The sequence below is a fragment of the Eschrichtius robustus genome, chromosome 19 (assembly GCF_028021215.1).
Source record: "Eschrichtius robustus isolate mEscRob2 chromosome 19, mEscRob2.pri, whole genome shotgun sequence".
NCBI lineage: Eukaryota > Metazoa > Chordata > Mammalia > Artiodactyla > Eschrichtiidae > Eschrichtius > Eschrichtius robustus.
Genome location: NC_090842.1, coordinates 28,302,168 through 28,361,278, shown reverse-complemented (window position 1 = coordinate 28,361,278; position 59,111 = coordinate 28,302,168). Strand labels below are relative to the sequence as shown.

The window sequence follows — 59,111 nt, the reverse complement described above, 5'->3', positions numbered from 1 at the left end:
TGCCAGGCACTGGGCACTGGGGACACGGTGGTCGACAAGAACAGCCTGCCTCTGAGGACTTCATAGTCTAGTAAAAGTGATAGGCATGGATCTAAGAACTCCACAGTTGCAGGTGCAACTCATGAGGGCAGAGAGGGAAAGGGGCTACAGGGTGCTAGAAGAGGTATGGGGAGCACCTGACCTGCCCGGGAAGGCTTTTACTGAGGAAGTGATTCTTAAGGTGAAAGCAAAAGGGTGTGTTAATGTGGTGGAGAGGGATGGCAGAGTGTTCTGGGTTGGGGGAACTGCAAGTGCAAAGGTCCTGTGGCAGAAGAGAGTCTGCCCTGTATAAGAGCGTGGAGGAGGCCCGAGTGGCTGGAATGCAGAGGGAGATGGGGACACACGGTGCTCAGTGAGGCTGGCTATGCAGAGTCTTGATGGTCAGTTCAAGGGTTTGGTCTCCATCTTAAGAGTAATAGGGAGCTAGTCAAGGGTTTTAAACGGGGAAGGGGATAGGATCCAGTTTGCATTTTGGAAAAATCCTTCTGGCTGCCCTTAGAGAATACATGGAGGGGTCTCAATGGAATTGTGGGGAGCAAGACAGGAAGCGAAGGCAAGTCTTACAGGAGAGAGGTGGTCTGACTTAGGTAGTGAGAAGGGGCGATGGCAAGGGACAGATATAAGAGACCCTCAGAAAGTCGTGTCCCTGACTCCTTGCCGATTGGCCACCAGGAGCCAGGAGAGTCAGGGATAAAAAAGAAGAATAACGACCCCGACACTAACATTGTGGTGTCGATTCTTCCACACAAACGGAGAGAAAACCAAGCCGGCATTGTTTGCTATATTCAAATCTGATTTTTTACTCACTCCCTTTTCTTTAACAAGCTTCATCTTGCTGACTGTCCGGCATCCCCCTGGAGAAATGTACTGTCATTTATTTCACCAGCCCCTGACCACCAGCTGTTTAGCTGTCTCTATTTTTGCTTTTGTAAACAATGCCACAATGAGCACTGTGTGGCTAAATACTTGTACCCATGCTTCTATATTACACAGGCTTACAGCCTTCCTTAGGACAGGTTTCTAAAAGTGACCTGTCTTTGTTTTAGCTGCATTTTGCCAGTTTGCTCTGCAGGGATTTCTACCCTTTTACCATCTAAGGATGCACATTGACAGAGGAAAATGTTCCAACACCTATAAGGTCAAAGCCGTTGTACCTTTAATATCTGTTGCCTGGAGAAAAAAAAACAACATGGTGACTGAGGGCTATTATGAATTCTACAGGTCGTTTAAATGAATTCATGTCTCATCTGTTCTGTGGCTTCCATGCTTCCACTTGACGAAAGTGGTACCAGTCTGGGGGGAACATATGGATTTGAGAACCCCTTTGCTTTCCCCATAGAAAAAACACACTCCCTAGAATCCCCTCCCATAGAGACGCCTGGAGAAGTCATTCCCCGCTCAGAGCCCCCGTAGGGAGGAGATGGGCTTCTGAGCTGGGGGATCTGGGGAAAGTGAGCAAGGGAAGATGTGGGATAAGGCCAGTCCTCTGGATGGGACGGGTGATAGCTAAAGGCAGGGGCTCTGCTCTGGGGACCCACCCTCTGGCCATTTCCTGAAGCGGGTCTGTCCCTTGACAGCAACACCAGCTACATAATTTACGGGGCCTGGTGCAAAATGAAAACGTGGGACTCCTTGTAAAATTATTAGTAATTTCAAGACACTGACAACAGAGCATTAAACCAAACACAAGGTCCTTCAAAGTACGAGGCCCTGTGTGACTGCACAAGACACACACCCAGGAAGATGACCCTACTTGGCCAGTCTCTCCTTTCCAGAAAAGAGGTGTCAGGAGCATGCAGCAGCAGAGAGGGAGTGAGGGAGGCCGGCTCATGGGCAAGGCAGGTAAGAAAGGGCCAGGGGCCCGGCAGGCCCAGCCCAGCCTCGGCTTCGTGCTCTACAGCTGGGGACCCCCTGGGGCCTCACTGAGGCTGCCTGTCAGGCTGATGGAGTAGATGGCTGGGGTCGGGAGAGAAGCAGATCCGGCCAGAGGCCAGGCAGACAGGTGCTCACAGAACACCTCTACAGCCACAAGCCTTGCAGCAGAGCGTGGAGGCTGATTCAGAGCCATCCCGGAGGGAGGAGGAAGGAGGTGGTCAAAGTCACCCTCAGGGGAGAGGGGCGCGGATCTGAGGGCCAGGAGAAGAATGCTGAGATTAACAACGGTGGGAGCACCAGCAGCCCTTCCTGGCTCTCTGTGTGGCCCTCAGAGTCCCCACCTTGAACCTGGTGCCAGTGACACTCCACTGGACAGATGAGGAAACAGAGGCCCAGAGAGGTGCAGCAGCAGAAGCTGGAGGTCCCAACTTTTCACTCACCCTCTCTTCCCTGTCTGCTTCTAGCCCCACCCTGCAAGCGACAGATGGGGAAACAGAGGCCTGGAATGGTGGGGAACCGGCCACTAGTGGCATGGGGGTGGGGGAGGGAACCCAGGGGTCCCAACTCCCAGAGCAGGGCTTCCCCTCACAGCCATTGCCCCCACCCTTGGGTCCCTCACCTCCTGTTCCTCCTCCCTTCACCAAGCCTGTCTATTGGGTCTGGGGGCAGGGGCAAGTGTGTGTGTGTGTGTGTGTGTGTGCGCGCGCGCGCATGCCCGGGACATGCAGGGGCTTCTCCTCTTCCCCAAATCCAGAGCCAAGGCCAACTCCATGGCCACATCACCTCTCCTGGTTGACCCTCAGATGGGTGTCCCTGGTGCCTTGGTGACTGTTTTTGAATCAGCTGTGTGGTGGCCCTTCCAATCTATCCGGGTTTGATCGTCCATTAATAAATTAATGGTCCCTGCAAACAAAGAAGCAGAACAACAGAGGAAGGCTTTTTAGACAATCAATTAAAAGCCTAGGAGAGGGATTATCTCATTGAAATATCAATTTTTAATAGCACTGCATCTTTGAGTTTCCTCTCAAAAAACTTTGCACAGTCCATTTGCCTGCCCTGGTTTATAACTTCATCTCTTTGCTGCCTTTGACTGACCTGAGCCTCTGGGACTGGCCTTGGGGAGCCCAGAGCAGGGGCCTGGGAGGGAGCATGGGCAGTCATTCATTCATTTGTTCACCCATTCACTCATTCATTCATTCATCGAAGTTTAGTGAGCTCCTGCTATGTGGCAGGCATTGGTGTTGGGGGTACAACAGTGACTAATAAGAACCAAATCCTAGGCCTTAGGGAACTCACAGGCTAGCAAGTCAGCACCAGCCAGGTGAGTAAATCGGTAATTACAGAAGGAGAAACCATCTGGAAAAATCGATGTCAAGGGACTGAGAAGGAGGTTAATGGACACAGGAGAGGGAATATCTATGTAGCTAGTGAAGCCAGGGGAGGATAGAAAGGCAGAAGGAAGAGCATGCCTGGAGGCCCAGAGGCAGAAACGGACTTGGGGTTTTGGAGGAGTAGAAAGGAGGCCAGTGGGCTGGAATGGTAAGCGATGGGGAGAGAGTGGTAGATGAAGCTGTGCACAGAGACACCATCCAGACCTGCAAGGGCCCTGGAGGCCAGAGAAGAGGCATGAGTTACAGTTAAAGTACACCAGGAGCTGCTGGGGCAGTGGTTACCAGCATCCTTGCTAGAGAACAATGGCCCAGATTCACGAAGCTCCTGAGGGTCTCAACTTTGGTTTTCTCACTTGTAAGGTGGGATGATACCTGTGATCACCTCACTTGGCTGTCATGAGCATCCAAAGAAATAACAGAGGCAGACTGCCTGGCGTGGCTCCTCTTTTTTCTGACCCTACCCTTTCCCCCTTAGCTTGGCAGCTTCCTCAGTTTACCCTTTGGGGACTGGGCGATCAGATAAATTTTATCTGATAAGGGACTCCCACCAGACAAATTCCCAAGAGATTTTGTTACACACCTAACTCCAGTTTATCAGCCAATGGGGCAGGTTGGTCAGAAGGGGGTGGTGGTCCAAGAACAGACAAAGATGCCTTTGTTCTCCCAGTGTTACCGCCTAAACCCCATTCCATCCTGGAATTAAGAACCTGGGCGACTGGGCAGGTGATCAGGTGGAGGTTTCTGAGATGGGACGGAGAGCAGGGACAGCTGAGTGTGGCAGGGCAGACAGGCAGAGGCAGATCCTGGACAGAGAACCCCACCCCAGTGTGGACAAGGGCACGTTTCCTGCCTGGACAACTGGTCTTCCACACAGATATGATGGGTGTCCTTGGACAAAGGTGGACAAACAACAATACCGCTGGGAGCTGAAGCCCATGCTGGGGGCTTGACAAACGTCCTTTCTAATCCCCACAGCACCCCGTGTTACATACGTGGAAACTGAGGCTCAGGTAGGTGATGCTTAGTTAGGGGTGTAGGCGAATCCACATCTCTTTGACTGCTCTCTCTTGAGTTATTAGAATGGAGATCAAAGGAGTGAACGATTATGACCTTATTAAAATAAGCTGGAGATTCCTAACACATATTTGCTGGGTGCCCTTGCATAAGCCACTTTGCTCTCTGTACCTCAGTTTAACTCATCTAGGTAATGAGAGTCCCAACTCAGACCTGCCTAAGTTAGAGCATCAAGTCAGGTGCTGGGTGAGAAAGAACCTTGAGTGATCTCAAGAGAAGAGGGCTTGGTGACAGCGGTTCACACCATTATTACCTTACTCTCCCCTCCCCCTCTCCTTTCCCTGAACAGTCACAGAGCATCTGCTTTGAACCAGGCTCAGACCTGGGCTGAGGGCTGTAGCGGAGAACACCTGGTCTTAGGAGTTGCCCGAATTCGAACCCTGGTTCTGTGACTTACTGGCTGGTTCCTTCCCTCTCTGGGCCTCGGTTTCCTCATCTTGCCATGGTCCACCTCCGGTGGCAGTGCATGTGCTTTGAATGATACTCCCCCTGCTTTCCTGGTGGTGGGGTTGGGGAGGGGATTCGGGTTCCCATAGGCGGGGCCCCTGCCTTCAGAGCTTGAGGTCCCGGTGCGAGCAGATGAGGAACGCCCCCGTCACTGTGGAGCTGCCATCCTGTCTGACCACGCCACTGGGACTCCAGCCGTGGGGCAGGCGTGGAGAGGATGCTGGGCAGGCCAGTGTGGGAGGGAGAGAGCGGCCTGTCTGGACTGCATCCTAGAGCAACAGGGACCTGAGACCAAGGCTGCTGGGGAACGTGCTTAAGGGCAAGTCTGAAACCCACCATGGGCCAAGATGTGGAGCAGGACTTTATCGGTCCAGCAGTGGGGAGCCATGGCTAGTCCTTGAGTCGGGGAGGGGAACCCAGGATGCTCCTCTCTGATGTGGGCGAAGCCTGAGAAATGCAAAAGCCTCAGGAAGGCTTTATGTTTATACCTTTTCAGGGCCCCTCCCAGAGCAGGAGAGGGGGTCTGAGAAGCATGGAGACCACCCCAGCGCAGCTGGGTCTGTGGGGCTGGAGGAGAACTGGGAGGCCTTCCGGGGAGCCCTTGATCCGCTGGGAGGCACCCACCTGGGGCCTGGGAGGCAGCTGGCATCTTGCAACCCTGCAATTAGTAGGCAGAGGAGCTGGGTGGTGGTGGTGGGGGAGCGGGCTGAGAGCTGCAGCTGGTTCCTGGGTGCTGCCTCTGTCTCCAGCCCACCACCCACTGCCCCAGAGGGGTGCCCAGGGTGGCTGGTGGGCCCCCAGGCAGTCAGGGAGCTAGGGTCTTGGGAGAGGATGCAGACCATAAGGAAAGCCAGAAAAATAATACTAACAGTGAAGTTATACCATGCTTGGAGAATCCAGTTGCTACTGTCCCCATTTTATAGATAAGGAAATGAAAGCCCAGAGAGGGACAGGAGATTGCCAAAAGACACACAGCCAACCAGAAAGCAGCTGGATCTAGAAGCCAAGTTTGCCTGAAGGGCTGGGGCGTGGGGACTCACTCCTGGGCATAAATTTCCAGGCAGGGATCCCTAGGGGCTGGCTGGTAGGGGCAAAACAAACTTGGCTGGAGAGCAAGGGGAGGCCAAACCTTCAGAGGACAGACTCCAGGGGCCCCAGCCTCATGCTGCAGGGGGAGGAGGGCCAGGTGGGGCAGTGTCTGGCCCAGCAGGTTCTGCAGCTTGTCCGGGCACTCCAGGCCCATGAGAAGAGGCCCTGGCACTGCTGCCCCTAGACTGCTGTGGCTTTCAGTGCCTGGGAGACTTCTCAGCTGACCAGCAGAAAGATATCTAGGACTGGTAATGCAGGGATTGCAGTGAAGCTGGAGTCAGGGGTGGGGGGTGCTTCTGGCTTCAGCCTTCCACCATCTCATCAATCCATCCATCCATCCAGCCATCATTCTTCCCCTCCTTTAAAGATGCTCACTAGGCCTAGGGCACTGTGCTGGCTGCTGGAAGGATTCTCTGCCCTCCAGGAGCATCTGGTGGGGTGGGAGAAGCAGACAGGTACACAACCCACTAACACTCTAAGAATGAACCAAGTAGGCTGAGCTTTGAGGGGCTGGTGGGACTCTTGACAGGGAAGGGGCAATTCTGGGTGGGAGGAAGGGAGTTCAACATGGCTGGAGCTGCAGGGTCTGTTGAGTGCGGTGGGGCTGCCGAGGGCAGGGGCTGCACCATTCAGGGCCTTGCCTTGGAGGGCTGGGGGAAGGGGGGCGTAACCAGGAGTGGGGGCTCTGGCCTCAGACTGCCTGACCTGGAGTGCCAGGGTCACCACTAACCAGCTGTGTGGCCTTGGGATAGTTACTTGCTCCCTCCGAGCCTCTGCATCCTTGGTGTCAAGTGAGATGACCACGGGAGTGCCTGCCTCACAAGACTGTAAAGCACATGGCGTGGCTCAATACATGTTACCTGTTCTCGGCAGTCACCCCTGTGGTGACAAGAAGCCTGCAGGAGTTCTGATCCCAAGAATGACACGTATACTTGGCCTGGCTATACTTTACACCGACTTTGGCCAGTGCCGCCCCTCTCAGCCACTCAATTTCCTCACCTGTTCAAAGAAAGACTGGACTAGGCCAGAGGAAGGGCACTCACACGCCTCGGGGGCCAGGCGGTAATAGAGACGAGGAGGGTGCAGGTAAGGCTGCAGGGAGAGGCGGGGACTGTGGCTCAGCGGGTGGCCGTGCCCCCTTCTGGAGAGCACCTGCCTCTCAGCCTTGCGGCTGCAGCCACGCAGGAGTGTGAGCCCAGCGTGGTCTGAGGTGCTGATTTCTCAAGAGGGGGAAACCCACATTTTTTATGAGAAAACCTCCCATTATTAACATTAGCAATGCATTAAATATAGCTTTTGAAGCATCACGGGAGCCAAAGCTGATGCTCCTGTTGGCAGATGTCGCTCTCATGACCACCGGGACGGAAGGCCTGTGAGCAGGGAGGCAGCGAGAGTTCCAGGCCCAGAGAATCTTCCAGCCCTGTGTCTGCGGCTGTGCTTCCCTCCCAAGGCTTCTGGTCTCCCTTGTACACTGGAGGCGGAAGGCCAGACCCTCTCCTCTGTGATGCTTTCAGGAGCGGCCCCGCCCGCAGACAGGGGCTATAATGGGGCCCCTGCTCCACACTATCTCGCTGGAGGTGCCAGGGAGTCTGGGAGAGCCTGCTGTGCCGGACGCTCTGCTCTGTGTCTGGGAATGGCAGGTCTGCCTGGGGGCCCAGGGGCGGCTCTCAGGGCTGCTGTCAGTGAGCGCCTGGCTCCTGGCTCCTGGGGGTCAAAGGGCAGCACTTTCAGCCTCTTCTAGGGCCCGCTTCCTGTTCGGGAGAGAAAACAGAAAGAAGCCCCCCCCCCGCCCCCGCTCCCCGGCAGGAAATGGTCCTCTTCCCGCAGCGCCTTTTCCCTTTTCTGCTGGCCCTGGCTTGTGAGGAAAGGCCCACGGGGGTGGGTGGCGGTGTGGATCCCGGTGGCTGGGTCTTGCCCACTCCCTCCTCTCCCCCTCAGAGCACAGGAGGGGACCTGGGCCTCTTTGCCATGACAGCAAACCCCACCTCTCCAGCATGGTTAGCAACAGCGGTCTGGCAACAGGGGACATGACATGTTTGGTGCCCATATTTATTACCCCCTGCTGGGCTCATGGGCCTGCCTCTCCCCTCCCCTCAGCCCCCAGGGCTTGTGGCATCCACTGGGTCCCAGCACCATGGCCCCAGGGGTCCCTCAGACTGGGCCACAGCAAGAGAGAAGTCCTTTAGTGCAGCTGCCACTCGGGGCAGGGAGCCCCTCTATTAACTGAATTTTTTTTTCTATCAATTGAATTTAACTCCTCTTTGGTGCCAGGCCCCTGATCCGAGCCCAGCCTCTCTGTACTCACCTCTGAATACAGGGAACTCGCCACGGCCCGCGTGCTAGAACAGTTCTGAGAGGGCCTCCTCCTGCAGAAAGCAGGCCCTGGTACCAAGAATTCATGTAAAACTCCCATCAAGGGCAGGTGTCTCAAATGCCACCTCAACTTGTGAAGATTCAAAAATATATGCTACTGTGTTTTTAATAACCTTTTCCACCAGATTTAATATAAATTGGCTGGTCATAGAAGGTTTAGAAATTAAGTATCAAAAATAAGATTACCTGTAATTTCACTACCTAGAGCAGGGCTAGGGGAATGATAAAAGGATTTATTATTTGTTGTGTTCATACCTACCTCTGGGTAAACACCCACCAGTCAGTTGCCTGAACTTCACCCCTTACGGCAGGACCCAGCTGGCAAAGCCCCCCTCTCCAGGGCATACCTTCAAGTATTTCAATTATAACTAACCTTTACTGAGCTCCAGATGAATTCACCGAATTCTCCTGATGGCTCTATGAGACATCTAATTTATAGATGGAGAAACTGAGGCTCAGAAAGGGCAATTAACTTCCCCAAGGTTGCACAGCCAGTAAGAGGCAGAGCAGAGATTTGAATTCATCTGGTGCCAGAACTGAAGTCTCCTCCAGATTAGACATGCGCCTTCCCTTTTCCTTCCCCTCAAAGGAGCTGGATTCCAGACCATTCAGCAGTTCCAGTGTTCATTCATTCATTCTTTCTCACGTTCATTCATTTATTAAGTCATTCAAGTGACTTAATATCAATATTCCTGAGCTCAGGTTCGGTGCCAGGGGTAGGCTGATCCTGTCTGTCCCCCACACTGCGTGCCCACATCTGCCACACTCTCAGGACTCCAGCCCGAGAACCTGAACTCCATTTATTACAAAAGACTGGGTTTATCACATTGTACTATGAACAGCCACAACCCCCGCCCGACCCCTAAGGCCCAGAGAGGCAGCCTGGGTGGAGGTCCCAACAGCCCTCCTTTGACACCCGCTCCCCCTTCAAGAAGGTCCTGGGTTGGGGGGGGCACCTAGAGTGGGCCTCAGAGTGGTCCTGTGTCTATAAAACCAAATGGGTCCAAGGACCCCAGGCATATATATATATATTATATATATATATATATAAAACATAGGCCATGGCTTCCCTTTCACAGAGTGTAGGTAAGGTGGGACCACCGATGCCCACTGTGGGAGAGAAGGAAGTCATCTGTGGCAGGGACCGTGGTCTGCTCCCAGAGCGAGCACAGGTAGCTGCATCAGTTCAAGTGGCTGGTCAGCCTGGGCACCCGGGGGCCCGGGCTGCTGGCCAGTCCTGCCCAGCCCTGGGAGCTCTAGGCCACCTGGATCTGCAGGTCCTCATCCTCGTCCAGGTCACTGGCTCCGTCCCCCGCCTCCTCGGCGCCAAAGCGAGCACTGCGGATCTTTCCAAAGAGGGGGGCATTCTGCTGCTGCCTGCGGAGCCTGTGGGGCGGGGTGACAGGCAGGTCAGGGGTGAGCCTCATCAGCTGGTGCTGACAGCAGCTAAGCCGCCCCTAGCGCTTCCCTGCTGCCAGGCACCAGACTGGGCCTTTTACAAACATTACCTCACCTCACTTCATCCTCCCAGAAGCCCCTGAAATGAGGGAGGTGCTTCTGTCGCCCCCATTTTACAGACAAGGAAACTGAGGCACAAAGCAGTTGAGTAATTTGCCCGAAGTCCCACAGACAGCAGTGAGAGGTGTTCGGCTCTGAACTGGCTGGCTGGCTCTGGAGTGGGCCAGGGGCTCAGAGAGGTGAAGCAGCAGGCTCAAGGTCATGCTGCTGGGATTCAAACCCAAGCCAGGCTCCCAAGCCCACAGGGAGAGAGTTTGGGGGTGTGGGTTCTGAGTCCCCTACATCCTTAATGTCAGCGAGAAAGCGCTCCACCCTAGTTCTTCCCCACATTAAAATTCCTAAAGCCAAAATTTATGAGGCAAACTTCCCTCTAAGAAGAGGTGGTGGAGGAAATGCCCATCCCCCCTTTCCCCTGGCTCCCCTGCACCCCACCCCCAGCGGAGTAGCCGCCCAGGCTGCATCTTACTGGAAGGCATGAATTATTAACACGGCAGGGAGGGGCACAGGCGGGGGCCTCCATTACTGCACTGTGATTTAGTGAGCTGTCCCCGGAACATTAAAGCACAAAAAGTTGGGAAATAAAATAAGGCAGCGGTCCCGGGCAGCCCCGCCCTCCCTGATGGAAGCACTTGAGAGGCTGGGCAGAGTCTGCCTGCCCATTCTGGGAGTTTATGGCTCCCAGAGAATGTGGCCAAGACTGCGGGAGAGCCCTGAGGCTAGGCGGCCTTTGGAGGGGTGTGTGCTGGGTGGGGCTGGGGGTGGGGTGGGGGGGGGCAGAGCTGGCCAGACACTGAGCCTGACTTGGACTCATGCCTGGGCCCCTGAACAACACTTTACAGGCAGCATCCCAGGCAGCTGGGGAAACTGAGCCTCGGCTGGCCAGGGCACACAGCTGACAGGTCTGGCTCCATAGCTTGTACTCTAAGCCACAGAAACTCAGCACACATAGTACATGCTCTGTAAATGAGGGCTCAGGTGGCAGATGGCGGGGGGTGATCTGGCCTGACCACCCACTAGCTGTGTAGCTGTGGAAGGACTTACCCTCTCGTGCCTTAGTTTCCTCGTCTGCCAGCCCCCTAGGAAAAAAATCTTTCCCTTTCCTTCTCTCATAGGAGCATGATTCTTACAGCACAATATCTGACCCAAATACAAAAGCTCCACTACTATTTAGCATTTATTATGTGCCAGGTACTTTTATAAGCATAGATCAGCTCATTTAATTCCCACAACCAAGAGGTAATAAAAACTGTTATCAGGCCCATTTTACAGATGAGCAAACTCTGACCAAGAGAGGTCAAGTAAGTGGCCCAAAATGACACGGCTACTAAGTGCAGAGCCAGAATTCCCAACCACGCAGGCAGCCTGCTGCAGAGCCTGGGCTCTGTCTATTCCATGAAATAAGAAGATGTAGGTAAGGGCCTGCCCCAGGCGCGGCACAAGAAGAGTCAGTCTCAGGTGGGGGCTTCTGAAATGGGGAGGGGCTTGGACTAGATATTATCTGTCATCTTATGTCTCTGAGGGGGAGTCGAGGGAGAGAGCCATTCACAGGGTGTTGTGATGGAGAGGGAGGCAGGGGAGGGATGCAGAGTGTGCTGGGTGGGTCCCCCAGACCTTCTGGTCCTCCCTCACTGAGGCTGATGGGTCCTGTCTACAGATGAGGGGGTCGGGGCTGCCATCAAAGCCGGGGCTCCTCTGTGGTTCCCTGCCCTCCAGTCCTTCAGGATCACCCCCGCCTGCTCGTTCTTCTTATCAAAGACTCCCCAGACCCACTGGCCCTCCCTGCTGCCCCACGTTGGGCCTGACCTCTTTGGCCGCCCCTCCTATCCTCTGGACACACGACACAATTCCAAGGCTCCCAGCTGGTCTTACTTCCTGCATTCCCTTCCCTGGTTTCCTGGCCCTGGCCCTTCCTGCCTGGAGGGGACAGGATTCTGGCCCCAGGACGTCCAGATCTCTTCCTTCTCTGTCTTCCCCACTAGCCCCACTCAGGGCTCCAACCCTGACCCCTGACCCTTGGCTTCCCTCGGCTGGAAGCGCCTCTGCCCTGTTTCTGTGCCCCAGCCAGGAGTCCTCCCCCGGAGGGGCTGCACGCTGGGCCCACCTGGACTGCACGTGCTCCAGCTGCACTTGCAGGTTCTCGCTTTGCTCCGTCTGCTCGTCCAGTGACCGCTGCAGCTTACGCGCCTGGTTGTGGGCCTCGTCCAACTGGGGGGTGAGCAGGGCCAAGAGCATGGGAGTCACCTTGGGCTGGGCCAGCCTGCCCTGCCATCTGCTTAGGACCAGCCACTCCTGCTGTTCCTCTGTGGGAATGACCTTCCCCAAGAGCAACTCCTGTCGCTCCTCTGAGGCCTAGACCAAGGCCCACCTCCTCCAGGGAAACATCCCTTTCGCTTCTCTTCTTTCCTGTTGCCCCTCCCTTCCAAGTCTACCCATCCTCTAACGCCCCAAGCTACCGATCCATCCATCAACCCACCTACCCTACGAATCTGTCCATCTGACCACTCATCTATGGAAATATCCATCTGCTCATGGAGATACCCACCTACCCACTCACCGTTCATTAATCTCTTCAGACACCCATTCACCCTACCCTTGTGTCCTCCCATCCTTCTGTCCTTCTTTCCCTCTCCATTCATTCTTCCACCCACTGACCCAGTCAGCTGTCTGTCCATCTTTCCACTATCCACTCAGTCATCCATCTTTCCATATATCCATCCATCATCCATCCATCCACCCATCTATCTACCTATCCATCCATCCATCCAACCAATCACCCATCAGACATCTGTTGTTACATCTCATCCATCTATCCTCTCTCCCATCCATCTGTCCACCTATTCCCTCATCCATCTGTTCATCCATCCATGGAGTTATCCTTCTGTCCTTCTATTTAACCAACTCCATATCCACCCACTCATCCATCCATTAATCTATTCAACCACTTATCCACCTTGTCTGTCCATTTTTCTTCCCATCCTCCTACCCACACACCATCTGTCACCCACCCACCTGCTGTATCCTGGGTCCCTCTTGAGAGTCAGGCTTGTGCCAGGGGATCCAGCATGGACCGACATGGGAGGGCCCTGCAGCCCCACTCCCACCTCCCCCAGCTGAGGTCTGCAGGCTGTGCTTTGGGCCCCAGCAGGCGCTCACCTCGTCCTCAGCCTGGGCCAGCTCCTTCTTGAGCTCCTCCACCCGCAGCCGCAGCTTCTTCACCTCTGCCTCGTGCTGTTCCACCCGCCGGTTGGCGTGTGCCAGCTCTGCCACCTTCTCCTGGAATTGCTTCTTCAGCTTGCTGTGCACATGCTTCAGGTCTGCCAGCTCCTGCAGGGGAGCAGAGATTGGGGGAGGGCTCGTGCGAGGGAGTTCCATGAGGTCAGGCAGTTCTAGGGGTGCCGGTGTCTCTCTTGCCCGGAATCTCTCCACCTGCTGTCTAAAATACCAGTACTAGGGCTGGCTGAGCAGCTGGAGGCTAGAGCTGCTGTCTAGTGAGGTGAGAAGGCATGCGGGGCAATGAGGGAAGAGGTGGGTGGAACTGGTGGCTCCATTCTGGACATGTAACTCTGGGGCGCCTGCTGGAGAAGACATGGAGGTGTCCAGCAGCCTACTTGAGCTGAGTCATGTTTTCTGGGGAGGGGTGAAGTCGGGACTCTTTGGTGTGTAAATGGCATTAAAGCCCTGGGTCTGGAAATGAGCTAAGCTGGGGAGTGGGTGTCGGAAGAAAAGAGATCAGAAGCCAGAGTGGCTGGGAAGAGGATGAGCAGCCAGGAGAGGAGCTGCCCACCCCTGAGCTCTGTGATTTCTCTGAGCCTCAGTTTTCACATCCATGAAATGGGGACAGGCACTACCTAAAGGTCTCTTGAATCCATCCTCTTTGTTCCATCTCCACCAACCTCAGCCTGGTCCTGGCCTCCATCATCTCCCGCTGCCCCAGGAAACGGCGACAGACTCCCCACCGGCTTGCCTTCCTATCCGCCTTCCACACAGCAGCCAGTGAGCGCTCAGAACCGCAACCTGCTTGCACCTACCTCTTACTCTTCAAAGGTGGCCCTGAGCTCCTGTCTCACCTACCACGTCCTTCTTGCCCACTGCCCTCCAGCCACACCGGCCTCCCTGCTCCTCCAAAGCTCCAAGTCCCTGTCACCATGGGACGTTCATTCACAGTATTTCCGAATTCTCTCCCGGAATCAGTTCACTACCAGTCAACACCTGCTTTCCCTTGAGACCTGGGATCAAACGTCACTGCCTCAGGGAAGTCTCCCCATGACCAGGGCCTAAGCCAGGTCCCTTGGTATTCCCTCTTCCCTCTTCCTGCCCAGCCATGGAGCTGTGTGACCAGCGTGAGTGTGTGAGGGAGGGAAAAACACCTGCATCCCCCTGAGCCACCAGCTCCACGAGGGGAGGCCACGTCCCTCCTGTCTGTTCACTGCTGTGTCCCCAGCACCTAGAACAAGGCTTACACACTGTGCTCAGTAAACATTTGTTGGGTTAATAAAAGGGCTGTTGAGAGGATTAAGTGATATCATGGACAAAAAGCACCGGCACAGGGCCTGGCCCACAGTGTTGCCCCATAAATGCAGCTACTATGACATCACTGAGCCTGGCCCACAGTGGGCGCCCGGCAGGAGCCGCGGCTGGGGCGATTACCACCTCTGTCCGTAGTTGTTACTTCAACGGTCCCTGGCCCCCTGCGGGTTGGAGCTGGACACCCAGGAGGCACTCTGCCCCAGCCCTGGCCGCGCCACCCACTGCCCCACCTTGTTCTTCTCGAAGAGCGCGGCCTGGCTGGCCCGCAGGTCGCAGTCCAGCGCGCTGGCTGTCTGCCGCCGTCGCCGGGCCAGCGCCTCCTCCAGGTCCCCGACCTGTGCCCGCAGCTTCTTGTTCTCACGCTCTAGGCCCAGCTTCTCTGTCTCCAGCCGCTCACGGCGACCCCACTCGGCTGCGTTCTCCGCCTGCAGCCGCTCCATCTGCAACAGGGCAGGACAGGGAGAGGGGTCCACAGGGAGGGGGCACGGAAGGCCAGAGCTCGAGGCTCCCCCTCCCCACCTCCTCCTGCAGCCGTTTTTTTGGCTCCAGGAAGCAGGTCCAGCTGCAGCGGCTATAATTAACCCGGGCTTATTTCACGGTGTGCAGGATGTGAGGGAGCTCCTAGTCTCTGTGTGGGAGAGAGGCCCACCCCCTGCAGATTGGAGCACCCTCGGGGTGTGGCTGGCTCCCCCTTAGTGTACAGGCCTGGTTCCTGCCCTCTTCTACGTGAATGACGGCTGGTGGCAGGGCCCCTGGTCCCCCAAGCCCCAGGCGCTCCCAGTGGCCTCACCTCGCCCCTCAGCTCCGCCATCTTCCTGTCCATGCTGGAGCGTGCACCCAGCTCGTCCTCCAGGTCTTCAGACATGCGGCCCAGCTCGTCCTGGTGGGCCTCCTTCAGGATGCTGAGCTGCATGATACAGCACAGCCTGGTTAGGTGAGGACCACCAGCCCTGGGGGTGGGCACTGGTGTGGAAGGACTCAGCAAGGAGCCTGAGGTGGTGCCCAAATGGGCCACCGGGTATCTAGAACAGACCCCGAATTTGACCACTTCTGCCTCTTCCGACATCTCTCGCCTCCTACCTCATTACCATCTAGCCTCCCAGTGTCCACTCTTGCCCCCCCCACCTCCCCAGTCAACCCACTTTCCACAACAATAGCCTAGGCGGAGCTTTTAAAAAAGATAAACCCAGGGGAATTCCCTAGCGGTCCAGTGGTTAGGACTCGGGCACTTCCACTGCAGGGGGCTCCGATTCAATCCCCACTTGGGGAACTAAGATCCTGCAAGCTATGCGGTGTGGCCAAAAAATAAATAAAAACAAAAAAGATAAACCCAATCATATCTCCATTCCCAGGTTCCTTAAGATAAAAACTGACGGATTTCCCTGGTGGCGCAGTGGTTAAGAATCTGCCTGCCAATGCAGGGGACATGGGTTCGAGCCCTGGTCTGGGAAGATCCCACAACTACTGAACCCACGTGCCACAACTACTGAGCCTGCGCTCTAGAGCCCGCCAGCCACAACTACTGAGCCTGCGTGCCACAACTACTGAAGCCCGTGCGCCTAGAGACCGTGCTCTGCAATAAGAGAAACCACCGCAATGAGAAGCCCGTGCACTGCAACAAAGAGTAGCCCCCGCTCGCCGCAACTAGAGAGGGCCCGCGTGCAGCAACGAAGACCCAATGCAGCCAAAATAAATAAATAAATAATTTAAAAAAAAAAAAAAAGATAAAAACTGACCCCTCCCTATGGTCCCCTAAAGCCCTGCACAACTGGACCCCTACCTGTCTCCCCTCGACCGCATCTCCCACCTCTCTCCCTTGAGCTCTCTGTGCTCTGGGCACCTCGGCCTCCTCCCTAGTCCTCAAATACACAAGTTCCTGTCCACTGCAGGCTTCACACGTGTGGTTCCCTCTGCCTGGTGCCCCCGTTCCGAGGTATCTTGAAGGGCTGACTTTTCTCATTCTCAGGTCTTGGCCTAAATGCTCCCTCCTCAGGGAGGCCTCTCCTGTCCTCCCTGCCTAGAAGGGGTACTTCTCCATCCCCCCGTCCCCCCAAGAATGTGAGCTCGGGAGGACAGACAGCGTGTCTGTCTGCCCGCCTCCGTATCCCTGTATGGCCTGGGCCCAGGGCAGTGAACACTGGCTGAACGCACCCAGTGGATCTGAATCCGGGTCTGCCTGTGGGTGTGGGGTTGGTCACATGAGAATCGCCTGGGGTGCTTTTAAAATTGTGCAGATTCACTGTTGTACAGCAGGGAAAACTGCCAGATGAATGCTCTTTGCAATGGCATGGATGAGCCTTAAATATGGAATGTTGAGGGAAGAAAGCCTGATACAAATGAGAAGCTTTATAATTATGTATCTGTAAATCTGCACAGTTGTGTCTTACTCACTTTTCTTCAAAAGATTACACAATTTGAAAAGATTAAAATGACAGATTCTTGGACCCAACCCCCAAAGATGCTGACTCAGGAGGATGAGGGTGACGTCTGGGAAGCTCTATTTTAGGAGATTCCTTAAAGAGATTCTACTTAAAGACTGGTTTTCCAGGACAGTTTCAGGCTCTGAGGTCTGTGAACCTCCCGCCTTCTGGAAAAGCAGGGATCCAGCCCAGCTTTCCGTGGGTGGCTGCGCCCCCTGGTGGCCATCAGGGCCTGCACAGGAAGCAGTGAGGGAAGCCCAGCCTGACCCCTGCCTGTCCTGAGTCCCCCGACTGCAGTGGTGGAATCCCCTCTCTGCCAGCTGGGGCCTCAATTTCCTCATTTGTAAGATGGGGACATCAGGACCCAGATTTCTTGACTGCTGTGAGGCTCCAGCGAGATTTCGCACCATGTGCCCAGTGAACGTCCAGACTCCTCCCCTTCATCTTGGTCTACAAGGCCTATGGGATTTAGCTCCCCTTGCAATCTCATCTCTCACTTACTATCCTCCAGCCACACTGGCCTCTATTTCCTGAACACACTAGGCTTGTTCTGGCCTCAGGACCTTTGCATTTGCTGTACCTTCTGCCAGGAACTCTGCCCCTATCTCTTCTCAAGGGTGGCTTCTTCTAATCACTTTAGGTCTTGCCTCAAATGTCACCCTCTTAGAGAGGCATTTCTATGACCCACCACCTCATTTCTCTGATTGTGTTTTGACTCCTTCACAGCTTCTGAATTTATCTACCTGCTTACTGTTGGTCTCCCTCACCACGGCCCCTGCTAAGGTGAGCTCCTGAAGGTAAGGACATTGCCTGCCCCAGTACTCAGAACACTGCATGGCACATGGCTGGTGCTTGACAGTGAATGAATGAATTCCCTTCTTTCTTCCATTCCCTCTGCTGAAATTCGACAGTGCAGCACTGCTTCCTCCAGGAAGCCCTGTGGTCTCCAGGACTCACTTGCTTGAGCATCTCCTGCTTGGTCTTGCTCAGCTCCTCATACTTGATCTTCCACTGGCTGAGCTCCCCCTCCAGCTTCTCAATGTTCCTGCTCAGTGCCATTTTATCCCTGGGGAGGGGAGAGGGAGGGATAAATGGGGGTGAGTCCACTGGGGCCCTCTGCTGAGTCCTCCTATGTAGTCTGCACCTGTCAATCCCACGTCCAAAGTGCTTGCCTCTGCATTCAAGGCCCTGGCACCCCACTCTGCGGCAGGCACCCTGGTTTTGCATTTCTTCTGGAGCTCCACCCTCTGCACAGCTACAGGTGCCCAGCTCCCAGTGTGTGTGGAGTGACCAGGTCTCCAGGGCACTGGGCCCTGGGCTCATCTGCCAAATGAGACCCCCATTTCTTCCTATCTGTTTTATGTAGGCTTGGTTTGAACACACAGCTTTGCAGTTGGAAAAGCTGGAAAACACTGTCCAGTGACTCTCTGAAGGACGGGTCCCCTCTTGTCATCATCACTGGGTGGCAGTCCCATGTGTTCTCATGACCCCCACCCTGCACTCTGTCCTGAATGTGAAGGAGGCACTGTGGGTAACAAGCATGGTGTCTGGCCCCAGCACACAGTGCTTTACGACCAACCCCACACCGTGCTGGTCTCCCATTCTGAAAGTCTAGTATTTCTTTACATTTCAGTTTGTACAATAGATTGATTTTTGTTTGTTTTGCTTAAACAGAAATGTATTGTCTCATAGTTCTGGAGGCTCCAAGTCTAAGATCAAGGTGTTGGCAGGGTTGGTTCCACGTGAGGGGTGTGAGAGGAAATCTGTTCTATGCCTCTCCCCTGGCTTCTGGTGGTTTGCTGGCAATTTCTGGTGTTCCTTGGCTTACAGAAGCATCACCCTGATCTCTGCCTCTATCTTCACACGGGCATTATGTTGATTTTTAAAAGACTTCTGTGTGTAGTTAAGTTAAACTATCTTTGTATTTAATTTCTGGACAGAAAAGAGGGTGTTACAAAATATTCATCATAATCAGGCTTGTGCCCCGATCAAGGTAACTGGCGACCTCCACGTCCTGAATCCACTGCTCAGTGCTCAGTCCTTTTCCTACTTGACTAGCTGACCACCCTCTCCTCTGTGACACAGTTTCTCCTGCTTTCTCTGCCCCCCACTGGCTCCCTTCTCCTGTCTCCTTTGCTGCTTCCCTCTTCTTCTAAACTTGGTCAGCTTCAGGGCCCCATCCTCTGGCCACCTCCCTATCCACTCTCACCCCAGCTCACGGCTTTCAGTATCATCTATTTGCCGATGACTCTTGCATTTTTACCTCCAGCCCAGACCCGTCTCACAAACTCCAGATTCATTCATGTCCCCAACTGCTTCCGTGCCATCTCAAACTCAACACGTCCAAAGCCAAATTCCCAGCTGCAACCCCCCAATCTCCCTATCCCTTCTTCCCCGCTTTTATTTTTGCCCACGGCACTCTCCCCCCACGAAGGCAGGGATTTCTGGTCTTACTGATGGCTGTATCCTCACTGCCGAGCAGAGCCTGACCCCGATGCCCAACACGTATTATTTGAATTAATAACAATAAAAAAACCCTCACACTGTGTCCTTGGGCAGAGCACCACTGTTCTAAAGCCCCAAGACTGAAACAGTACCATTCCGCTTCAGTGAATCCCACCTTCTGAGACACGGATTTTCATTCCGGGATTCTGAGGACGCCCTGGCGTGGCCTGGCCCGGCCCCCGGCCCCTGCCTGCCTCCCGGGACTTACTCTCGCTCCTTGAGCAGCACCTTCTGGGACTCATCCAGCCGTAGCCGCAGGGCAGTCAACTTGGAGGCGTCCTCCTCGATGGTGGCGGTGTCCTCCCAGGGCAGTCGGCTGCGCTCCTGGCGGCCCGAGCTGCCCCGTGAGGCCCCGGCCCCTACGCTGCGTGCCTCCCAGCAGCCCTCGGGCTCCTCTGGTCTGCTCTTCAGCAGGCCCTCCACCAGCTCCAGCTCCTGTGGGGTCCAAGGTGGAGGCTGGGTCAGTGGTGGCTGAATCCTCACCCTCTTGGCCTTCATCGTGGCCTCTCCTAGGCCCAGGGTCTGGCATCAGCTTGGTGGGTAACCTTGGGCAAGTCACACAGTCCTTCTGGACCCCAGTTTTCTCTCTGCTGCCTGCTTCTCCACCCCTGGAGAGGGAGGGACACACCCTCCCCCTGCACTGCCTGGAAGTGCACACAGAGTCAGCCACTAAGGTTCCCTGAATCCTGGAAGAGTCCCCAGAATAGGTGGTAAGCTCCCTGTCAGTGGAACTATGCAAACATTTGGTGGGACACTGGTGTGAATGAATGTAGAAGCAGGGATTCCTACAACGAATAAGGACTAGATTCCCTCAAAAGGAATTCCCACTCGAAGATCCCGTTTTTCAGGTGCAAACACCTGAAACATGATAAGTGGTAAAAGATGCACAGGAAGGGGGGTGGCCTCTGCGAGCAGAACCAGCTCCCAGATAGGAAGCAGTGAGGGATTATTAATTCAACTCTGAGGCCTCTTCCTCCCTGCCAGGCTCCCCTTCCCCTCTGCCCTTGTCTGCCCCCTGGCCTGCCTCTGACTACAGACCCAAGATGCCCATGGCCTCTGTTACAGCCTGGCTTTTCCCACAGCCTTTCCAGATGAGTCTGGGCCAGGCCCTTCCCTGACTGGCCCTTGGTTTTCCTATCCAGACTGGGACAGTGGCCCTGAGGCCTCCCTGAGGAGTGAGATTCTACTCCTCTTGTATCTCAGACTGTCTGGGTGGGGGCCTCTCATGCCACCTGGTCCAAAGCTCCAATTCACAAATGAGGAAACAGGGAGGGAAGAAGGGACTTGCTGTGGGTCACAGAAGACACGGCTGGGCTGGAGAGCAAACTCAGACTGCAACTCCAGAGCTCCCACCGCTGGTACCTGCCACCCCCTCGACTGTGACTCATAACCAGAAGAAGGAGAGAACAGGAATAGTGCCGTGAGGCTGGTTGGTATACAGGGGCTCTCATTCCCTGTCCCGAAGAAAAGCAATGAACCCCAACTGCAAACACCATGCAGGCCTGGGGAGGAGGGGCTTCAGCCACCAGGAGGCAGCAGTGCCCACTCTAGCCCACAGGCAGGAGAGGAGAGGGGCAGCCAAGAATCTTAGCTAGAGGAGCTGGCCTGCCTGGGGACAGAGCTGGGAGCAACCTGAGGCTGGACTCTGTCCCTAGATGGCCTTCTGGTGACAGGCCTGCTGGTTCAGGGGAGGCTGCCCTCCACACACACCATTAATATTCCAGATATACTGACTATTATCACCATGGGCTCTGGAGTTCACCTGGGGTCAACTCCCAGTGACTCTAGTCACCAGCTGGGAGCCATTGGTACTTAACCTCTCAACGCCTCAGTGTTCTCGTTTGTAAAGGAAATACTTCCTGGGGTTGCTCTGAGAATTAACCAGACAATGCACACGCAGAGCCTAGCGCCCTGTGGAGGTGCCCATCGAACCATGGATGCCATTTCCCAGACTCACCAGGCACTCTCAGCCTCTAGGTTTTTGCACAGAATTTCCATCACCTGGAATGCATTCCTGCACTTTTCACAGCCAATTCCTCCGCATTCTCCTAGTCTCAGCTTAAATGGACTGCTTCCAGAAGAGCTTCTGTGCAGCCCCCTCCTCAAAGCCTGGATCTGGGACCTCTTCTGTGCTCCCATTGCCCTGATAACCCCCCACCCCTCAGCTTTGATTGACACCTCTTATAAATGTTTCTCCCTTCCCCTAAATTCAAATTGAACGAATGAATGGATTCAGCTCTGCTACTAATGGATGTCTTCCAGGTAAGTGCTTAGAACCTGCTCCTGCTCAAAGAGGATGATTTCTTGGTTCTGTTGGCTACTCAGGTGTGGGAGTGGAGGGACCACCAGAACCGGGGACTCTCTGCCCTGGGGGCGGTCTCTGGAAGGGAGGTAACCTGGGGCCCTGCAGTGCAGAGCCCGACCCCCTGAAGGAGTGAAACCTCCCTGCAGGCCCGGCCCTTACTACCCCTCTTTCTGAGACAGGCGGCCACCTCTTCTGCCCGAGTCAATCAGCCCCTCCCACTTCTAAACTCCAGCGTGAAGGCCCCGCCCAGCAGCCCCGTCCCCCCCCCCCCCCCCCCCCCCGCCGCCGCGCACCTGGCTGCCCTGGGGTCTCTCCGACCCGACGTCGCGCACTGGCTCCTGCTCCCTCTCTGGCTCGGTCTCGGGACCGTCAGGCGTCCTGTCCGTGACCCCCCGGGCGCCCCGCAGCCGCGCCAGCTCGCGGCCCCGCGCCTCGCACTCGCCCTGCGCCTCCTGGCGCTCGCGCCGCGCGCCCGCCAGCTCCTTGGTGAGCGCGTCGAGACGCTGGCGCAGCTGGCGCACCTCCTCGCGCGCGCGGTTGCGCTCGGCGCGCACCTTGCTCCACTTCTCGCGCCAGTTGGCCGTGCAGTCCGACCACCAGCGCATGGTCTTCTCCATCTGCGCCGCCCGCGCGCGCGCCTCTTCCAACTCCCGCAGCCGCAGCTCCTCACGGCTCTCCCAGTCCCCGTCGGCCAGCAGCGCGGGCGCCGGCGGCAGCGGCAGAGCGGGAGGTGGCCCGGGCGAGGGCGTGCCGCTCGGCGGCGTGGGCGGCAGCGAGTCGGCCGGCCCCATGCGCTCGGGCGACGGGCTGCCCAAGATGGTCAGGAGGCTACCTTTGGACAGCTGCGGGGACTCGGCCAGCCGGGGGCTCGGCCCGTGGCTCATGGTGTGGCCGCGGGGGCGGGCAGGCTCGCGGGCCCTGGGCTGGAACTCCCAGACTCAGAGGCGTCGCGGGGCGCGCGCGGCGGACGCGATACCACTGTGCATGATGGCCACTGCTACCCGCTGTTCTCCCGGCCACGGGGCGGGGGACGCCTCCTCCAACCTGTGGGAGAACACAACCATTATTAGGAGGTGACTACCATCCGTCCATATTCTTAAGCTCAGCCATGGGAAGGGAGTAACCGGCAGAGGGAACAGCATGGGCAAAGGTGGGAGGAGTGAAAATGGTCACCTCCAGAAGCCCCAGTGAGGCTGGAATGGTGAGCAAGGGCCTGCAACCGCTTCCTCACTGGCCTCCAGACTTACCCCTTGAGTCCCTTCACCCTGCAGCAGCCGCAGCTGACCTGAAACCTTGATCTGCTGTCCCTCACCTTCAGGTCCCATCTCATACAGTGAATGGCTTATACTATTCTCTCTCCACCCGGAATGCTGCATGCTTCCATGCTGGCCCTGCCGCCAGGAGTCCCCTCCCAGCCTCTTCCTGCACTGGGCTAACGCTTCTCATCCTTAAAACTTATCTGAGATATCACCTTCTTCAAGAAGTTTTCCCGGACCCCCTCAGGCCAGGTGGTCAGCCCCAGCCCGTGTCTCCACTAGCCAATCTCACTGTACCACTTATCTGTGTCCCTGTGTGCTCCCCATCCTGACCCCAGGCTGTGAGTTTGCTGAGGGCAGGGGCTGGCTCCTGGTCTTTGTCCCAGCACGTGATGACAATGACAGTGACATTTATGGAGGGCCAGGCACCATGGCTATGTGAACTATCCTCTCAACAGACTTGGGGGAAATTATAGACATTTACTGAAGAGGAAAGGGAGGCTCAGCAAAGTTAAGCCCTGGAGTTAATCCAGATACAGCATCCAGAAGTCCAAACGCAAACACTGGTGCAGGTTTGGTGAATACCTGCACGCGCTGGTGGTACGACAGAAATAAGCCGGTGTCTAGATGGTGGCGGTGCGGTGTGGTGAGGTGCCCCCCATGCCTGCCGCTGAGCTCTGCTGTTCATGGGCCACGTCCCCTTTAAAATAAGTGAGACACGTGCCCCTCTCTATCCCCAACCTGCCACACTCTCCCTCCATGTGGCTTTGTGCTGACCACCAGGAGCAGCCCCTCAGGGCATCTCGTACTTCCTTCCCCATTCAGCTGGGCCTGTCCCACAGATCCTCACCCCGGCCCCTAAGGACCTGCCCTGATTGCCATCTCTTCCTTTTTTCAGGGACCCATCAGGGCACTGCTGGTGGGGCTCTCAGCAACCCGGAACAGTGTCCCAACACTGTCTGGCCAACGCTCTGTGTCCCCTCTTCACCCTCCTCCGGCCTCTAAGCCCCTCACTCTTGGCAGGTGATCTAATGTCAGAGTTCGCAGTGAAAGGAGAAGCTGTAAGGCTGGCACTCCCTCCCTGTCCTGCCCCAAGCCCCACGGCCCCCTCCTCTCTGCCCCTAAGAGGACAGAGGGGCTCTCCCTCCTTGGGTCAAAGGTCCCCCCACATCCAGCTTCTCCCACCCCTGCCAATGATCCCTCTCCAGGGGGCCTCCCCACCTGCTGAAGTCTCTCCTGGCACTTTCACCTCACTTCTCTGTCTCCTCCCTTTCAAGGCCCATCCAGAGTGGTCCACACTTGCTGTCTCCGCCCTGTCCACCTCCCTCTCTCTCTCTCATCAGGCCTTGCCAGGCTGGCTTCCAGCTCCCCTGCCCCACCCACTGGGCACAGCTCAGCCCTCACAGGTGTGCCCTCTCTAGCTCTGGGCACCTTCCATCCCTCCTTTCTTGCATTGCTCTCTCCCAGGATGTTCTCCGGGTTTTCCTCCTCTTCTCCAGCTGTTCCCCATCAGCTTCCCTGGAGTGCGGGTGCCATCCAGTCCTCGCCCTCTTCTCCTCTCTGGCTGCCCCTGCCTGAGCCGTCTCACCATGTCCTCAATAACCCCGAATCTCTCTCTCCACACCGGGCTGCCCTCCAGAACCGCCCACACCACCAGCATGTCCCTCAGACAGCTCAGACTCAGCTTGGTCGGATGGGATTCACCGTCTCCACTCTCCCCACTACTGGATCCTCCTTCTGATGTCCCCTCTGGGAGAAGAGCATTTCCTTACTCCTTCATGCTGTGGGGAACATCCTGGAATCTGCTCTATCCCCGCCTCCAAGTCACGTCAGTCTGTCTGCCACACATCACGTGGATCTATCCACCTTCTTCCTCCTCAGCCACTAACCTGTCAAGGCCACCACCATCATCTCCCACCTGGGAGACCGCCGCCACCGCCCTCCCTGCCCCTTCCCCCTGCCCCCTTTTGCCTTCTTCAAATCCATTCTCAAGAGCGGCAGCTAGAGTGAGTTTTTAAAAACACAAACCTGGGACTTCTCTGGTGGTGCAGTGGTTAAGAATCCGCTGCCAATGCGGGGGACACGGGTTCGAGCCCTGGTCCGGGAAGATCCCACATGCCACGGACCAACTAAGCCCGTGCGCCACGACTACTGAGCCTCTGCTCTAGAGCCCGTGAGTCACAACTACTGAGCCCACATGCCGCAACTACTGCAGCCGGCGTGCCTAGAGCCCATGCTCCGCAACAAGAGAAGCCACCGCAATGAGAAGCCCATGCAGCAACGAAGACCCAACGCATCCAAAAATAAATAAATAAATTTATTAAAAAAAAAAAAAACACAAACCTGATCATGCCAGTGGCCGCAACCTTTCTCATTACCAATAGCTGTGACCTCTCTCAAGAGTCAGTTCCAAGCTCACTCCCTCTAGGGCTCCAACACCAAAAATTCTTCAGTCTCCAAAGGAGCTACAGCCTACCGATCGCCCCGCCTGTTCACTGTCCCCACCGCCCACCCTGTCCCTTCTCTCCTTGCTACGGGCCATGGTCGCAACCTCGTCCTCGCAAACGCCCTGAGCGCCCCAGCTGTCTCACCTGTTCTTGTCTCTCCAGGCGACGCCAACCCTGGTCGCCTCCACCGCTCTGCCTGCTCCTGCCTTCACCCGTATAACCAGGCATCGCAGGTTTTACACCACTGTGTGGACCAGTGTCAGTTTCAATCCATGACCATCAGTGTCATAGTTCCTCAGTGATCCCCCTCCATTTCTCTAGTGCATTTGCTGTTTGTTTACTGTCTGCCTTCACCAGGCGCCAGGTCTAGGCCCAGCTCTGTCACCAACCTCATGTAAACCACTGCCCCATACTGGGCCTCAGTTTCTCCGCCTGTAGAACTGGGGTGGGGGGTGAGGGAGGCCAGCGCTTCTAGATCAAGGAGTCTTTCAGATTCACCTGGACACTTGCTTAAAATGCAGTTCCTGGGCCTCACCCCCCCCCAGAGAATCATGTTCAGTAGGTGTGGGGCTGGGAATTTGCATTTTAATCATCCAAGTTTGGGACATATGAGTAACTGGTGATGCCTTGTCACCACCCATAGTTCCAGACACACAAACATGCATGTCTCAACCCCAGTAACACCTGCACAAAGTTATGCACACAGACACAGCCATACAGACCTAGGTTTCAGGTCCCTGTACACCCCTGACTCCCCAAGGGATCCCTGGAAGGCTGAGTGCCCACTGTGACTCAGTCTCTCCAACTGTGCAATGAGGTGGCTGGCCTAGATTCCATGTGCATTCACAGACATGTGCACACCCAGACACACATCTGCAGACACACAAGCAATCCCATACATGTAAATATAGACACAGAGACACGGGCAGACACACACACACTCAGAGATGGCCCCATATGCACACACAACTATATGTATGCACAGAGACGCTCACTTGTAGATACAGCGTTACAGACACACCTGAAGACATATACGTGCCCACAATGATGGACACACAGAGACATGCAAAGATACATATTCATCCCTAAGACAAGCATATACACACGAACACATACACGGACACTCACACTCCTCCTCGCCCCATTTTCCTGGCCCAGCTCCACATGGAGAAGCTCTGGGAAAAGAAAAACAATGTGAGAGCCTATGGGGGAGGGGAAGGAGGCAGGAAATACAGTGCCAGCCCGGCAGGCAGCCCCCGGCAGCACCACCAGAGCTGTGCTGGGAACGGGGGAGGGGGAGTGGTGAGGAGGGGGTGCTCAGGGCCGGGCCCCTGTCTGCTGGGCCCGTCCTGCAGCCCCTAAACTGAGAGGGTGGCGGGGGTGGGGGGGGGGCTACTGCCACATCCTCTCTGACACTCTGGGAGCTGCCAGGCCTGGCATGGGGCTTGGCAGGGAGGGGTGGCCCACTCCTTCCAGGAATCCCAAGCCTGTCGCGCAGGGGCAGGGCAGGCGCCACCCCGGCCCCTAATGGCTTCCAGGCGCCCACACTAAAGGCAGGGGTGGGCTCCAGACTCAGCTCCTGTTCCCCTCCCCAGGAGCCTGGCCCGGCCCCTCCTGGGGGCTGGCGGTAGGGAGCAGTGGGGACAGAGGGGCTCTGAACAGCACCCCCGCCTTTCCTCCTGCAGGCCCAGGGTCCCCTGAAGGGTGTGTGTGCGCACACATGTAAAGGCATGGGGGTGGGAGCCCAAGGTCGGCTTTCTGGAGAAGCCCACCCCCAGTACACCAGGAGCCCTGCACACACACTTAAGGGCAGCTAGACTCTGCCCAGCAACGCCTCCCCTCACCCCTACCCCCACCCCACTCACATAACACAGCCTTGGGGACACGGATGGACGGACACACACACACACACACACATACACCCAAGCCCTGGTAACGTACACACTCACCGAGAGTCGATGCCACACGGAGGTTCAGCTTGCAGTTGTAGAGACAGGCTCCAGCTGCCCTACCCTGCCTGCCCTTCCCCACCAGGCTCAGCGCCTTCTTCCCCAGGGGTGTGCAGATATGTGTGGGGTGGCCTCCTGATTCCTGCAGGGTGTCACCACCTCCCAAGGATTAGGTGGAGGAGGGACCAGCCTCCACAGGCCCAGAGAGCCTTTCCCACCCACCCTCCCCTCTCTTGCCTCCCACCAGCCAGACGGGTCTATTCCTGCTTGAATCCTCAGGGTTTCTGCTCAGGCTGTTCCCCCACTTGGGATGCCCCCCTCAGCCTCTGAAACCCCACCCACGCTTCAAGCTCAGTTCCACCACCTCCAGAAAATGCCTTGGCCTCCCCAGCCCCGCTCTCTGCCGGGGAGCAGAGCCCCATAACCTTCCGCAGCCAGACCTGGCCAGCTGCCCTCTCTCTTCTTGCAGTCCAGGCTTCCCCCAACCCAGGTAGGACACTTGTGCCACCCAGAGCCACTAGGACAGGCCCTGCATACAACATTTGCTCCAAGTTGGCTGGTGGGGTGGAGAGCAGAAGGCTGAACCATGGCTTCACATCCCCTGAGCTGGGCAGCGGGGCCACGTGGGACTCAGAGCTCCTGAACCCCATCCCTGCAGCCATCCTCACTGCTCCAGGCAGCGGCTGGCCACTCATAGGACAGAAACAATAATGTTTTGATCTGATATTTGCCTCAGGCTAGGCCCTCATCAGCCCTGTCTACACAGAGTGACCAGTGGTTCCTGCTGCTCGTGGACCTGTTTGGAATGTTTGTTTCTCCTTTCTTTCTCCAGCAGCAAACTCCTACGCATCCTTTAAGACCTACTTTGGGATACCTCTCTTCTGGGTAGCCTTCCCTGACCTTGTACACAGAGTATGTTAGTGCTCCCAAAGCACTGGCACCTCCCTGTTCTTCAGCAGTTGCCACACTGTGAAGTCCACAAGGGCATCTTGGTCTCGCTGGCTGTCAGCACAGGGCCCAGATGCTGCATAAATGCTTCCCAGGTTGATGGATGGAAAAGGAACAGTTAAGGGTTGCCTATAACCTGGGAGGGTTGAGCCATCCTAAGGATCAGGAGTCACTCTGTGGCCAGGCTCTGAGACAGGTAGGTGTCAGAGTCTGTCTGAGGCCAAGGTCACAGTGAGAAGTCATCTCATGGCCAGGTCAAGGATCAGGCATCTTACCTGAGGAAGCCTGACTCACAGGGGGACAACTTTGTGTTTTGTCCTTAGCATGTTTAGATGACTCATATCTAGTCAGAAGAGTAAGCAATGCTGAGGCCTAGTTTAGGGGATTGGGGCCGGTGCGCCTGGTGGCCCTACTCTTCCCTCCAGCTCAGAAACCCTCTATGTTCTCCCAGAACCTTTCAGGTGGGGCTCTGGGGCTGGCCTGTGGCCACAGGCCTGGCTGTGGGCAGGGAGCAGAGCCCGGCAGGAAACCACAAAGGACGGCCTGATTGGATAAGTGCAGGGTCCAAGGCTGGTCAGCCCACAAAGTGTGGGCGCCTGTCCCTCTGACCTGCTGCCCACGCTCCAGTCACTGGACCTCCAGGAGAGGACTGAGAAGGAGGGAGGAAGGTAAGCTGAGCTTGCAGGTTGAACCGGAGCCCGAGGGGATAGCCACCCCTGGCCTGTTCCCAGGTACCCCCATCTCATATCCAGGAGCCACAGATATCCTAAATCACCGATCAGAACTCCCTTCTTTATAAATGGGCCAACTGAGACCCAGAGGTACAGCTACTGGTCCACATCCACATAGAGGACCAGCAGCAAAGTAGGGCTGGGGGTGGGGCGCTAGTATGCTGGAACGGGATGCCTCCCCTCCTGGGTCGTGATCACCTGAGGGGCAGGATGCCCCTGGGACCACCTACACAATGGGGTCCTCAGTCATCAGGCCAAGTGGCCAAGCATAGCTGGGAGAGGATGGGAGCCTTTCATGGGGGCAGACCCCTGCCCCGGGCCTCTGAGCAACTCCTTGAACTATTCACTCTTGTACAGCAGACTTCCCACGAGTCTCATCTCTGCCTCTGTTATGCTGTGTGCTATCTGTAAGTCCGTGCCCTCTCTGAGGCTGTTTCCTTACTTGTAGGATGGGGAGAGGCACTAACAAGATACCTAAAAGCTTTGTCCAACAAGTGGGAAAAATCTGCGCCAATACGAACTAATCCAAGCTCCACAACAGCCCTACATAACCGACACTTAAGACGGAAAAACTGAAGCCCCGGATGGGGAACGGGCATGCTGGACACCAGTCGTTCGTACAATCAGAACGGTGAGGCAACCGAGGCCCACTCCCTTCTCCTCGCACTGAGCCGTCGTTCCACCTGCCCCAACTCCTTCCAGAAACTCCCCTTCTGCCCTCCCACGACCACGAGCCGCCTTAGACCTCACTTCCTTGCCCGCTCCCCAGCCTCCCAGCTCACGGTAGCGGCGGGCTGAGGGAGGAGGGTCTCCTGGCCCCTCGAGACGCGGTCCCGCCCACCCCACCACGCGGTCCCTCATTGGCAGCCGCCGCAGGCCTAGGGCAGTGGCGTCGCGCTCCGATTGGCCCGCGCTGCCTGTCCATCCCGCACTCGCCATGGTGACCACGTTGGGTCCCCCGGGAGAGTTCCAAATTCCGCCCCCGCCCGCTGGCGCCCCCCTCCCGTCCGGCCCCGGCCTGCTGCATTCCGAGGGCGGCCCTGCCTTACCCCCAACTCCCGCAGCCCCTTCACTCCCGAGGCCCGGGCCCCAGGAGGTGGGGGAACCCGGGGAGGGGGCTAGGAAGTTCTGCTCCGAGTCTGGGGGTTGCTGCGGACGCGAGAGCCCCAGTGCTCTCCTCTCCTCCAACACGCCCCCAACTTAACCCCTTCCCTCCCGCGGAAGGTTCGCGGCCTGGAGGGAGTTCCCGGGAAGCTGTGGCTTTCGGTCTCCTGCATTGGCGGCCCCGCTCACCTCGGCCGGGGACCCGCGGGCTCCGGACGTCCGACCCGCCGCGGATGGGCGGAGCGGGCACGGGGCTTGCTGCGGCCGCCGCCGGGAAGGCCGAGGGAGGGCCGCGGAGTCTCCTCCTCCCTCCCGGGGGGAGGGGAGGGAGAGGAGTCGGCGGGGCAGGGGCGGGGGCGGTGGGGCCCCGGCGGGTTGCGGACTGGCTCTGACCCTGGCCCTCCTAGTTGGTGGGGTGGGGGACCCAAACCTAACTTTGGGGCGAGGGGCGCGGGCCGAGCCGGCGGGATCAGCACAGAGCGTGCCGGACCCCGACATAGGCCCCACCGCAGCATGGGGGCCGAGAGTTGGGGGGGGGAAGGAAGGCATGGTCTGGGGGCGCCCGCGGGGCTCGGCTTTCCCGCCTCAGGTTTCTCCTTGCACCAATGACATGCTAGGCGCCCAGCAGCAGAAGTGGGCACGGGCTGTCCCGGGCTCAGCACGTGGAGCGTGTTTACTAAGTGTTCACTTTTGTTACCTGCATTCTTCCCAGTGCCAGCTCTGCCACCGAGTGGACGTGGAGCAGCAAGTCCCTGCCCCTCATCGGGCCTCAGTTTTCCCTTTGTACAACAGAAGGGTTGGCCAGAGTAACCTCGCGCGTGTTGAGAAGTGTGATGGGGCACTTGGCCCGCCGGGCGGAGGTTTTCTCGGATGTGCCAGAGTACTTCCTGCGAAGGGTAGGGCTGCAGCTGACGGGGCGGTCCCGGGCAGTTACCTTCTGGGGCCCTTGCGTGCGCTCTGCCACTTTGGAGCTTCCTCCCTTGGGAGTGGGTGTCTTCGGTTTTGGCGAGAGGAGGAGGCGGGCGCCTGGCGGTCCTGTTCTTACTACATCCTGTCCGCCGGAAGGCCGCTGAGGTGAATCCGTCTAAAAAGAGGACCAGAAGTTCAGAGAGGTAGTGGAGGGAAACTTGCTGTATTGGGACTTTACATGGGAAAAGAAACTAAAAATGAATAAGATAAATTAGTTTGAACCGATAATTAACAATAGAGACATATCTCTTTTTATTGCCCTTCACAAGATGTTTTGTTTTGTTTTAACAGATTGAAGGTTTGTGGCAACCCTGTCTAGAGCGAGTCTATTGGCACCAACAGCATGTGCTTACTTCGTGTCTCTGTGTCACCGTTTGATAACCCTCAAAATATTTCAAACCTTCCACCAGCAAAAAGGTTATGACTCGCTGAAAGCTCAGACGATGGTTAGCATTTTTTAGCAATAAAGATTTTTAAGTTAAAAAGTTTTTTTTAGACATAATGCTATTGAACACTTACTAGACTACAGTATAGTGTAAGCATAACTTTTACATGCACTGGGAAACCAAAAAAATTTGTGTGACTCGATATATTGCAATATTTGATTTACTGTGGTGGCTTGGAACCGAACCTGAAATATCTCCAAGGTATGCCTGTATTTAGATTATGGTTGCAATCATGCATGCATTAGAATGAACAAAGTATTGGCTCTTTGCAGCAAGAGGATCATTTTTTGCAGAAGTATTTGGGGTTTCACTCCCGAGGCTCACTATGAATCCTTTGATAGTCAAACAATTCTCTCTGGAAGTTCTTGGTTATTTCTCTTACAGAAGTTCCCTTCCTCTGTGGTCAGTTGCTGCTCCATTTCCACGGCATCACTTCCATCAACTTCATGAAATCTCACGCTTTTTGCAAGATTTGCAGTTTCACTCATAACCATTTGCTTTGTATTTGCGTGGTTAAATGTTAATAGCATCTGACAATCAGCTAGGGACTGATTTTGGTGGGGATATGTGGTGGTTGAGAGGGAACTAACCTGTAAATGTTGCAGTGGCTGGCCTTTGCTTACTGTGTGTACTTTGGACCTGAGAGATTCAGATATTGAGTACTCAGAGGACTGGAACATCCCCATTTTAAACTTGAGGAAATGCTCATTGAGGCTCTTGGCTCAGGCTTACCCAAAGTTTCACAGCCAGTAAGGACAGCCATGGACCAAGAGTCTAGAGTTCTTTACCAGAGTTTCTGGAGGTAGGGATACAGATAGTGAAGGTGGAGGAGGCTGAGTTGATGATGAAAAATCAGGTGTCTTGTTTTCTATGTCCAATAGAAGGTTGAAGAATGAAAACCAAAAGGACAGAAGGCAGTGGTAGAAAGAGGTTAGAGACAATTTAGTTCTAAATGGACGCTTCTCCTGGTTGCCACCAGGATTGAGAAAGACTGAAAAGTAAATGACTTTTTCGTGGTGTGACTCAGTAGTTTATCTAATGGCCTGTCTGGGGTGCCACTTACTGCCCTCTCACAGATCACCAGGGGGAGCAGCCCCCATGTGGAGAGACACTTCACTAGGGCTGGGGTGTGGCTCTCCCAGGCTGGGGAGTGGGAAGTGGCTTGCCTTCCTCCCTGCCAGGGGGACTGAACAAGGACCTGACACGCCTCCTAAAGCGGAAGCATCTGGAATGTTTTATAGGGGAATTGGAGTCAGGGAAGGCTTCCCAGAGTAGGCAGGACTGGGCCCTAAGGGATGGAGAGGAGCTAGTGTGCCACCCAGGTATGTGTGTGTCAGAGCAGGAACAGAGCAGGGAGATGGGGATGAACATGGCAAGCACATCCCGAACTGGGTGGAAGTAGAAGTTGGATGGGGCTAGACCATGAAGACAATGGGAGACACTGCTGGCTTTTGAGCTGGGGAGTGTCTTGGCAGTGAGTTCCAGGATCTGGAGGGCAGGGCTATGTAACTGGCACCCCCAATTGAGGCGGCGCATAGTAAGGCTAGCACAGATCCAGGATGGAAAATAGAGGGGCTTTTGGGGTGAGCAGGGCTTCCTCCTGGGCCCTGAGAGCAGCTGCTGGTGTTGTAACCCTAGAGGTGGCAGGAGACCTCGGAAAGGAAGGAAGGGCCTAGAGCCCAAGGGCTGCATCATGGCTGCAGAAAACCAAAGTGTGGAGGAGGGCAAGAGTTTGTCCAAGTCACCCAGCAGGAGTGTGGCCCAGGGGTCAGGACACAGGCACACGGGTGTCCCTGCAAAGTCTCTGCACTGCAGCTGGGGTGGGCCTGCGCCTCCCCGAAATCTCCCTGCCCTGCAAGGAGCAGCTGCCCTCCTTCCCCGCACAGAGGCCACCTGAGCTACCTGTGGGCTGTGCTTGAGCAGATACAGCAAGGCCTCCAGTGTTGGGGCAGAGAAGAGGGAGACCATGTTGGGACCTGCCTCTTTCTCCCTGTTGCTGCACCCCCATCACAGCTGTGGGGGTAGAAAAGCACATTCCTGAGTCAGAATTTTCCCAGGGAGCCTGGCTGGGGCCCTGGCAAGAGAGAGCACCCTGTCTCCCCAGCAACACACACAGACACGTCCCCCTGTTGCTTAGGGTTCTGTGGAGGAGGAGACTGATGTAGGACAGGCTGGTCCAGACCCCTGGCTCAAGGAGAAGCCGGCTAGCCTTCCAGCCTCACAGTTCTGGCCATGTTTTCTGAGCTCTGCTCCCAGTGAGGCCTTTCTCCAAAGGGCTCTGCACTGGGTAACTCTGGGCCAGGCCCTTGTCCTCCCCAGGCCTCAGGCACCCCATCTGTGAAAACTGAGGGCTTCACGGAGCACTTCTGGTGACTCTGCAGCATTACCCTTGATAAGCCCTACACTACCCCATTTCCGTCACTTGCCCAAAGTTACCCAGCCAGGAAATGGTGGGCCTGGGATTTGAACCCAGGCAGCGTGAGCCAGCCCTTGCCTGAGGTCCTTGCCATCATCCATCTCGTTGATCGTCAGGTCAGGCAGGGATCATTCTCCCTTTCCTACACAAGGGGAAACTGAGGCCAAGAAAGGTGAGGTCTCTTGCCCAAGGGCACAGAGCTGAGTGGGTCTTGGACCCCGCTGGGTGCCACATTGGCCAGCCCTCCTCCCTCTCCCCGCCGACGCCCAGCATCTCCGCAAATGTGCAGCTGCCCGCAGGAAGTGCTGCAGGCCCTGAGGGAAGGAACAAATAGGCTTCTTCTAGTGAAAGAAGAAGGGAAGTGGGAGCGTGCGGTGCAGCTGTTGGGTGAAGAGAGCAGAGAGAAGTGCAGGGGCAGGAGGTCGCCCGCCCGCAGCACAGAGGTCCCCAACTTCCCCTTCTTCGTGCAGAAGGCGGCGGACGGCGGTGAGACAACAACAGCTGCACAGGTCAGCCCCTCGGTCTGGGTCTCTCCATGCCTCCCTCCCCCCAGATTCTGTCCTTACCCTTGGGTTCCCTAGCAGGGACTGGGCACGCCCCTGCCTGAGTGGTTGCTGTACTGGTGACATCCGCGGAGCCGCAAGGTGGGGACTCACCTTCATTCCCTTCACCAGGTCCTGGGCCCCTGATGACAACCCCAAATCTCAGGAATGTACAGATCTATGTTTTTGAAAAAAGGCATTTAAATTAAGGAGTGGTTGGGTGCTGGGTTCAAATATTTATCCCCCCCACCCCCCTGCCCCATGTGGCCTGGGGCAAGTTATTGAACTTTGCTTTTCTGGACCTGAGTTTCCTCACCTGTAAAATGGGGCTAGTCCAGTAACCTGCACCTCAGGTGACATGGGTGAGGGCCTGGCACAGAGTTTATGTTGGGCAAATCAGAGCAGGTGCGGTTCCTCTGAGTGACCTGGAAGGGAGCCTGGGGACAGTGTGTCTCAGGCAAAGGCTCTGGACCTGGCTGGGTCACAGACCCCCTGTTGGGTGCTGGTGGAGCCTCCTTTTCCCTGCCTGTGAAATGGGGCTGATAATGGCACCTGTCAGGACTTCCCTGCAGAGACCACAGGTTCACTTTTCACCCAGGCCAGGGGGAAGGCCGGAAGTGGGGACTCCAGCCTGTTGTTGGCAAAAGCAGTTGTTGGGAGGGGCAGGTGGGGCCCTATCCAGGAATGTAGTGGCTCAGTGGACCCTGGTGCTGTTGGAGAGAGGGTGGGCTTCGGGGGTGCACCGCCAGCTCTGGATAGGAAGGCAGGGCTTCCCAGCTCTCCCGCTGAGCGTATTCCTGGCTGGCAACCTTGGGTCAGAGCCTTAGATTCCCTGGAGTGTGGATCATGGAAATGGTTGTTTGAGTTTCCCTCCCTGGGAAATAGATGACCTTGGCCTCATTTTACAGATGAGAAAACCTGAAGCACAGAAAGGTCAAGTTCCTTGCCTAATGTCAGACCTCAGGTACTGAATACTGGAACTAGTTATCGAATTTACATCTTCTGAAGGCTCTGTTCTGCTCTCCACTTGTCTCCTCATCCATACAGCAACTCAGCCACCAGGCCATCTTTAGGAGGCTGCAGCGCATCGTGGGGGAGAGCACTTGACTTGGAGTCTGGGTTTGCGTTTCAGCTTGCCCACTGGCCTGCTGAAGAACCCTGAGCAAACCCTTGTGTGGTATTCAGTTTCGCCACGGTCAATTGGAACCTTCTTGGGAGTCAGGTAAGGGATTCCTGTTTTCTAGAGGACCCTAAATAGCGAATTGCAAAAAGAAGGAGATGGCTGAGGGTGTGGGGTAATGGCGAGTGGTGGTCTCTCTGAAAAGATGGGGAGGGGGATGTTGGAGGTTGCAAGCAGAAGTGAAGACTGTGGTTGCTCCTGGGAAAGGGGGTGGAAACCACAGCTTCTCTTTGGGTGCCTGGTGGGGGGGATGTCACTTCTGCTTTGGCCTTAATTTCCCCAGCTGCGTGATGGGGTTAAGCTCCTCTTCCCTCTGTGTTTGCCTGGCAGAAGCATGGTCAAGGGCCTGGGGACCCCGTCTTAGGGTCCAGACCCTGGAGGTCAAATCCACACCACTGTCTGGGCCTCAGTTTCCCCATTCGTACTGTGAGGGGGTCTTTTCTACACTCTCGGGTTCTCAGTTTTCTCACCTGAAACATTCCAAATGGTTTCATTCAGTGGCTTCCTTTGTCCCCCAAAATCTTTTCCTTCAGTCGCTTAGGTTCTGAGAGGGTAAGTGAATTGCCCAAGATAACACAGCCAAATAAATAACTTAATAGCCAAATAAATAAGAACCCAGCACTCTATGACTCCAAAGTCTTTATTGTCTTTTATTTATTTATTTATTTATTTATTTTAATATAATGTAGGTATTCTTTTTTAAAAAAATGTTTTAATTTTATTTATTTATTTAGGCTGCGCCAGGTCTTAGTTGCAGCATTCGGACTCTTAGTTGTGACATGCATGCGGGATCTAGTTCCCTGACCAGGGATCAAACCCAGGCCCCCTGCATTGGGAGCATGGAGTCTTACCCACTGGACCACCAGGGAAGTCCCTTTATTCTCTTTTAAAATAAACACACATATTAATAAATAGTGTTAAGACAGATGGATAACCACCATGAAACAAAATTGAATCCGTATTTCACACTCCAGGATCAATGCAAATGGACTGGAGATTCCAATATAAAAAAATGAAACCTTAAAATTACCAGAAGAAACTTAGGAGAATTCCTTTATAATGTTGGAATGAGGAAGGTCTTTCTAGCTAAAACTCAAAATCCAGAAGCCCAAAGAGAAAACACTGGTAATTTTTACATAAAAATTTTATATTTAAAAAAGACCTACCTGGAAAAAAAAGCCATATGTAATGTCGAAAGGCAAAAGACAAACTAGGAAAGATACTTGCAACTCATGTAATAGACAAAGAGCTAATTTTCCTATTATGTAAAGAGTTTCTAGAAGTTGATAAAGAAAAGTCTAACCCAATATCAAAATGGGCAGATGATGAACTTGCACATGTGGGAAATGAGGCAAGTACAAGCACAGCCAAGCTGTTTGTAAGAGCCAAAGACTGGAACCAGCACAAATGACTATTAACAGGGGGCTGGTTAAGTAAATTACGGTTTATCCCTAACATCACACTGTGCAGATATAAAAGAGAAAGTGGAGGCTCTAGGTACTATTAAGGAAAGCTCTCCAAGGTTATTTTCAAGTATACAGAGTGTGCTACTTTTTTTTTTTTTATAAGATGGGGGAACTCATATTCGCTTATATTTGTATGAAGAAACTGGTAAAGACGTACAAAACACTAATAGCAGTGGTGACCTGGGGGTGACTAATTGGGAACTGAGTGGTTAGGTGACACAAGAGGCAGGAATACTTTGCCTTTTGCACCATTTTGTATTTATTTATTGTTTATATTTGAAAGATGTAAATTTCTAACCCATCTAAAGAGTGAATAAAAATTGGGAAATGGATAACTATAACATATGGGGTAACTTTATAAAACACAGATGAACAAAACAAATAGGCCCAGAATCTCACCTCACCGAAGTGACCTTGATGTGCTTCTTCCAGATTTTGCATCTATAAAAAGTACAGTTTTTACAAGGATTGGATTACATTGTTTTGCAACATGCTTTTTGTTTCTCATAAGCAATCTGTCACTATTATTTTTTCAATAACAATAAATAGTCATTTGGAATATTTAGAAAATCCTAAGCATTAAAATATTTGCTTTTCTGTTGTGAAGGTAATACATGTTTGTTGTAGAAAATTCAAACAATACAGAAAACATAAAGAAAGAAACTAACCCCCTCCCATAACATTATTAATATTTTGGTGACCATTCTTCTAGATATCCTCATAGATTTAAACATGCATATAATTTTCCATAAATGTGATTATATTATATGTGTAATTTTTTTTTTTTTTTATAAATTTATTATTTATTTTTGGCTGTGTTGGGTCTTCGTTTCTGTGCGAGGGCTATCTCTAGTTGCGGCGAGCGGGGGCCACTCTTCATCGCGGTGCGCGGGCCTCTCACTATCGCGGCCTCTCTTGTTGCGGAGCACAGGCTCCAAACGCACAGGCTCCAGATGCACAGGCTCAGTAGTTGTGGCTCACGGGCCTAGTTGCTCTGCGGCATGTGGGATCCTCCCAGACCAGGGCTCGAACCCGTGTCCCCTGCATTGGCAGGCGGATTCTCAACCACTGCGCCACCAGGGAAGCCCCTATATGTGTTATTTTTAACCTGCTCTTTCCGCTCAATGATATGCTGTACTCCTCTTCTATGTGGCTATTTACATCATAATTCTTAATAGTGAAATGGCAATCCATCGTACTGTATTCCTTTAACTTTTAATTTTGAAAAAACGAAAAATTCACAGGAAGTTGCAAAAAAGGTTTTGTGTACATTTCATCCAGTCTTCTTCAATGGTAACATCTTTCACACCTAAGGTACAATATCAAAACCAGGAAATTGACTTTGGTACAATTCACAGCCTTTATTCAATTTCATCAGTTTTTATGCACTGATTTATGTGTGTGTGTGTCTGTGTGTTTAGTTCTATGCAATTTTATGACGTGTAGGTTCTTGTAACCACCATCACAATGAAGATACAAAACTGTCCCATCACCACAAGGCTCCCTAGTGCTGCTCCTTTACAGAAACACCCCTCATCCCTAACTGTTGGCAACCACTAATCTGTTCTCCGTCTCTATAATTTTGTTATTTCAAGAATGTCATATAAATCAAATCATACTGTATGCAACATTTCAAGATTGGCTTTTTTTTTCCTCAGCATGATTCCCTTGAGACCCATCCAAGTTGTGTGTAACAGTATATTTTTCTAATTGCTGAGTTGTAGTTCATGGTACAGATGTACCTGAGGTTGTGTAACCATTCACCCATTGAAGGCACATTGGAATTGTTTCCAAGTTGGGGCTATTGCGAATAAGGCTGCTATGAAGTTCTCATGTGCAGGTTTTGGTGTGAACATGAGCTTTTATTTCTCTGGGATAAATGCCGAAAAGTGCGATTGCTGGGTCATATGGTAGGTGCATGTTTAGTTTTGTAAGAAATTGCCGGGCTTCCCTGGTGGTGCAGTGGTTAAGAATCCGCCTGCCAATTCAGGGGACACGGGTTCGAGCCCTGGTCTGGGAAGATCCCACATGCCACGGAGCAACTAAGCCCGCGTGCCACAACTACTGAGCCTGCGCTCTAGAGCCCGTGAACCACAACTACTGAGCCCTTGTGCCTCAACTACTGAAGCCCGCATGCGTAGAGCCCGTGCTCTGCAACAAGAGAAGCCACTGCAACAAGAAGCCCGCGCACCGCAACGAAGAGCAGCCCCCGCTCGCCACAACTAGAGAAAGCCCGTGTGCAGCAGCAAAGACCCAACACAACCAAAAATAAAAAAAATAAAAATAAAAATAGATAAATAAATTTATAACAACAACAACAACAAAAAAGGGTGGAGCACTAAAAACTTAATTGTCTGGGACTTCCCTGGCGGCGCAGTGGTTGAGAATCCACCTGCTAGTGCAGGGGACATGGGATCGAGCCCTGGTCCGGGAAGACCCCACATGCCACGGAGCAACTAAGCCCGTGCACCATAACTACTGAGCCTGCGCTCTAGAGCCCAAGAGCCACAACTACTGAGCCTGCGCTCTAGAGCGAGCCAGAGCTACTGAGCCCGCGTGCCACAACAACGGATGCCCGTGCGCCTAGAGACCGTGCTCTGCAACAAGAGAAGCCACTGCAAAGAGAAGCCCCCGCTCGCTGCAACTAGAGAAAGCCGGTGCACACCAATGAAGACCCAATGCAGCCAAGAATGAATAAATAAATAAAATAAATTGAAAATAAATAAACTATGTGTGTGCGTTAAAAAAAAAAAACACAAAAAACAACTTAATTGGCTGGTAGGGGTTGGTGACTGGTGAAGCTTCACCATAAGCTTGGTCCTGGCCGTTTTATCAAGGAGCACCAAAATGTCAGTAGCTACAGGATACTTTTCTTAGAATGGTCAGTTCTTCGGAGAAGAATTTTCTCCTGCCTTGGAGCATCATTGCCTGGCTGCTGGCAGTCTTCTGGAAGCTGATTGGAGGAGGAGGTGGAGAGGGGATATGGCTTAATTTTTCTGTACCAGAATGGCACCTCGCAGATTCTCTCTGGTGCACTGTCTGCAGGGAGTGTACTTTGTGTTGGAGGGTAGGGTTGAGGATGCAAGGGTGGTGAGGAAGGCTCCTGGATGCTCCAGGTGGCAGAGGAGATCTGGGACCGAGCTGGTCATTTTAAAAACTCACAACCAACAACCCCCCATTTTTAGCTTCACCCTTCATCCCACCTTCAGAGGTTCCCGATGCCTCCAGCACTCAAGTGCTTCCACGGTTGTGAGGCTTGACCTAGCTGGCTTCCCCATGTCCCCTCCCCGATCCCCCCACCCGCTGTACTCACCTCTCCTTACTGCAAGCGCTTGGGTTCAATGTCTTATGGTCTGCTAACTTTTTTTTTTTTAAGCAGGTGGCCACCTGCTTTGCGGCCTCCAAAGTTTCACTGATATCTCTCATCTGCTGTTGTCTTCTTTCCCATTGTTCTGTCTTTTGTGGCTTTGTGTCTGTTTTATTCATTCACTCTCATTTTAGTGGAGTTTCAGGAGGTAGGCATAAATTTGTTATGTTTAAGCAGAAGTTTATTAGTTCATTTTAACTTTTTAAAAAAATAAATTTATTTATTTATTTTTGGCTGCATTGGGTCTTCATTGCTGCGCGCGGGCTTTCTCTAGTTGCGGTGAGCGGGGGCTACTCTTCCTTGAGGTGTGTGGGCTTCTCATTGCAGCGGCTTCTTGTTGTGGAGCACGGGCTCTAGTTGCGCGGACTTCAGTAGTTGTGGCATGTGGGCTCAGTAGTTGTGACATGCAGGCTCAGTAGTTGTGGCTCATGGGCTCTAGAGCACAGGCTCAGTAGTTGTGGTGCACAGGCCTAGTTGCTCTGCAGTATGTGGGATCTTCCTGGACCAGGGATCAAACCCATGTCCCCTGCATCGGCAGGCAGATTCTTAATCACTGTGCCACCAGGGAAGTCCCTATTAGTTAATTTTAAAACCGAGGGAAATGAGGGCAGAGAGGGACAGATTCTTTTTTTTTTTTTTAAACCAAAACATTGGATTTATTTTCACAAATTTGAACCTGACATCTTAATTCATAACTAACAGCTGCCATAGATTCTGGCAGTCACAAAAATAAGTGAAAACAAAGACAAGGTTTCACAGCAAGTGTTGAACACAGTACTTAACAATATGTTCAAATCACATTATACTTTAAAATGGGCTTTGGGGGAATTCTTTGTGGACAAAGGCAGTGGTTTTCCTGATGTCATCCAGCTGTTGTGATTCTTGGTGGCCTCTGACCTCCCACGATTGTCGTCAAAACCAGCCTTCTCCTGAAACTCTTAGTTCTCGTTTTTTTCTCTGCTCCAACTTTTGGATTCCCCCAGCTGCTGCTGCTGGCAGTTTAATCAGAGAGGGACAGATTCTTGCCCGAAGTCACATGGTGGGTGAATGACAGGGCTGGACAGGGTTAATGACAAGCAACTCCCAGTGTTCCCCTGGGTAAGGTCAGAGCACTGGGGAGGCCCCCAGAGATACCATTTTTTGGGAGGAGGATGTGTGTCAGGCAGAGCTGCAAATGGCAGGCTTTACCAAATGGCCAAGGATTCTGGAGTAACAGAGACATGGCTTCAGGCAGCCTCACGCAAAGCAAGACGCCTTGCTCTCTGAGCCACGGTTTCCTCAACTGTGAAATGCAGGAGTAGTGAGGCTCAAATAAGATGCTGCACATCCTATTCTTGGGGTATGGCAGATGCCTAGAGTTAGAGGTGGCTCTTTTACCGGGGTGACAAAGACACGCACCTTTTCCAGGGTGGGAGCCAGTTCTTGGAGGAGACTCGGTGCAGGACATGGATCGCTGCGGGGCCCTTTTCCTCTGCCTGTGCCTCTTGATGTCTCAGAGCAGAACAGAGGGTAAGAGGGCTCCGCTGAGCTGCAAGAGCCATCCTAGCCTGGATCCCTGGCTGTGATGTGAAGCGGGGAGGCCTCAAACCAAGGGAGATTGAAAAGGGGCACTTAGGCCTCCTGGGGCAGCAGGAGGCTGGGGCGGAAGGCCCAGAGACCATGGGGCGGGAGGCGGGGCAGCTGCAGACAGAGGCTGAGGCGGATGTCTGACTCTCTCCTCACAGAGGCATCCCAAGAAATCCTGCGCTGGATGGAGAGAATGGAGGTGGCAGCCAGGAGCCGGAGCCTCACTTCTTTTGCTGAGTGAGTTGGGTGTCCCTCCTCGCCCGCCCAGAGTCAGCTGTGCCTCCACTGCCAGCTTGCACCTTGAATCCACGGCCCAGGGTTGGTGCAGTGTAGACTGTTAATTCATTTATTCAACACTCATTTATTGAGTAGCTACTGTGTGCCCGGCACCAAGCTCTGGAGATGTGGGATAGACATATCCCTGTCCTCATTGAGTTTACTCTCTGGTTGGGGGCCCTTAACCATGGATGCCATGAAACCAGGTGCAGAATCATGGGTCTCCATGCATTTTTCTGGGAAGGGGCTCCAAGACTTGGGCTGGGCTCTCCAGGGTCTGTGACCCGAAAGCCTAGTAGTTCAGGGTGAGAGTCCAATGCTGATGACTGACCAGGGAAGCACAGGGCTGTGGGGCACTTCAGTCAGTGGGGAGCTGCCAGGGAAGGCTTCCTGGAGGAGGTGTCAGCAAACTGGGACCCAAACAAGAGTTAATGGGAGAAGGAGATGGGTGGGGTGGGGAGGTAAGAGTGTGCCAGGAACACTGTATGCAGAGGTCTAGAGGTGGCAGTGACAGGGGTGTGGGATGAGGGAGGCTGTGGAGAGCCCCGCTCGCCTCCATCCTTACCTCGGGCTGTGGCCATATCTCTCACTTTCAGGCTCATCCACGGCCTAGAGTCGAGGCTACTCAATGCCAGCTTTGGGGGCCACAACCTCACCTTGCGGACGCACACCATCCAGACACTAGCCTTCAAGCTGGGCTGCAACTTCACTGGTCTCTCAGTGAGAAGGGCTGCTCTGGAGCAGGTCCCCCAGGTCAGAGGTGGCCAGGGATTGGGGGTGGCCAGAGCCTCTACCCTAGAAGTCCTCCGGGGGTTTCAGGTCTGGACTCTCCCCAGGGTCCATCGCCCACCTTCCCACCAATCAGGGCTCTGCCTTAATAGCTGTGAGTTGCCGCCTCTGTAAAATGGGGCTGATGTTCGTCATGTGAATGATGGAAAGGGGGTGCTTGTGGCCCCTCAGGGGCAGCGTCCTCTTCCTGCTTTTGCAGCTTCCTGGGGTGAGGCAGTCGTGGGAGAGGCCAGGGGAACGGGACACCTTTGAGGGCCCTGGTATGATTCCTGCTGAATACCTGGGTGCTGGGGGATGATGCTGCAGCTTCAGGGCCCCAGTTGGGTGGGATAAATAACCCAAATTCAAGGCCAGAACGGCCTGAAGGGAAGGCCTGAGATCGCGGGAAGTTTGGGTGGAGGTGCAGCCTGGCAGGAGAGGGTTCTGTGGGTGGAGGCTCCAAGGTAGGAGATGCTTGGGGCAAGGCTGGGAGGGCTTCCTCGGGAGTGGGGAGCAGTGAAGGTGTTGTGGTGGGTCTGGAGGCTTCGGACACCAGGCGCAGCCTGTCTTTGGCTCTCCACAGGCCCAGGTCCCACTCGCCATGCAGTTCCCAGCTGAGCTGACCCGGGATGCCTGCAGGGTGCGCTCCAGGGAGCTGAGTCTCATCTGCATCTACTTCTCCAACACCCGCTTTTTCCAGGTCAGGGCCTGCTGGTAGGCCAAGCAGGGTGGATGCTGGCTCCTTCCTGGGGGGCACTGTAGGCATGCATGCCACCTCCTGGCCTCTGGGCAGGGACCAGCCTACTGTGCAACCTCAGTCAATCAGTGCCCCTCTCTGGGCCTCTGTTTTAGCAAAATGGGAGGGAGGCATGATTATAATGTGCAAACGAGACCTAAGAAATCTACTGTTTGTGTGCCTCTCCCTAGATGGGAGATAGACACGTAGCCCACAAGATCTTTGTCCTCAGAGAGCTCTCTATCTCAACAATTAGACCGGGACCTTAGAGACTTAATTTTAGCTCGCGGTTGATTATAACCATAGAGATTCAAAGGGATGGATGAGTCAGGGTGGGGTCAGGATGGTTCCCAATGAGCAGTCCTGGAGGGCTTCTGGAGGAGGTGCCTTTTAACCTTGGATTTGAAAGTGAGTCAGGGTAGGGTGACATGGAGGGTATGAGGCTGGAATTCATTTAACAAATGGGAGGTGATGGTGGTGGTAGTGAGAAGACAGGGTTCCAGGTGGAGGGGGCAGCATACGCAAAGGCTGCGAGGCTGGCGCAGTTGTACAAGTGAAAGCCAGTCTGCTTGTTCTCATCCAGGGAGGAGGGGTTGGAGAAGGGGGGCTCTTGGACCTCATCCAGGGTCTCCTCATGTCCCCTCCAGTCAGTGCTTCTTCTGTTGCCCTTCCAGAAAGACATCAATTCATCTGTGCTCAATAACTATGTTCTGGGTGCCCAGCTGAGCCATGGACAAGTGAGCAACCTCAGTGAGCCGGTGAACATCAGCTTCTGGCACAACCAAAGCCTGGTATTGTTGGGGCCACCCCCATTTCCAACCCACCCCTACCCCCTTGTGGCTGTCCTGTCGAACACTGGTTTGATCAAACCCAGACTTGTGGAACTATCTTAGAAACAAGCTGCTTTAAATCTATCATACTTTGAAAATTCCTGCCAAAGAAATGAGAGAGAAGCTTTTACACACTGCATGTGTCAGGATTCTTTGAATTGCACATGATAGAAAACCAACTCAAGCTAGCTTATTGGCTCATGTACATGAAATGTCCAGGGCTGTTCTAGCTTCAGGCACAGATATGATGCCATAATGGCTCAGTCTCCATCTCTCAACAATGGTTTCCTGCCTTGGCTTTCCACTCTGTGGCAAGATGGCAGCTGAAGTGCTGGACCTCCTTCCCCTCTTCTTAGCAGGCTCTTTCTTGCTGGTGCAAACCAGGATCCCATAACGGATTCTAAAGGTCCAGCTGGGTCATGTGTCCATCCCTGACCCATCACTGTGCCCAGGGGGATGGAACACGTAGATTGGCCAGACCTGGGTCACATGGCCCAGGGACTGGGCTGGATTCATTTGACCTGTCATTGGGAGAGGGATGGGTCCTCAAGGAAACTACAGATATTGTTGCCGAAAGAAGGAAGAAGGACTGCTGGGTGGGCACAAGCCCTGATGGCATTCCCGAAAGGCCCCAGAGTCTCTACACTCTGGCCCTATCTTCTGTCAGCCTCATCAGGACCGCTCTGCACTCCCAATTTCTCCTCTGTCCTTTCCTTTCATTCTTCTGGGCGTTTTGCCCCTGTTATAGCCTTGCTCCACTTCTGTTGAAATCTGATGTGTCCTCTAAGGCCTCAGTGCCCCAGTTGTCCCTTCCCTTCTCAGGACTCCTCTGCCTTTTCCTCCATGGTCTTCCATGGTGTGCCTGTTTCATTTCCCTCACCTTTCCACCCACAGGGCTTGGCGTCAGGGTTGTCTGTAGATGACTCTCTCTCTCCCACTGGGATGGGTCTGGACTGTCATCGTTCCCCATGGGGAGGAGGGGAAAGCGGACATTGATTATAGAGCACCTACTGTATTGGCCAGAGCTGGGCACTCAAGATTTCTCATTGCCTTTGATTATTCCACCATCCTTGTGACTTGAGTATAAATGATCCCATTTTGCAGATGAATAAACTGAGGCTCAGAGAACCTCTGTGACTTTCCCAGGTCACTCTCAGAGTCCGTGGTGGAGGTGGGGCTGGAATCTGGTCTGCCTGATGCCAAAGCCCAGCCAGTGCCTGGTAAAATGTTGACAACAGTGCAGCTGAGTCACCTTTGGCCCCCACAATTTCCAGACTCTCTCTGATCCATGGCCCTCCCCTCCACCCCTTGGATGCACCCAATTCCAGCATCTCCCCTTAGGAAGGCTACACAGTGACCTGTGTCTTCTGGAAGGAGGGAGCCAGCAAGCACCACTGGGGGGCCTGGAGCACTGAGGGCTGCCGCACAGAGCAGCCCTCACCTTCCCAGGTGCTCTGCCGCTGCAACCACCTCACCTACTTTGCTGTTCTCATGGTATGTGTGCATCTAGCCTGGGCGAGGGTGGTCAGAGCTGCAGAGGGCCCCATATCCAGGACAGAGGAGAAAGGCAAAAGCCGATGCAGGGGGCAGAAAATCCAACTCAAATGGGCTTAAGGAAAAAAAAAACGAAAAAAAACCTTATGGGTTCACGTTCCTGCAAAGGCTGGGTTAGGCTTCAGGCATGTCTTGATCTAGGGGCTCAATGTCACCAAGATAGGACTCTATCTCAGTCTCTCAATTGTGCTTGCTTTGTGTTAGCTTAGTTCTCAGACAGGATGTCCCCATGGGCTTATAATATGGCTGCTGACATTTCCTGTTTTATGTCCTACTAGGTTCAGGTCAGTAGAACGAGACCTCTCTCACCCAATTCTGCCAGCCAAAGTCATGGGACTGAGTCCCACAGGCCTAGAGTGTGTCCCATGCCCATCCCTTAACCAATCACTGTGGGCAGGAGGAGGGAAGGCTCTGATAGACCAGGCCTGGTGCACCTGACTACACGTAGTAGGAGAAGTGGAGGGTCCACCCACGTGCGGGAGTGAGGGAGGGGAGGAAGGGGAGATGGGAGTTGGGAGGCAGAAAAGCCACTGTGTCTGCTGTGGCTGTTTTCAGGTCAGGACCACGGCTAGGACTGTAGGGTAGGGGGGCTTGAAGCTGAGGTCTTGGCAGGTCTCTTTGATTTAGGCAGTGGAGGGCATTTCCATGCTTCTGGCCCCCCTTCCCTCCCACAGCAACTCTCTCCGGCCCCGGTCCCTGCAGAGCTGCTGGCGCCTCTCACATACATCTCCCTGGTGGGCTGCAGCATCTCCATTGTGGCCTCGCTGCTCACGGTCCTGCTGCACCTCCATGACAGGTATTCCCCTGCCCTCATGCTGGGCCTGCCCACCCACTGCTGCTCAGCACCCCTCCTTCTTTCCTACTTGGGCCCCCAGAGTCAGGTGGGCTTTTCCAGAGTGCAGAGGCTGGGAAGCAGGAGACCAGCCTCCTTGTGTGTGGCTGTTGTTGGGTCCCTGCCCCTCTCGACCTGTGTCCTGGTCATTATGTGTCTATGAGCCCAGGGGGTAGCGCTGCCTGGTGACGTCCCGGTCACGGAGGGCCACGCTCCCACCCGCAGGAAGCAGAGTGATTCCATTACATGCATCCACATGAACCTGCACGCCTCGGTGCTGCTCCTCAATGTCTCCTTCCTGCTGAGCCCTGTGCTGGCCATGCCCCCCGTGCCTGGGTCAGCATGCGTGGCACTGGCTGCCACCCTGCACTACGCGCTGCTCAGCTGCCTCGCCTGGATGGCCATTGAAGGCTTCAACCTCTACCTCCTACTTGGGCGCGTCTACAACATCTACATCCGCCGATACGTGCTCAAGCTTTGTACCGTGGGCTGGGGTAAGCACGGTCTCCCTCTCCCTTGCTTCCTGAGGCTTCCAGCCAGACTGGGCGTCCGTCCCCTCCTGTCCTCTTTCTCCTCCACTGCCATGACCACTGGTCACCATCCCTGCCAGCGCCCACCGCCACTTCCTACATGACTATTCTTATCACCACCTCCACCTCCAAAACATCTATCATCACCACCTCCAATACCACCATCACTTCCAGTGGCATCCTCATCCTTGTGTTCACCACCATCTCTGGTACCACCATCATCGGCGTCTCTATCACCATCCTAGCGCCTCTCTTTATTATCTGTTTCCTCACCGGTTCCCAAACCCTCTCTCCCATTACCTTCCAGCCATCACCTCCCAGTGTGACCACTACTACTGCCGCTACCATTCTACCCTAGAGCCCTCATTCATATCAGCCTTCTCTAAGACCACCAGGCTAATTGCTCTGAGGCTGGACCACATGACAGTGGCTGGGGACTCAGAGCGATCTCTTTCCCTCCCCTCCCCCGCCCCCTGCTTGCCCAGCGGAATCCTGTTTTAGCAGCCCCAATAACCCATGAGCAGCCCATCTCTGGGGTCTCCTGACAGACACTGAGCCTCTGTCCCACTCCTCAGGGGTCCCGGCCTTCCTGGTGCTGCTCCTTCTCGCCGTCAAGAGCTCAGTTTACGGACCCCACAGGATCCCGCTCTCCGACAGCCAGGGGAATAGCACGGGCTTCCAGAGCACGTACATGTGAGTGCGCTCAGGGCTGCGGCAGGCTCCCTGGCTCTGGCAGCAGGGCCACTTGGTCCTGGGGCTCTAGATAGGGTGCCTTGTAAGCGGGGCACTGGCTGCAGGGCAGGGAGGGGGCTACTGCTTACACGGGGCGTGGTTTCCAGGGGGCTTTGCCACGCCCCTTCTGCTGGATCCCCAAGGTCTCCTGCAGGACGGGTTCACTCTCTATGCTAGTTCTAGGAAGCACATGGGCCTCCAAGGCCAGGCCAGGGCAGGGGGGCCTCTGCCCCCTGGCTGCTGGCAGCCAGCGCCCCCGCTGGCTCTCAGGCCCTGCGGTGGAGCTCAGCCTGCGCCTGGCTCTCCTCTCTCCTCACCTCCGTGCTTCGCTCACGCGCTTGGCTCTGGCTCCCCGTGACCTGGGCCTGGCATGGCACCGCCAGCCCTCCAACCCTCCTAGTCAGAGAAGAGAGTGTTATGGGGATTGGGACACCCCAGGCACCGGGCTCAGAGTGTATGTGGCGAGGGGGCCCAAGGCGGTCTGGGGGACAGACTCTGTCACCCCTTCCCGTGCCCTCAGACATTAACCTTTTTCTTGTGATGAAATGTTTCTAACAGGCAACATAGAGGGAATAGCTTAACAACCCCCTGCAGACCCATCACCAGCAGTTGGCCGTCTGGCCTTTTCCCTCTCCTGGCTGACACCAGCTCAGGACGGCTGAGGGCTGGCTCTGAATCCTCACAGCAAGGAGCCGGCCCCATTGTCAGCCCTTGTTTACAGCTGGGGAAACCGAGGCACAGGCGGCTGAAGAGTCCTGCCCAAGGAGACCCAGCCAGTTGAGGGCAGAGCTGGGACTTGGCTCCAGAGCCCGGCCCCCAACCACTGCCCATCCCAGTCTCTGGGAAGTGAGGGCTCTGGGCACAGAGTGAGGCTGAGATGGGGTTAATTCCTCTCTGTGAGCATCGGGGTGGTTTCTCAGAGGAAGTGTGACTTAGGACTCTTTAAACGTGTGTTTTTATTGTATAATATGTGACATGGGCAAAAGAACTGCAGTGACGCTTCCACAGAACAGGAAGCACGGTAATGCAGGGATGTTAGCAAGCTCCCGCCCGAAGAACCATCTTCTTCCCGGTCTTCCTCACCTCTCCCTCTTCCCTCTCACCCTGGATTTTGTGACTTTTATTCTATTGCATTTAAAAAACCCTTACTACGTATATATGTATTTTTAAAAAATTCTTTTACATTTTTTGTTTTATTTTTTAAATTGAAGTATAATTGACATGTAACACTTTATTAATCTCAGGTGTGCAACATAATGATTTGGTTGTATATATTGCCAAATGACCGCGACAATAAGTCTAGTTAACATCTGTCACCATACATACAGAATTAATTTTTCTTGTGATGAGAACTTTTAAGATCTGCTCTCTTCGCAACTTTCAAATATGCAATACAGTATTGTTAATTGTAGTCACCATGCTGTACATGACATCCCCAGGACTTATTATTTTATAACTGGAAGTTTGCACCTTTTGACCCCCTTCACCCGTTTTGCACCCTGTCCCCCACTCCCTGGCCTCTGGCAACCACCAATCTCTTCTCTGTATCTATGAACTTGTTTTTTTGTTTGTTTGTTTTAGATTCCACAAGTAAGTGAGATAGTACGGTATTTGGGTATTTGTCTTTCTTTGTCTGACTTATTTCTCTTAGCATAATGTCCTCAAGGTCCGTCCATGTTGTCGCAAATGGCAAGATTTCCTTCTTTTTTTTTTTTCACACACACACACTGTATTTTATTTTTACAAGAGATAAATAGACTGACGCGAAGCATTGTACATGGATGACCACAACAAAAGCAACAATGATTGCAATTACCGAACCTGAAACACACTCATACTATGTCATAATATTGACATTCAGTCCAGTAATCCTCCACTGTAACAGCTCCTTTACTTTGCAGTGAAAATTGATTTGTGTATTCTTTGCCTCTGAGTCCTTGTGGGATTTTTTTTTTTTTTAATTCAGACAGAAAGTCACAAAAATTATACTCATCCTCATCAGTTCACTCAGTCCCATGTAATTAAATTTTTTTTTTCATCTTGATATTTTGTTAGCACTTTTTTGAGTTCATCAGTTTTTCATTAGAGTTCTGAAAATGCTTATTCATTCAGTTCAGCAGTACAGTCAGTTACCAGAAACCTGTACTTGTCAGAGTCTTTTCCGTGAATTTCTTGAAGATGAAACCCTTTTATAGGAACATATTTGCAAAAGCACCAGAGTACACCCAGAACTGTCTGTAAATGACAAAAGACTTAAAAATGACCACAGTTAAAGATTTGATGAAAGTTCATAATAATGCAGTTGACAAGAAAATTAGTTATTTCTGAGATATACATTTTAAAGTAATAACTAGGATTATTACTTATAACATTATACCAGAATATATAAGATTTTTAGAAATTTCATGTAATGTCTGAAACATTTATATTAACATATTTCCATACATATTTCCATACAAATACAAATATACGATTTTTAGAAATTTCATTTAATGTCTGAAACATTTATATTAACATATTTCCATACAAATAACCCAATGAAAGTTTAGTATTAGTTGTTTTGTTTGTTTGTTTTTTTATACTGCAGGTTCTTATTAGGCATCAATTTTATACACATCAGTGTATACATGTCAATCCCAATCGCCCAATTCCGCACACCACCATCCCCACCCCACCGCAGTTTTCCCTCCTTGGTGTCCATATGTCCATTCTCTACATCTGTGTCTCAACTTCTTCTGACTTACTTCACTCTGTATGACAGTCTCTAGATCCATCCACTTCTCAACAAATGACTCAATTTCGTTCCTTTTTATGGCTGAGTAATATTCCATTGTATATATGTACCACAACTTCTTTATCCATTCGTCTGTTGATGGGCATTTAGGTTGCTTCCATGACCTGGCTATTGTAAATAGTGCTGCAATGAACATTCGGGTGCATGTGTCTTTTTGAATTACGGTTTTCTCTGGGTATATGCCCAGTAGTGGGATTGCTGGGTCATATGGTAATTCTATTTTTAGTTTTTTAAGGAACCTCCATATTGTTCTCCATAGTGGCTGTATCAATTTACATTGCCACCAACAGTGCAGGAGGGTTCCCTTTTCTCCACACCCTCTCCAGCATTTGTTGTTTGTAGATTTTCTGATGATGCCCATTCTAACAGGAGTGAGGTGATACCTCATTGTAGTTTTGATTTGCATTTCTCTAATAATTAGTGATGTTGAGCATCTTTTCATGTGCTTCGTGGCCGTCTGTATGTCTTCTTTGGAGAAATGTCTATTTAGGTCTTCTGCCCATTTTTGGATTGGGGTGTTTGTTTCTTTAATATTGAGCTGAATGAGCTGTTTATATATTTTGGAGATTAATCCTTTGTCCGTTGATTCATTTGCAAATATTTTCTCCCATTCTGAGGGTTGTCTTTTCGTCTTGTTTATGGTTTCCTTTGCTGTGCAAAAGCTTTGAAGTTTCATTAGGTCCCATTTGTTTATTTTTGTTTTTATTTCCATTACTCTAGGAGGTGGATCAAAAAAGATCTTGCTGTGATTTATGTCAAAGAGTGTTCTTCCTATGTTTTCCTCTAAGAGTTTTATAGTGTCCAGTCTTATATTTAGGTCTCTAATCCATTTTGAGTTTATTTTTGTGTATGGTGTTAGGGAGTATTCTAATTTCATTCTTTTACATGTAGCTGTCCAGTTTTCCCAGCACCACTTATTGAAGAGACTGTCTTTTCTCATTGTATATATTTGCCTCCTTTGTCATAGATTAGTTGACCATAGGTGCGTGGGTTAATCTCTGGGCTTTCTATCTTGTTCCATTGATCTATGTTTCTGTTTTTGTGCCAGTACCATATTGTCTTGATTACTGTAGCTTTGTAGTATAGTCTGAAGTCAGGGAGTCTGATTCCTCCAGCCCCATTTTTTTCCCTCAAGACTGCTTTGGCTATTCGGGGTCTTTTGTGACTCCATACAAATTTTAAGATGATTTGTTCTAGCTCCGTAAAAAATGCCATTGGTAATTTGATAGGGATTGCATTGAATCTGTATATTGCTTTGGGTAGTATACTCATTTTCACAATGTTGATTCTTCCAATCCAAGAACATGGTATATCTCTCCATCTGTTGGTATCATCTTTAATTTCTTTCATCAGTGTCTTATAGTTTTCTGCATACAGGTCTTTTGTCTCCCTAGGTAGGTTTATTCCTAGGTATTTTATTCTTTTTGTTGCAATGGTAAATGGGGGTGTTTCCATAATTTCTCTTTCAGATTTTTCATCATTAGTGTATAGGAATGCAAGAGATTTCTGTGCATTCATTTTGTATCCTGCAACTTTACCATATTCATTAATTAGCTCTAGCAGTTTTCTGGTGGCAGTTTTAGGATTCTCTATGTATAGTATCATGTCATCTGCAAACAGTGACAGTTTTACTTCTTCTTTTCCAATTTGTATTCCTTTTATTTCTTTTTCTTCTCTGATTGCTGTGGCTAGGACTTCCAGAACTATGTTGAATAATAGTGGTGAGAGTGGACATCCTTGTCTCGTTCCTGATCTTAGAGGAAATGCTTTCAGTTTTTCACCATTGAGAATGATGTTTGCTGTGGGTTTGTCATATATGGCCTTTATTATGTTGAGGTAGGTTCCCTCTATGCCCACTTTCTGGAGAGTTTTTATCATAAATGGGTGTTGAATTTTGTCAAAAGCTTTTTCTGCATCTATTGAGATGATCATATGGTTTTTATTCTTCGATTTGTTAATATGGTGTATCACATTGATTGATTTGCGTATATTGAAGAATCCTTGCATCCCTGGGATAAATCCCACTTGATCGTGGTCTATGATCCTTTTAATGTGTTGTTGGATTCTGTTTGCTAGTATTTTGTTGAGGATTTTTGCATCTATATTCATCAGTGATATTGGTCTGTAATTTTCTTTTTTTGTAGTGTCTTTGTCTGGTTTTGGTATCAGGGTGATGGTGGCCTCATAGAATGAGTTTGGGAGTGTTCCTTCCTCTGCAATTTTTTGGAAGAGTTTGAGAAGGATGGGTGTTAGCTCTTCTCTAAATGTTTGATAGAATTCACCTGTGAAGCCATCTGGTCCTGGACTTTTGTTTGTTGGAAGATTTTTAATCACAGTTTCTATTTCATTACTTGTGATTGGTCTGTTCATATTTTCTGTTTCTTCCTGGTTCAGTCTTGGAAGGTTATACCTTTCTAAGAATTTGTCCATTTCTTCCAGGTTGTCCATTTTATTGGCATAAAGTTGCTTGTAGTAGTCTCTTAGGATGCTTTGTATTTCTGCGGTGTCTGTTGTAACTTCTCCTTTTTCATTTCTGATTTTATTGATTTGAGTCCTCTCCCTCTTTTTCTTGATGAGTCTGGCTAATGGCTTATCAATTTTGTTTATCTTCTCAAAGAACCAACTTTTAGTTTTATTGATCTTTGCTATTGTTTTCTTTGTTTCTATTTCATTTATTTCTGCTCTGATCTTTATGATTTCTTTCCTTCTGCTAACTTTGGGTTGTGTTTGTTCTTCTTTCTCTAGTTTCTTTAGGTGTAAGGTTAGATTGTTTACTTGAGATTTTTCTTGTTTCTTGAGGTAGGCTTGTATAGCTATAAACTTCCCTCTTAGAACTGCTTTTGCTGCATCCCATAGGTTTTGGGTCGTCGTGTTTTCATTGTCATTTGTCTCTAGGTATTTTTTTATTTCCTCTCTGATTTCTTCAGTGATCTCTTGGTTATTTAGTAACGTATTGTTTAGCCTCCATGTGTTTGTCTTTTTTACGTTTTTTTCCCTGTAATTCATTTCTAATCTCATAGCGTTGTGGTCAGAAAAGATGCTTGATATGATTTCAATTTTCTTAAATTTACTGAGGCTTGATTTGTGACCCAAGATGTGATCTATCCTGGAGAATGTTCCGTGCGCACTTGAGAAGAACGTGTAATCTGCTGTTTTTGGATGGAATGTCCTATATATATCAATTAAATCTATCTGGTCTATTGTGTCATTTAAAGCTTCTGTTTCCTTATTTATTTTCATTTTGGATGATCTGTCCACTGGTGTAAGTGAGGTGTTAAAGTCCCCCACTATTATTGTGTTACTGTCGATTTCCTCTTTTAGTGCTGTTAGCAGTTGCCTTATGTATTGAGGTGCTCCTGTGTTGGGTGCATATATATTTATAATTGTTATATCTTCTTCTTGGATTGATCCCTTGATCATTATGTAGTGTCCTTCCTTGTCTCTTGTAACATTCTTTATTTTAAAGTCTATTTTATCGGATATGAGTATAGCTACTCCAGCTTTCTTTTGATTTCCATTTGCATGGAATATCTTTTTCCATCCCCTCACTTTCAGTCTGTATGTGTCCCTAGGTCTAAAGTGGGTCTCTTGTAGACAGCATATATATGGGTCTTGTTTTTGTATCCATTCAGCCAGTCTATGTCTTTTGGTTGGGGCATTTAATCCATTCACGTTTAAGGTAATTATCGATATGTATGTTCCTATGACCATTTTCTTAATTGTTTTGGGTTTGTTTTTGTAGGTCCTTTTCTTCTCTTGTGTTTCCCACTTAGAGAAGTTCCTTTAGCATTTGTTGTAGAGCTGGTTTGGTGGTGCTGAATTCTCGTAGCTTTTGCTTGTCTGTAAAGCTTTTGATTTCTCCATCAAATCTAAATGAGATCCTTGCCGGGTAGAGTAGTCTTGGTTGTAGGTTCTTCCCTTTCATCACTTTAAGTATATCATGCCACTCCCTTCTGGCTTGTAGAAATCTCTGCTTGTAGAAATTTCTGCTGAGAAATCAGCTGTTAACCTTATGGGAGTTCCCTTGTATGTTATTTGTCGTTTTTCCCTTGCTGCTTTCAATAATTTTTCTTTGTCTTTAATTTTTGCCACTTTGATTACTATGTGTCTCGGCGTGTTTCTCCTTGGGTTTATCCTGTATGGGACTCTCTGCGCTTCCTGGACTTGGGTGGCTATTTCCTTTCCCATGTTAGGGAAGTTTTCGACTATAATCTCTTCAAATATTTTCTCTGGTCCTTTCTCTCTCTCTTCTCCTTCTGGGACCCCTATAATGCGAATGTTGTTGTGTTTAATGTTGTCCCAGAGGTCTCTTAGGCTGTCTTCATTTCTTTTCGTGCTTTTTTCTTTATTCTGTTCCGCAGCAGTGAATTCCAGCATTCTGTCTTCCAGGTCACTTATCCGTTCTTCTGCCTCAGTTATTCTGCTATTGATTCCTTCTAGTGTAGTTTTCATTTCAGTTATTGTATTGGTCATCTCTGTTTGTTTGTTCTTTAATTCTTCTAGGTCTTTGTTAATCATTTCTTGCATCTTCTCAATCTTTGCCTCCATTCGTTTTCCGAGGTCCTGGATCATCTTCACTATCATTATTCTGAATTCTTTTTCTGGAAGGTTGCCTATCTCCACTTCATTTAGTTGTTTTTCTGGGGTTTTGTCTTGTTCCTTCGTCTGGTACGTAGCCCTCTGCCTTTTCATCTTGTTTATCTTTCTGTAACTGTGGTTTTTGGTCCACAGGCTGCAGGATTGTAGTTTTTCTTGCTTCTGCTGTCTGCCCTCTGGTGGTTGAGGCTATCTAAGAGGCTTGATGGGAGGCTCTGGTGGTGGGTAGAGCTGACTGTTGCTGTGGCGGTCAGAGCTCAGTAAAACTTTAATCCACTTGACTGTTGATGGGTGGGGCTGGGTTCCCTCCCTGTTGGTTGTTTTGCCTGAGGCAACCCAACACTGGAGCCTACCTGGGCTCTTTGGTGGGGTTAATGGCAGACTCTGGGAGGGCTCACGCCAAGGAGCACTTCCCGGAACCTCCGCTGCCAGTGTCCTTGTCCCCACGGTGAAACAGAGCCACCCCCCGCCTCTGCAGGAGACCCCCCAACACCAGCAGGTAGGTCTGGTTCAGTCTCCCCCGGGGTCACTGCTCCTTCCCCTGGGTCCCGATGCGCACACTACTTTGTGTGTGCCCTCCAAGAGTGGGGTCTCTGTTTCCCCCAGTCCTGTAGAAGTCCTGCAATCAAATCCCACTAGGTTTCAAAGTCTGGTTCTCTAGGAATTCCTCCTCCTGTTGCAGGACCCCCAGGTTGGGAAGCCTGACGTGGGGCTCAGAACCTTCACTCCAGTGGGTGGATTTCTGTGGTATAAGTGTTCGCCAGTCTGTGAGTCACCCACCCAGCAGTTATGGGATTTGATTTTACTCTGATTGCGCCCCTCCTACCGTCTCACTGTGGCTTCTCCTCTGTCCTTGGACGTGGGGTATCCTCCTTGGTGAAGTCCAGGGTCTTCCTGTCAATGATTGTCCAGCAGCCAGTTGTGATTCTGGTGCTCTCGCAAGAGGGAGTGAGAGCACGTCCTTCTACTCCGCCATCTTGGTTCTTCCTTCTTTTTATGACTGAATAATATTCCATTGTGTTTATGTGTGTATGTGTGTGTGTGTGTGTGTGTGTGTGTGTGTGTGTGTGTGTATACCACATCTTCTTTAACAGCAGTTTTTAAAAACCTTGAAAATAACTCCAATGCCCACTGACAGGACACCGGATTAATAAATGCGATAGAGCCACCCCTGCCAGACGATCATCTGGCAGTGAAAAGGAATGATCCAGCACCACACTCATCCACTTGGATGAACCCCCAAAATAATGTTCAAGGACTCTGTGACTGCAGTGACAGGAGCCCGAGCAGGTGATCGTGACAGTTAGGGGCACAGGCTCTGTGCTTAGACCACGGGGCTTCAAGTCCCACCTTAGGCAGGTGTGCGTTTCTAAGCCTCATAGGGTCACCATGAGGATCGTGTGGCTGATTCACGGAAATCACGTGACCTGATGGGGTAAAAGGCAGCACCTGCCTTGAAGGTGTTTGGGGGAAGCAAAGGGCGTGAAGACCTCACGGAGGGTCTAGGACCAGGGCTGGGGCCACTGTCAGGTATCTCTCTGATCTTTCCTCTGCCCTTGGTGGAGTTTTCCTGCTGCCCCGCCGGCTCCTCAGTCCACACATGGAGAGCACCCCTCCACCAAGCTTCGAGTTGCAGCAGCTCAGGGAAGGGCCGGTGGCCCAGTCCAGGTGGGGAGGGGCTCCTGGTGCCATTGCACGAAGATGGGGATAAGATGGTGATAATCATGTGGTGGGTGGAAGGAGAAGTTTCCAGGAAAGAGGACCATGGACCAATGATGCAATCACTACCTTATAAGTTGACAGTTGGGCTGGCCGTGGAAGGGGGAAGGGTTAGATGTTCAAGGGAGGAGAGAAAGAGTTTTCAGGTGGGTAAAGGAGGGTAAAGGAGGCATGCAGGGGCTTCAGGCAGGGGGCTGAGGTGGCAGGTGTGTCCTACCTGGTGGCCTGGCTGGAAAGCTGAGCCCAGGACTTTACCACGTGTGCAGTCAGGCAAGAAATGATGGGTCTGAGCCGGAAGACCGGACTGGGTTCAAGAGGCAGTCCAGAGGCCCAGGAGACCGTGGCTTTCCTGCCACCAGCCTTGGGAGCCACACCAACCCCAGCGCTTCACCCCTCCCCTGCAGATGCTGGGTACGGAACCCCTGGGTGCACGGTGTCCTGGTCATGGGCTCTGGTGGCCTCACATCCCTTTTCAACCTGGTGGTGCTGGCCTGGGCGCTACGGGTCCTGCACAGACTGCGGGCGCGGGAGAAGGCGCTGGGCCCGCGGGCCTGCTGGGATACCATCACCGTGCTGGGCCTCACCGTGCTGCTGGGCACCACCTGGACCTTGGCCTTCTTCTCCTTTGGTGTCTTCCTGCTGCCCCAGCTCTTCCTCTTCACCACCTTCAATTCGCTCTACGGTAGGGCCTGTGGTTGACGTGGAGGAAACCCCAGGGGGGTAGCATACAGCTGCTACATGTTTACTACTGAAGGGCTCCAGGTCGAGGGGGTGAGTCAGGGGCTGAAATCTGGGCCCTGACAAGCTGGCTTGGGGCTACGCCCGCCCATAGGAAGGGGCGCCACCTTGTAATTTGCACAAAGGCAGCCTATGGGCTAGCGGTGGCTGGTCCTCCAGCTCCTACGCCTGGTCCCTTCTGGCCTCCAACAGGAAGGGCTTCTGAGAATTACTGCTGGGCCTCAGGGAGGCCCCACTTACCCCAACCAAGGAGATGCCTGGATTTTGGAGGAGGCCCCACGCTGTTCCTGCGATGCTTCCACTAACCAGTCTTTTGCGTGCAGGTTTCTTCCTCTTCCTGTGGTTCTGCTCCCAGAGGCGCCGCTCAGAGGCAGAGATGGAGGCATTCAGCTCCTCCCAGATGATGCAATAGTCTGGACTGTCTGGACCTCCTGGCCTGGAGCCCCCAGCTTCTCTGGCTGCCTGTAGACGGAGGCCCTGGCTTCCCCTCGAGAAGATGGCAGGCCAGCTGCTGGACACCAGAGGCCACTGTCACCTCCAGGGGGCCTTTTCCACCTCCATGCCTTCTCCAGGCCCAGAGGGCAGCGTGTTGCTCTCCGTCCCCAGGCATTCTGCTCTGGGCGGGTCCAGCCCCACCTGGGGGCAGCATACTTGCCCCTGGTGCCTGGGCCCAGCTGGCCAGGCCTATGGCCAGAGCACTGGCCTGGGAGTCAGGAGGCCACGTTTCAATGCCTGTCTCTGAGTCTCACTGTCTGACCTTGGGCCTGTCATTTCTCACTGACCCTTGGTTTCCACATCTGTGACATGGCGGCAGATGGCTCTGGTCCTGCCTAATCCCAGAGCTTTATGCAGTTTGAATGGCACCAGGGAGGAAGAGGTCATAGTGGGTTGGGGATCCCCACCCTGGCCTGGGCCTGCCCTGAAAACACCTGCTGGGCCCTGCTTCCTTCCTCCGGGAGAGGGTCAGCCCTGGCTGGGGGTCCCCAGCCCAGTGCCTAGAGACCCACCAGCCTGTACCTGAGGCCTCTTTTCCTTTAACCCCCAAATTATGATGAC

At 52.8% G+C, this 59,111-nt stretch overlaps 2 protein-coding genes across 6 annotated transcripts; one reads left to right on the top strand and one right to left on the bottom strand.

Annotated features, from left to right (window-relative positions):
- Positions 1 to 8,473: 8,473 nt before the first annotated feature.
- On the bottom strand, positions 8,474 to 30,266 carry CCDC102A (coiled-coil domain containing 102A). Of its 3 annotated transcripts, XM_068528723.1 has the most exons (10): positions 27,216 to 27,378; positions 26,395 to 26,441; positions 21,857 to 22,607; positions 19,467 to 19,693; positions 17,711 to 17,819; positions 15,124 to 15,240; positions 14,564 to 14,773; positions 12,960 to 13,130; positions 11,908 to 12,011; positions 8,474 to 9,674 (listed from the first exon to the last, which is right to left on the bottom strand). In XM_068528723.1, exons 3-10 carry the CDS (start codon positions 22,445 to 22,447, stop codon positions 9,545 to 9,547), a joined length of 1,659 nt encoding a protein of 552 aa, XP_068384824.1. In that variant the 5' UTR covers positions 22,448 to 22,607; positions 26,395 to 26,441; positions 27,216 to 27,378; the 3' UTR covers positions 8,474 to 9,544. The 3 variants fall into 3 exon arrangements, with proteins under 3 accessions (XP_068384824.1, XP_068384822.1, XP_068384823.1); XM_068528721.1 differs by lacking the exons at positions 26,395 to 26,441; positions 27,216 to 27,378 and adding an exon at positions 30,188 to 30,266; XM_068528722.1 differs by lacking the exon at positions 26,395 to 26,441.
- Positions 29,903 to 58,467, top strand: ADGRG5 (adhesion G protein-coupled receptor G5). 3 transcript variants are annotated; one of them, XM_068528725.1, is made up of 17 exons: positions 29,903 to 29,990; positions 30,711 to 30,894; positions 31,064 to 31,110; positions 31,259 to 31,413; positions 34,300 to 34,338; positions 35,419 to 35,593; positions 41,792 to 41,893; positions 42,109 to 42,187; positions 42,823 to 42,979; positions 43,578 to 43,694; positions 44,405 to 44,521; positions 45,902 to 46,054; positions 46,789 to 46,910; positions 47,172 to 47,440; positions 48,052 to 48,169; positions 57,722 to 57,999; positions 58,379 to 58,467. In XM_068528725.1, exons 7-17 carry the CDS (start codon positions 41,830 to 41,832, stop codon positions 58,465 to 58,467), a joined length of 1,563 nt encoding a protein of 520 aa, XP_068384826.1. In that variant the 5' UTR covers positions 29,903 to 29,990; positions 30,711 to 30,894; positions 31,064 to 31,110; positions 31,259 to 31,413; positions 34,300 to 34,338; positions 35,419 to 35,593; positions 41,792 to 41,829. The 3 variants fall into 3 exon arrangements, with proteins under 3 accessions (XP_068384826.1, XP_068384827.1, XP_068384825.1); XM_068528726.1 differs by lacking the exon at positions 31,064 to 31,110; XM_068528724.1 differs by having other exon boundaries at positions 30,711 to 31,110.
- Positions 58,468 to 59,111: the final 644 nt, after the last annotated feature.

Excerpts from the sequence above, each read along its gene's own strand:
- CCDC102A (XM_068528721.1), bottom strand. The coding sequence starts at position 22,447 with ATGAGCCACGGGCCGAGCCCCCGGCTGGCCGAGTCCCCGCAGCTGTCC. Across the intron at positions 15,241-17,710 it reads AGCAGGAGATGCTCAAGCAA|CTCAGCATCCTGAAGGAGGC; the intron begins GTGAGTCCTGGA and ends TGTATCATGCAG. Across the intron at positions 14,774-15,123 it reads TGGCGGAGCTGAGGGGCGAG|ATGGAGCGGCTGCAGGCGGA; the intron begins GTGAGGCCACTG and ends GCCCTGTTGCAG.
- ADGRG5 (XM_068528726.1), top strand. The coding sequence starts at position 41,830 with ATGGATCGCTGCGGGGCCCTTTTCCTCTGCCTGTGCCTCTTGATGTCT. Across the intron at positions 42,188-42,822 it reads AGCCTCACTTCTTTTGCTGA|GCTCATCCACGGCCTAGAGT; the intron begins GTGAGTTGGGTG and ends TCTCACTTTCAG. Across the intron at positions 58,000-58,378 it reads CACCTTCAATTCGCTCTACG|GTTTCTTCCTCTTCCTGTGG; the intron begins GTAGGGCCTGTG and ends TTTTGCGTGCAG.